The 70,896-nt window shown below is 32.1% G+C and overlaps 8 protein-coding genes, 3 non-coding genes and 2 pseudogenes across 11 annotated transcripts; 9 read left to right on the top strand and 4 right to left on the bottom strand.

Moving 5' to 3' along the window:
• Nucleotides 1-14,396: 14,396 nt before the first annotated feature.
• LOC105127045 (ethylene-responsive transcription factor SHINE 2-like) lies at nucleotides 14,397-15,640 on the top strand. Its single transcript, XM_011028147.1, has 2 exons — nucleotides 14,397-14,592; nucleotides 14,791-15,640. The coding sequence occupies exons 1-2, from the start codon at nucleotides 14,513-14,515 to the stop codon at nucleotides 15,248-15,250; spliced, it is 540 nt and encodes a 179-aa protein (XP_011026449.1). The 5' UTR covers nucleotides 14,397-14,512; the 3' UTR covers nucleotides 15,251-15,640.
• Nucleotides 15,641-18,457: 2,817 nt separating this feature from the next.
• Nucleotides 18,458-24,609, bottom strand: LOC105127046 (RNA-dependent RNA polymerase 6-like). Its single transcript, XM_011028148.1, has 3 exons — nucleotides 24,379-24,609; nucleotides 20,315-23,099; nucleotides 18,458-19,544 (listed from the first exon to the last, which is right to left on the bottom strand). The coding sequence occupies exons 2-3, from the start codon at nucleotides 23,039-23,041 to the stop codon at nucleotides 18,669-18,671; spliced, it is 3,603 nt and encodes a 1,200-aa protein (XP_011026450.1). The 5' UTR covers nucleotides 23,042-23,099; nucleotides 24,379-24,609; the 3' UTR covers nucleotides 18,458-18,668.
• Nucleotides 24,610-26,180: 1,571 nt separating this feature from the next.
• Nucleotides 26,181-28,527, top strand: LOC105127047 (SPX domain-containing protein 1-like). Its single transcript, XM_011028149.1, has 3 exons — nucleotides 26,181-26,657; nucleotides 27,319-27,445; nucleotides 27,873-28,527. Exons 1-3 carry the CDS (start codon nucleotides 26,376-26,378, stop codon nucleotides 28,313-28,315), a joined length of 852 nt encoding a protein of 283 aa, XP_011026451.1. The 5' UTR covers nucleotides 26,181-26,375; the 3' UTR covers nucleotides 28,316-28,527.
• A 590-nt stretch (nucleotides 28,528-29,117) lies between these two features.
• TRNAR-CCU (transfer RNA arginine (anticodon CCU)) lies at nucleotides 29,118-29,190 on the top strand. Its single transcript has one exon. It is a non-coding gene; the product is annotated as a tRNA-Arg (tRNA).
• Nucleotides 29,191-29,249: 59 nt separating this feature from the next.
• On the top strand, nucleotides 29,250-30,615 carry LOC105127049 (probable carboxylesterase 6). The gene has a single exon (XM_011028150.1). It carries the CDS (start codon nucleotides 29,547-29,549, stop codon nucleotides 30,477-30,479), a length of 933 nt encoding a protein of 310 aa, XP_011026452.1. The 5' UTR covers nucleotides 29,250-29,546; the 3' UTR covers nucleotides 30,480-30,615.
• Nucleotides 30,616-30,924: 309 nt separating this feature from the next.
• On the top strand, nucleotides 30,925-32,300 carry LOC105127048 (probable carboxylesterase 17; annotated as a pseudogene).
• A 121-nt stretch (nucleotides 32,301-32,421) lies between these two features.
• Nucleotides 32,422-33,511, bottom strand: LOC105127051 (uncharacterized). The gene is made up of 5 exons (XM_011028151.1): nucleotides 33,406-33,511; nucleotides 33,224-33,327; nucleotides 32,983-33,046; nucleotides 32,786-32,882; nucleotides 32,422-32,696 (listed from the first exon to the last, which is right to left on the bottom strand). The coding sequence occupies exons 1-5, from the start codon at nucleotides 33,458-33,460 to the stop codon at nucleotides 32,618-32,620; spliced, it is 399 nt and encodes a 132-aa protein (XP_011026453.1). The 5' UTR covers nucleotides 33,461-33,511; the 3' UTR covers nucleotides 32,422-32,617.
• A 1,049-nt stretch (nucleotides 33,512-34,560) lies between these two features.
• On the top strand, nucleotides 34,561-39,696 carry LOC105127052 (DEAD-box ATP-dependent RNA helicase 56-like; annotated as a pseudogene).
• A 4,929-nt stretch (nucleotides 39,697-44,625) lies between these two features.
• Nucleotides 44,626-47,882, top strand: LOC105127175 (probable polygalacturonase At3g15720). Its single transcript, XM_011028341.1, has 9 exons — nucleotides 44,626-44,709; nucleotides 45,338-45,463; nucleotides 45,659-45,859; nucleotides 45,960-46,130; nucleotides 46,431-46,638; nucleotides 46,731-46,812; nucleotides 46,967-47,075; nucleotides 47,158-47,274; nucleotides 47,375-47,882. The coding sequence occupies exons 1-9, from the start codon at nucleotides 44,626-44,628 to the stop codon at nucleotides 47,609-47,611; spliced, it is 1,335 nt and encodes a 444-aa protein (XP_011026643.1). The 3' UTR covers nucleotides 47,612-47,882.
• Nucleotides 47,883-49,974: 2,092 nt separating this feature from the next.
• Nucleotides 49,975-52,356, top strand: LOC105127176 (probable L-type lectin-domain containing receptor kinase S.5). Its single transcript, XM_011028342.1, has 3 exons — nucleotides 49,975-50,410; nucleotides 50,598-51,320; nucleotides 51,480-52,356. The coding sequence occupies exons 1-3, from the start codon at nucleotides 49,975-49,977 to the stop codon at nucleotides 52,280-52,282; spliced, it is 1,962 nt and encodes a 653-aa protein (XP_011026644.1). The 3' UTR covers nucleotides 52,283-52,356.
• Nucleotides 52,357-55,189: 2,833 nt separating this feature from the next.
• Nucleotides 55,190-55,261, bottom strand: TRNAG-UCC (transfer RNA glycine (anticodon UCC)). Its single transcript has one exon. It is a non-coding gene; the product is annotated as a tRNA-Gly (tRNA).
• Nucleotides 55,262-58,824: 3,563 nt separating this feature from the next.
• TRNAG-UCC (transfer RNA glycine (anticodon UCC)) lies at nucleotides 58,825-58,896 on the bottom strand. Its single transcript has one exon. It is a non-coding gene; the product is annotated as a tRNA-Gly (tRNA).
• A 6,537-nt stretch (nucleotides 58,897-65,433) lies between these two features.
• Nucleotides 65,434-67,024, top strand: LOC105127053 (probable sugar phosphate/phosphate translocator At4g32390). The gene has a single exon (XM_011028152.1). It carries the CDS (start codon nucleotides 65,591-65,593, stop codon nucleotides 66,638-66,640), a length of 1,050 nt encoding a protein of 349 aa, XP_011026454.1. The 5' UTR covers nucleotides 65,434-65,590; the 3' UTR covers nucleotides 66,641-67,024.
• The last annotated feature ends 3,872 nt before the right edge of the window (nucleotides 67,025-70,896 follow it).

Genomic DNA, 70,896 nt, shown 5'->3' on the forward strand with positions numbered 1-70,896 from the left:
TTTATTTTTATTTTGTAATTAATTTCTGAAATTTGATTTTTTTTCAATTTTATCCTCCTTTAATTTTTTTAGTTGGTCATATTTAATTCTCATTATTTTAATTTTAATTTTTCTTTTATTTAATATAGTTTTTGAATTTGTTTTCCTTTAAAATTTCTCCCCCATTATTTTTTTCTTCTTCTTTCATATTAGATGCTTATTTTTTTATTGTTTTTTTTCTTTGGTGATTTTTTTAATTTGGGAATCTTCTTTCTTAATTTTATCTTCAGCATTAAATTGATTAAGAATTAAATTTTTTAATTGAACCTGCATATGTAATTTTTCAGGTTGTAAATTTAAAAAATTAACCTAGATTTAGAATATTTGCACATGTCAATTATTGTGGATTGAAATAGTAAATTTACTGGTTTTTTTCTTATAATACATATTACTACTATCTTTTTACTTATTTTTCACAAAGTTAAATTATTAGAATACCAAAGTAGAACAACACTTAACTTGTATCTAACTTTTTTCCTTTTCCATTCTTAAAGCTTGACTTCAATGATTTAATCATGATCTCAAGGACAATTTGATCTTTTAAGAAATATTGATAATAATTAAAAAAATATTTTTTTTTCAATTTATCATTTGATATTGGATTGGTTAGGAAATAGACTTTATAAGTGGTTTTTGTTTTTTCTACTTTGTTTAGAGTTATTACAGTTTCAAACAAACATCTATTTTAGGATTGATATTTAAAATTATAGGCTTCTATTTTCTATCATACAATTATATAAAAAATATTTAAGAATATTTTTATTAAACACAATTAAGCTCATGAATCGAGTCGCGAAATGACCGGGGTCATCTAATAAGCCATCATCTTAATATTTAAAAAATTAGTTTTAACTTAATTTTTTTTATAAGTTAAGTTATATTTTTACAAGTCATTTGAATTGCCTTTTAACTTAAAAAATTTCTAAGAAATATTTTATAGGAAACAAATAACTCTTAATTGTCGTTCATAATGGAATAAGCTACTAGAAAGAGTTTATTGATGGTGGAAAAATCATCACCGTATTAAATCACCATTGTCACCTCCCTTTTGGAAATAACAAGCTTCCTTATTCTCTTCCAAATCATTAAAATAGATAAGACAATCATGTTTAAATCAAGAAGAAATTATCGTTTGATTTTTCTTATTTTTTTTATTTTTAATTACCATATATGGGCCATCAATACTTTTCAATGTGGTTATCATCTTCTTCATCAACATTCTCTAGTCCATTAGAGCTCAAACAACATCCAAATCCTTTGTGTCAACATCAACAAAATTATCGTTGAAAACACGAAATTCAAATTTTCTTCTAAATCAATCGAAGGAGCAACTTGGTATGGTTCAACCAACTCACTAGTTTAAAAGACGTCATTTATCACACTTGTGTATTTGTTCTCATCTTGAACAACCTCAGCACGACCCTAAGGTTTGGTTTTCAAAATAGATAACCAATCAACTCTTGATTGGTCATTTCTAAAAGAAGGGGTGTTTGTGTAGTAAACTTGTTGGCATTGCTTTGCGAAAACAAAGACATAGTTTATGGTGCGGTGTCTAGCTTTTGAGTTGATTTCAACGAGACCATAGTGAGGATTTACTCTGATTCCTCTGTCAGTTGTGTCATACCAATAGTATTTGAATAAAAACACTCTATTATGCTTGCTATGATATTGTAGTTCGATGATCTCTTGCAATCTACCGTAGTAGTCAACTTCAAACTCACTAGAAGTTAGTTCCTTAATACAAATATCGTTGTTGTATGTCTTTATTCCATGCTTGTATTCTTTAGTATAAAAAACATATCCATTAATAAAATACCCATTATAGTACTTGACTTTTTTTTTTCAGGGCCCATTCTTAGTAAAGATAGTGAAATAGCAATATTACCTCCCATTTGATAAACTTTGTATATCAAATACAACAATAATCAATAAATAAATATTATGTATTATTAACATATAGTTAATTGCATTGCATGAGATAATAAGTTCGTGATAGGACTTACATGTGTTCTAAACCATGTGATAAATTGCTCATCTCGTAATTGAAAGATCTGGGATTCGGTCAACTGTGAGTTATTGGATAGTAAGTATCATCGATATTGCATGCAAGGTTGTTTCAAATTATATGAGTTTATAGCATCACAATATATAAATAATATACTCTTGAAAAAGTTTAAGTCGAACATCTACTTATTTAATAAAATATCTCATATCATCACAGTTAAATAGGACATAATTGTATGTTTGTTTGAACTCTATTTCAGACAAATATCTTCCCTTTACAGCATTTCTAGGTGTGGGTCGTCCAAGATTGAAGAATATTGACAAGTTCCTACTTGACAACACTTCACCACTATCATCATGTCGTAGAACATGATTGGTCCTCTTTCTCAAATGAGGTTCAATATAATATGAGATAAATGTTGAGATCTCCTCAACAATATAGGCCTCACATATTAACACCTCAACATGCACCTTGTTCTTAACCTTTTTATATATATATATATATAAATTAAACAAGTACCTGCACATATAGAATTAATATAAAATTATCAATTAAAAAAATAAAAAAATATTTAATTATAAATTACATAGCAACTGTAATATCTAACCTCTCAAATTGATACATATATCTGTACTGGACCGGATCTCCAACTTTTACCTTAAATGATAAATGTATAAGTAGATGCTCTATTGAGTTAAAAAAATAATGGAGGGAATATTATCTTAAGTTTGCATGTTGTCTCGACAATATTCCATTCAAGCATTTTTAATGTGATTAACATTCAAATTTCTAGAGCATATATCTTTAAAGAAATGATTGATCTCCGTGAGTGCATCCCATATCCCTTTTGGTAACAAATCATGAAAAGCTAATGAGATGAGTATTTACATAAACACATGGCAGTCATGACTTTTCATTTCATATAATCTACATTCCTCTGTATTAATAAGCCTTGATATGTTCGAGGCATGTCTATCGGGGAAACACGGACTCTAAAGCCATTTGTAGACTAGTAGTTGTGCATTTTTCTCTAATATGAAGTTTGCTCTTGGTTTTGCGACCCATTACCTATCACAAACCAATTCCATATTTTTATGGTTATAGAAAAACATTATATACAATCTAGCCTTGATGTTGTCCTTTGTCTTTCCCTTTACATCCATGATGTTGTTAAAAATGTTCTCAAACATGTTCTTTTCAATGTGCATATAGTCAAGGTTATGGCGGAGAAGATTGGTCTTCCAATAAGAAAGCTTTTAAAAGATACTTCGCTTCATCTAATTATAGATCAAACCAAAACCATGAAACTTCTGCTTACCTGATTGGATACCAAACACATTGTCATTGTATTCTGACACAACATCATGCAATTCTTCACCATAAAGACACAGGGGTGTAATATCCTTTTTAACTTTGCCAACAAAAAAATCCTTGCTGTTCTTTTTGTACATGTGATTTGGTGGTAAAAAAATGATGGTGACATTAAAAAAAGAAGAAGCTTTACCCCTGTTTGTTAGCGTGAATGCCTTGTTGTTCTCTATATAGTATGAATATGCTAATTTTCCATGCGTGCTCTAACCAGAAACCATTCCATAAACTGGAAAATCATTGACAGTCCACATCAAAGTCGCTCTTATAACAAATTTTTGTTTTCTCGAGATATCATAAGTCAAAGCTCTAGAGGGCCACAACTGCGTCAACTCATCAATCAATGATCAAAGACAAACATCTATATTCTGTCCCTGATTGCTCGGATTTGGTATGACCATAGATAAAAATATGAACTCCAACCTCACACACATCCTTGATGGCAAGTTTTAAACCTTCAATATGACCAGCTAACAAAAATAAGAAGCAATAAATGACTTAAATAGGTTGAATCTGTATGTACACAACCCAAGACGCACGTTTCTTGATTCAGTTTAAAAGTGAGGATGCACACTGTTAAAGTGTTTTCATGTTTCATCGCTAGAAAGATGCACCATCACTCCATTAATCACATGATATGATTGGTGCCATGTCATGTGCTCAGTAGTCCTTAGTGACATGAATAACCTTTACAGTCTAGGTGTAATTGGGAAGTATCTAAGTTTTTTATATGCCACGAGAGTCTTTCCTTTGCCGGTTCTAGGTTTGTAACGGGAATGCCTACATGTCATACACTCGATCAGTTTAGCATTTTCAAAGTAGTATAACATGCAAAAATTAGGGCACATGTTAATTTTCTAGTATCCTAAATTGATGAGTTTAATTATGGAATTGGTAGCATAGAAGCTATTTTTTAGCCTCTTCCCTTCAGGTAAAATGCTTCTTGCCCATTTGATAATCTTGTCATAACCAGCCCCACTCAATCTATGATCTGACTTGATGGTGAACACCTATGCTATGGCTGCTAATTTATCATTGTTCGTGTAGCCATCCCATAATGGTTCATCAGAATCTTTCAACAGATCAAAAAACCTTGTTGCATTTGCATTAGGTTCTTCTTTTACGATTGAACATTCACTGACATTACCTTCACTCATTCCCATTGCATCCCTAATCATATTCCTGTAAGGATTACTATTGTCATTTCCAACTTTATGCATGTTGCTAGCACTAGAAGTTGATCCAACCATTTTTTCTACTATGCTCTCATTAGGAACAAATAGTTCTACATGTGTATACCAATACAATTAATCCTTCATGAACTTTTTGGTTAGAAGATGCATTGTTATAACATCTTGATGCAGAAACTTTTTATTTTTACTTTTCCTACATGGACACCTAATACTGCTAGTAGGAAAATTTCTTGAAATAGATGTTGCGAACATAATAAAACCTTGAACTCCATTATAATAATCCATCCTCCGCAATCCTTAGGGTGAGTCTCGATACATCCATGAACGATCATCTATGACTTCTATCGAACCTCCATAAAATTATGATGACAACATATATTAATTAACTATGTTACGTAAATAAAATAACAAAAATATTGGTTTGCCCTGACATTATCCAACAAATTAAAAAAACACTTATGTTAAATATTTATTATCAATTATCAATTATCAACTATCAACATCTATATAAATTTATACATATATAAATTTACGGAAGTCACAACTTCGCAATAGAATTAATAAAAATTAAAATGGACCCATTAAACAAGCTATTATTTATTTCATTATAACACATCTAGTTCAGTGTAATTGAAACAAAGTTTTAACAATTTACAAACAAATATAATTTGACAAAATCTAAAACAAACTATAACAACTATAAAATTATACATTCATACTACAAGTTTCTTTGACAAATAACAATCAAATAAGTACATATATTAGCAACATACATATACTTAAAAAAAAAATCACATTTAAATGTTAAAACTAAAAAGGATAGATTTACTTACAAAAAATAATAAAATCCACAAGAACAGATGTTGTGACCACGCATAAAAATATATGAGTACTTGTGTTGAGAAGAGGTGGAGAGTTGGTATGGGTGGTTGGCTGCAATTTGAGAGGGGAGAGGTGAGATGGGAAAGAAGAAGGGGAAGAAGAAGGAGAAATAGAGGAAGGGAGTATCGGTAGAGGGGGTATATTTTAGCTTTTATTGATGGAATCACCGATAGATATGTTTTGTCGATGTACCTATCGGTGATTCCGTTGGCGATTGCATCACTGTATGGAAATCCTGGTTTGAATCCCTCGTCGTTCCATCGATAAACTTGTTTGAAAAAAATTCACATCATCACACCTTTGCAACTTGTCAAAAAAACTATATAATCTATTGGTGATACGGTTGGTATATACCTATGGAATGTATCTGTCGGTATATACAGACCATATCGCCAACGAGTATTGTTTGTTGGTATATACCGTCAGAATTAGAGACAGAATTATGTTCGTCGATAATTTTTACAGATGAAAACATTATATCGGTAATTTTGTTGATTTTCGCTGATTTTCTGGTAATGAGATCAACTGTCGCATGGAGTTTTGAACCAACAATAATCTCTTCCTAATTTTACAACAGCAATACATAAACAAGAATCACACACAACGAAGTCATTTAAAAATTCTCAGAAAAAAAGAGAGAGGTGGTTTTACCACGAAAGAGAGAAGGAATACCTCTGATGACAGGCAAGATACTGATCTTTTGACTGTTTGCTAGACATCGTTTGATGCCAAACTTCCAAAACCCTTTAGTCTCCAAATTGTTAGGAAACAAAGCATAATGATAGGGGGGGTTAGTGCAAAAAGATTTTAGGCATAATAGATCAGCAAGTTCATGTTACAAATCTAAAATCCTGTGAGAATCGAGTTCATCAACAATCCTTTACGAATTGGCTATGCAGGAAAAAGTCTAAGCAAACATCCTGAGAGGATAACACTTGCAGATGATATAAAGGTTTTACATTTAGGAAACCTGAAATGAAACCTGAAGCCTGACTCTAGATGTCCTTCAGCACTCTTTTCCAGAACTAAAATTACAGAACTGAAAACTGATCTAGATTTTCGAAAAGCTACCGGTCGCCCTTTGACGTTTTGATTCAGATAATTAAAATGTTGCAAGTAGAGCGGCCTAGGTGATTGAACGAACTCAGAGACAGGCTCCAAAGTAGTGAAAAGTAGCATAGCAAGGACGGTCAAGTTCTTCAGGAGAATGTTTCCAGTGCATCATGAATCAGTCTCAAACATACCATAAAAAAATATGAGTTTTTAATAACTCAAAGAGAGATTCAATATCACCTGTTTCTTACACCATTAGAAATCATCAGACCCATGTTCTTATCGGCAATCATCTACTCAAACTAGAAGTGAACTCAAGACACTCTATCTGTTGGCATGCACAAAGTCCAATTCAACCCCATTTAAAGCACTTAAAATCTAAAATCATCATACCCATGTTCTTGATAGTGTTAATAATGATTATAGTTATAGTTTTTAAAATTTTAATAATATTGTTGATGATAATGATAGGCATAAGATGATTATTGTGATAGTAACAATATAAATAAAATGATAGTTAAGTGATAACAATGATGAAAACAATATTGTTAAATATAAAACAATAGTAGTTATAATGATAGTGATAAAATGATAATTATATTAATAATAAAATAGTGGTTGATGTTGGTTTGACGGTGGTGATTATGATAATTATAATAATGATATATTATGATAAAATAATTATAAAATATTAATTATATTAATAATAAAAAAGCTATTATAGTGGTGGTGGATGAAAGGTGTTGGCAAATATTATAAGTTAATAATGTCAAAGATAATAATTTTTTATAAGATTAAAATATTTTTCTTCAAATTTACACCATTCAGGAATTAAATGAAAAATATTTTTTATTAACTTATTTTTTAATATTTGTTTTGCATTAACAAAAAAAAAATCTCAGAAATATTTTATATGAAACAAAAAACTCTTAATTGTTTTTTATAATGGAATAAACTACTAGAAAGAGTTTATTAATAGTGAAAAAATCATCACCATATTAAATTACTATTGTTACCTTCCTTTTGGAAATAACAAGCTTTTTATTCTCTTCCAAATCATTAAAATAGATAAGATAGTCATGTTTAAATCAAGAAGAAATTACCGTTTGATTTTTCTTTTTTTGTTTTTTTTACTTTGCAATTGATTTTTCAAAATTTATTCTAGGTTAAAGTAAATTTTAAAAATTAACAAAATAATCATAATGTTTTCATATATATTAAAACATTAAGATTAACTTTTATCACATTACTCATTCTCTTTTTTCCACCCCCACCTTCTCTCCGCTTTACAAAAAATGTGTAAACTATTTTAAAAGTAAATTAAACTATTTTGATTAATTTACAAAAAATAAATATAAAATAATCTAAAAAATCATTTTTCACCAAACAAACAAGCCGTAACAACCATTTTCTTTCACTTCTGCTCCACTTTTCTCCAATTAAATCACTATTTCTCCTAGAAAGAGCTTCAAATCTTGAATGTCATATCATAAAAGATATCAAATAGCAAATAACTCATGTTTAAACTCGAAAATTTTGGTAAACTTGTCAATATTTACTAAAATTACTTTTATGAAGAAAAAAAATCACTAATCTATCTAGCAGACTACAATTTATTTATTTTTTGAAAATCTAGAAATCATGCTGTTTGTCTGAGTAGAAGCTGATATTGCAAGGAGTCTGTAGCCGGAAGAATGTGCTTGTTGGTTATGTATAACGATTATAGTGCATTTGAAAACGTGTTTAAAATTATATTTTTTAAAATTTTAATTGTTTTATTAGTTTTCTAAAATTTATCTTAAAGATAATTTTTTTAAAATAAATAATATTTTTTTAATATATTTTTAAATAAATAATATTTTAATCCGTAACCATTAGTATAATTCTGAAGAGACAGAATTCAATTGGCTAAGTTTTCTCCACGTTTGAAGCCGTCGCTGGCACATTTTGGAAATTTCAAACTTCAGCTGTAGACTTTGAGCAAAATATTGAGGTCAAGCTTGTTTTGTGCAAGCTGTTGTGAGCTCCTGGACCCTCCATCGCTCAAAGGATTCTACGGTAACTATTTTTTTCCGGTGACCATCATGACTTGAAGCGAGTCGCTAGCACAAGCATCAAAAGTTGAGTTGATAAAACTTGTACAAGAAGCGAAGGGTAATCTGCCAATAAAGTGATCAAATCTTTCTATTAGCTTGAAGAGTTGTTGTAGTGCTCTATAATAATGAAAATTTATTTACTAAAAGCTTTAAAAAGTGATGAGATCTGTATACAAAGATATGTTTTCCCTGTCATGGAGGAGGAGGATGGAGGAACATGAGATGACGGCGGCGCCGGCTAATGTTTAACTTATTATTCAGGGGAAAGAAATTTAGTGATATTTTTTAGTTATATTTAGGCTTCACCAGCTCTTTAGTTATTATTTAAAATATAATAAGAGTCTTATAAATAAATAGATATTTTTTTATTAATATATATATAGTTTTTTAAACCAAATACATTTATGTCCGTTTTATATCTATTTTTTCTGTTCTTGGATGCTAACGAACGTAATTTTAATGGGTTTTTTTTTAAATAATATTTGGAAAAAAAATAATATTCAATTGGTCACCAGAATCAGTAATGAAATTCAGAAGAGATGAGAGATCATTAATGGTTACAGCATTTGCCAAAAAGAAGCAAAGAACAATCACCATAGTCGACATTAGTTTCTCTATGAAAATGCTTAACCATAATGTTGACAGCATCCGCACCAACCAAAAAGTTTCAACCACTTCAGGTGTTCCTATTATGCATAAAGACACCCTGCTCAGTACAGGGCCAAGAGTAGGGCTTGGTCCTCTTCCACGAATTAATTCATATACCTATTTTTGTTTGTTATTGTGCTCTAAAAATATTTTAAAAAAAGGTTTGGAATTTTTTATTTTTTCTTTGTTTTAAATTAATATTTCTTTAATATTTTTAATTTTTTTAAAATATCAAAAATATTATTTTAATATATTTTAAAATAAAAAATATTTTAAAAAATAATATTAACTGATTGTTTAAAATCAATTACCTATCTATCAACTTCCAACTGAAATAATTAAACAAGCTGCTGCTTCATCAATTCATTCCTTGCCGTGGCTGTATGAAGTACTATTGGATTTTGATTTGTTTCAACTCTCATGAGCCAAAGTCATGCCGCACTATTCATGTCCTTGTCGATCAATAAGTGCATGTTTGTTTTTACGGCAGAAATGAGGTTTTCAAGTATTTTGATTTTTTCTTCTTGAAATTATTTTTCTTTTTTTAAAAAAATTGTTTTGATGTAATGTTATCAAGAATTAATTTTAAATTTTTTTAAAATATATTATTTTAAAATATTAAAATTTTTTTGATGTAATGTTATCAAGAATTAATTTAAAAAAATTGTTTTGATGTAATGTTATCAAGAATTAATTTTAAATTTTTTTAAAATATATTATTTTAAAATATTTTAAAATAAAAACTACTTTAAAAAATAATATTTACTATAACATCAAACATGCACTAAAACAAAGTAAGATTACATAAGAGATTTGTTTTGAGATTATTTCCATGATCTATTAATTTTTAATTTAAATTTTGAAATTATAATTAAAAAAATTATTTTTTAAATACATTTTTAAAAGAACTTAATCTCGAACAAATGTATTAATAACTAGTCTTGCTTTATAAAAAAATTGAAGTTATAAAACTGAATTCTTAACCATTTTAATATTAAAAAAATTAAAAAAAAAATATCGTGTTCAAGCTAAAATTTTAAAACTCAGCTTGGCCTGACAAGTCAACCTTAGACTCAGCCGATCTAAGACCAGAACTTGTTGAAACACATGTCAAGTAACACAAAACTACTAAAAAAGAAAAAAAAACTAATGTATTCTAGCTATTTATCAATGTTAATTGTCAAAATTAAATATTAAAAAATATTATAGCAATCTACAATATTTTATAAAACAAGCTACAAAAATTTTCCATATGCTTTAGTTTTTTTTTTTTAATATCCAATTTTTTTTGAAACAAAGTAAAAACAACTAGATACAAATATGGATTATTTTAGAAGTTATGTTGACTTTTACACACACACACTAGATATATGACTCGCATGCCACCACAGATCATAAATTTTTCTTTTAAAAAATACCTTGAGTATGCATGCTATTTTCTAAAAAAAAATAAATCATAAATCAAAATGCTCATGCAAGTATCTAATCAAATGAATTGATAATAATTTATGTAAATAAAAAAAAGTTGTTAATAATAACAAAAAAAAAAACTTAAAAAAATTAAGTGACGGATGTAAGATAAAATATTTAATATCACAATATGAGTCATAATGTAAGACAAAATATTTAATATCACAATATGAGTTATTTACCTTGTTGTTTTTAATAAGTTTATTGGATTATATAAAAAAACAACGTATTGTCTATTAATTCTAAAATTCTTTTCAGCAAAAAATAATAATTAAAAACCTGATTATAATATGTTGACTATTCATTTTGATTAAAAACAAGACTTTTTTTAACTCAGAAACCTTTTTTTACCCAAACACACAAAAAAAAAACCCTAGAAACATTGTTAAATCAATTCATGGCCTCCAAAAACAAAACAAAAAAACCACCCCGAAACCCGAAACTACCCTAGAACTTGTAAAATCTTTGGGCGAAAAATCATAAATTAATAACTTGGTAACATAAAAAAAACAAAGGATACTCTACTGAATTTTTTTAAAAAGAAATCCCACAATCTTAAACATACTATTCAATACTTAAAATTAGTAAAGAAATGTTTAAGATTTCACAACATTATAATTTGAGATTGTTACAAAACTAAAAAGCTTTCTAAGTTCATATATGTCTTTTAGGTATTTTCAAAGTAAAAAACCATACTTAATCTTAACTCCATCATCATATGGAATATTTTGACATAATATTAGACTATTTTGAAAACCTAAATCTTTTTCAACAATAATTTTCTTTCTTTAAGTTGAATTTCAACGATCTCTTCTCTCTCTTCCACCTAAAAAAACTAAAAAAAAAGTTTAATATCAAAATATATATTTTTAAAATTATAAGGGCTGATCACCGAATATCTAAAAAAGATGGGGGGTGAAAATAAAACTTGAAAATAAATTTCAAATCCTATATTATCCATATTTTTCACTTTAGTCTCCTATATTTTAATTCAACCCTCGCCCCCTGAAAAATATGTAATTGGGCTTCAATTTGGGCTTAAAAGAGCTCGATTGTATGAATAAAAAGTTTGAGGATCAAATGAAAATTTTACAATCCATAATAAAATGTAAAAAAAAATAAAAGTAAATGGGTCTATAGTAAAAGTTTCTATAAACATATATGCCATGAAGGTTCGACACCATGACCAACTTTTTTATTGAAATGCTGCCAGTTTTGGTTGAAAGAATGTATAAGCATTTAATGGTATCTAAAATTAAGTTTCAGGTATTATTAATTTAAATAAAAAATATATAAATTTATCTTATTAGTTTGGATTAAAATTATACGAAGATATATTTTTTTGTTAAAACCTCAAATGGTTTAAAAAAATATATTTCAAGATCAATAATTTTTTTTTTATTGCTCATTGCACGAAACTATGCTATTTTATCCAAAAAGCTTTGTTTCATTTAATCTTTTTTTCTTTTCAATGTTCATTTTGCTCCTTGTACTTCTAATTGTTCCAATTCACTTAATCATAATTTTTTTTTTCAATTCGACCTCATATTTTTTTTTTCAATTCAACCTTGATTGAACTTAAATCAGTCATTATATATTACACCTAGGTATTGGTTTTCAATTTATTTAATTTTGTTCAAATTGACCTTAAAAATCAATTTATCTTTCAATCTCACCCCTAACTAAACTCAAATGAGTTCCTCAATATTGACGTTTTTATATTTTTGATCTTAACTCTTCAATTTATACAATCTTAGTTAAAATGACCTTAAAAATCAATTTTCTTTTCAATTAAGTCCTTGATTGAATTAACTAGTGCCCAAAATTTTCCATCTCTTTTATTTTGGTTGTTGTCTTGCAAAATTAGTCAATTTTACCCCAATCCTATTTTTTCTTCTCAATTGAGCCCTTAATTGGTTTAATTGGATATTTAATTTGTGCAATTTTGACTGATTTCAACTATTTCTTCCAATTTTCTTCAACAAGACCTTAAATTGCTTGTTTACAAACTAAAAACAAATTTTTTTGACTAAAATTTTTTTGAAAATTAAAAAAATTTTTAGGGATTCAAAATAGGTTATGACAAGTATCAGCCTTACCATCAATGATATTTATTTTTTCTCCATTCGCCACGAGGTCACTCTATATCATATTGCTTCACTCACTGCGAGGCACTCACAATTCTATGCACCGTGAGGTGTAGGTAACACCACTCTTCATGTTTTACGAGATAAGCTGAAGTGATTAAGATTTATAAATACTTGTTATTGCTAAATAAAACATGGCTAGACACCAACTCATCAAACAACATATACTCCTTATGTTTCTCTACATATTATTTCCTTATGTTTCTTTGCATATTATTTCTTCTCTTATATTTATTAACTTAAGTATACAAGAATCTTATGTTTTGAAAAAAGAAATTGATTTTATAACAACAACCAAGCTCATAATCAAAGCCTATATTAAAGCATGCATATTTGAAAATTGTAGTGTTGAATTTTTTTTTTGTTTCAAAAGCTCTTTTGAAAAAATTTGAATTTTTTTTATTTTTTTCTTTACTTCAAATTAATATTTTTTTTGATATTTTTAGATCATTTTGAGGTGCTAATATAAAAAATAATCTTTAAAAAATAAAAAAAATATTATTTTAATACATTTCTAAATGAAAAATAATTTAAAAAGTAACTGCAACCACACTCTCAAATAAAAATATACAGCCAACCATCTAGGTAGTGGTCAAGTGGTAAAGACTTGGGACTAAGGGGTTTGCTCCCTCTGTGGTCTCAGGTTCGAGTCCTTGATTACTCATATGATGGCCACTGGAGGCTTACATATTAATATAGATGTTCAGGCTAGCTTGTATGTATCTCAACTAATTCTACAAATTATAAAATTAACAATCATGTAAGTTTTCAGTGCAGCCATGAAAAACTCAACCCTTGAAATTATTTTCTCCAGCAGCACGTAGCATGCGCAATGTTTGCACGCATGTGTACTTTGGTGTTGACATTTATGTAAGCTTCTTGGTTACTTTTTTTTTTTTTTATTAATATAGATGTTCAGGCTAGCTTGTATGTATCTCAACTAATTCTACAAATTATAAAATTAACAATCATGTAAGTTTTCAGTGATCTTGAAATTTATGAAACTCGAACTAATATATCTAAAGATCAAACTTAAAACCTAATCAGCTAAGCCATACTTATCGGGATTCTTCTCAAACTCCTCTTGATTTCATTGGCAGATCATGTTAGATGTTGCTCAGCCTAGCTTGTGTGTATCTCAACTAATTTTACAAATTATAAAATTAACAATCATATAAGTTTTCAGTGACCTTGAGATTTATGAAACTCGAACTAATATCTCTAAAGATCAAACTTAAAACCTAATCAGCTAAGCCATACTTATCGGGATTCTTCTCAAACTCCTCTTGATTTCATTGGCAGATCATGTTAGATGTTGCTCAGCTGGGCAAATCAATGAGTATATGATATCATTTATTCCAGTTGGTATGAAAGTAGCCAAAGCTTTTCCATAACACCAATTCATGTGTAGGTGAAATCTTTATTGCGGCTTTAGACTTTTCCCATCCAATTCACCGACAATTCACATAAATTTGTCTACATATTAAGTGCAAGGTCCACTTTTCATATTTACCCTTCACCACAACACATTCGCTTCTCTCCGATCACTCTCGTACTTACCATTATCATTATGATCTCTGCAATATTTTTCTAGATTGCCTCTCCCTAAACATGGTACAATCAAAGAAATTCAGAGGCGTCAGGCAACGCCAGTGGGGCTCTTGGGTGTCTGAAATTCGCCACCCATTACTGTAAGTCTCCCCCCCTCACCCACTCACTTCATTAATAAGATCATCTACCTCCTTGGGAAGTATAAAGACCTCTAACCTAGCTAGCTAGCAAGCTAGCCACATTATGATATGGGCATTTCTCTTTAATGTAGAGAGAAGGGTGTGATATGGGCTAGCTTGGGGTATTAATTCAATGTTTCTTGTTTATTTTGTGTACAGGAAGAGGAGGGTGTGGCTGGGGACATTTGAGACAGCTGAGGCAGCAGCAAGAGCGTATGATCAAGCAGCTATATTGATGAATGGACAGAGTGCCAAGACCAATTTCCCGACAAGTACTCACCTTGATCAAGACACAAATCTTGGCAAAGATGACAACTCCCCCTTGCCTGCCAAGGCACTGGCTGAGCTTCTCAACTCAAAGCTAAGAAAGTGTTGCGGCAAAGACCCTTCTCCTTCACTCACTTGCCTGAGGCTTGATAATGATAACTCTCATATTGGTGTGTGGCAGAAGAAAGCTGGTTCTCGTTCAAGTTCAAATTGGGTCATGAAGGTGGAGCTTGGAAATTACAACAAGAAGACAGAGTCATCGTCGACGGTTGAGATTGAGCCGGAAAATGGTACGGAGGAAGAGGATAGAATTGCTATGCAAATGATAGAAGAACTGCTTAATCGGAATTGACATTAATTTACCTCTATTTCTTGTGGGGTTTAGACATTAAACCTTCTTGAACCTTGTCCATGCATACATGTCCTCCATGGTAGCTAGCTAGTATAAGAATCCCTTCTCCAATCCCTTGTCCAATTCCTCCATGTATAGTTGCCAATCACAGAATCCCACCTCATAATCTCCATGGTTTAAGGAACTTATTTGTTCTTGTGATTGGTGACTGGAAATATTGTACAAACCAATAATCACTTGCTTTGAACCCTTACACAATTTCTCAATGCAAGTTGTGTTGATTAGGTGCCACAAGCCTAGATATAACTTGTGGAGTGTTTATAAAACCAGTTTGCCTGATTTGCAAGGAGAATGATCAGCCAATAACATGGTGAATTCACATGGTGTTCATCGTGATTTTGTGCATTTGCAGCAGCAGTCGTGGAAAAGGTACATATATTATATACTTTTTCTGAAGAGTGGCTCGAGTATTCATTAGATGAGCGTGACATGGGGCATGCATACCTACCTGCCTGTTTATAGGTGTGCGAATTTAATCATAAAAATACAAGTACTTGAATACATGTGAGAATGAAGTTGTAGAAGAATACGTTGCTGTATTTTCATTTGTATTGATTGTTAGAAAAGACTCAAGAATTAACCCCCTATGGTTAGTACAAAAGATAAGAGTACTTGGCTTATGATAAGCCAGGTAAGATTGGCACGCATTTTTTTCATTAAAAAAAAAAAAAACAGGTTTGTGAAACAAGTACAAAGAGATTACATTAAATTAATATTCTTTTAGTCATTTCCATTAAACATAAAATTTGTGTTTTTTAGTTATTTTTTATAGTTTTAATGCGATGGAATTAAAAATAATAAAAAAATTACATATACAAGCTCGTTTTGAAACAAAACATTAATTAATTTGGTGTCTGGCACAGAAAGCCTGATGCCACTTTACATCATTAAAGCATTTTTCATACAATTAATTAATGAAAGTGCACCATCGCCATTGTGATAATAATGTATCATATATGTGTGTTTTTCTACAAAATATTAATTTATATTACTTTTCCAAGAATAAAGATGAAGCTTGAAATTTCCTAGGATCGATGTAGACATCTACCGGAAGAGATGCCTGTCGGCAAAATAAGTTTTGGAAAATTAATTCTGCCTCGTAAAAATTAGCATGTTTGGGATAGAAAACTTCCCCTAAAAAATAAAAATAAAAATAAAATTGTAACATGAAAAATAAAAATTAGCATGTTTGGGATAAAAAGCTTCCCCTAAAAAATAAAAATAAAATTGTAACATGAAAAATATTTACCTCAAAAAATAATTTAATAAAAATACTTATAAAAATCTATTGAACCATGTAACCATCTAGATGATAGTCAAATGATAAAAACTTGAAATTTAGAAGTTTGTTTTTTTTGTGTCTCAGATTTGAGTTCTTAGTTGCTTATATGATTAGTCTCAAATTTGAGTTCTTGGTTGCTTATATGATGACTACTGGAGACTTATATGATCGTTAATTTTAGGGTCTGTAAGATTAGTCGTGGTGTGCGCAAACTAACTTGGACACCCACGTTAATCTAAAAAAAAAAATATGTCAGTGATAAATACTTTATACTTCATTTAACATTTGCTTTTGTAGTCTATAATAATAATTTGATATTCTAAATGAATATTTGGTCTATAATAATTTGATATTCTAAATGAATATTTAGTTTTATAGTGATTAGAAAAATAAATTTTACAAAAATTCTTTTAAATGTGACTTGTTAGATTAAAATATATGTATGGTTGAATTTATAATTAAAATTGTTGTTGAGTAAAAAATAGTATATTTGATTAAAATATTTTTAAAATAATTGTTTATAATAAAATGAATAAAAATAATATGCAGTAATTTTATAGTTGTGAATTATATTATTGAGTATTGAATTTTTAACATATCATAAAAAATATAACATTAATATCCTATTTTTATTACTCCATTAAATTACTTTTAATCTTAGTTAGCATGTATGAATATAGAAAATTATTAAGAATAAAATTGAAATTATAATTATAATTATATTTTATAAATACTATACTTTTTATGATTTTTTTTTAATATAGTTATGTAATGTTATTGATGTCATTATAATCTACATCAAAAATCTTAAAAATAATATTTCTTGCTTTTATATAAATCTAGATATTCATGCTAATTTGGATATCCAACAACGGGATAATATTTCACCGTGACAAGAAAAAATTTGCAAGCAATTCGGCATCAAGTGCACACTCTCTCATTCCTGATTCGGGACTGAACAGAACTGAGAAAAGCTTCACTACACGTTGACAATTTGACCAATCCTCTCTTCTTGCTCTGTATATCAGGATAGAGTAGAGCAGCCAACTACCATACAGAGCCAACCATCTCTAAAAAAGAACTGATAGATCCTAATTTAATTTCGTGCAAGTATGATAGAACTGTTTCTGGGTTCCTGCAGCAGAATAAAAGAACTAACTGGAAAACTTAACCAGGCTACTAAAAAATTATAAATCCTGAACAATAGCAATCCACATCATATGCTATATGAACTTGTGAAAAACCAAGTTTCAATAATAATAATAATAATAATAATAAAAGTTCCATTGAAACCAGAAACATGAAAGTGTGTGGTTGCAGTTCAGTCCTGCAGCTCCAGGCTGTGCACCGAATCAACATCATAAGTAGGCCCATTGAGACTCAGGCAACACTATAGAGGATGGATCCCCCCCCCATTACATGATAATAACAAAAGAAATTGAAATCATTATAACTCAAACCTGCTTCACAAAAAGTAAACAGATATACAACCGCTAGGGTAAGGGGGTTACGCAAGGGGGGTGGGTACTAAGATCTTGAAAGCCTCAATAAATAAAAGCGTGTATTTCCAGTTTAGGAAGAGAGAAAGTCCTCTCAGCTGGGCGAAGGAAGAATTTGATGTGGAAGGTAGAATTGAGCCAATGTGTGGAACAGCATTCCCAGTATGACTTGCCTAGCTAGTGCTTCCTAGCTGACTGTACTAAATGATGTTGTCCAAGCAGCACTGCATTCAATCTTGCATAGGTAGGGTTTCCTTATTTACGTTATTCCGAACCTCAACTGCTAGGATATATCTACTTGTGTCTGGTGCAAATATTCATGTCTAGAACAAGAAAAAATGACTTCCAAGCTTTCTGACCTGATCGTAGGAAATAAAACCACTAGATCATTCCAAAGGACTGTCATTGCAACATGAGAACACTATTAGCAACAGTGATGATACCAGTTCAAAATCCAGCATCTTATATAATAAAAACACGACAGTTACTAGTATTTACAATATTATAGCAGAGTGGCATTGCAGCCAAAAAGTATCACGGCCACAATACATAACTAGGTAACACTTTCAGATGCTGGTCAAATTCTGTCAGCAAGATACTTGGCCAGTGAGTTGACAGGCTTAGCAGAGTCAACATTTCCCGTTTCCCTATGCCGAATCTTGATCCGAGCAAGGTAATCAGCTGCAATCCAACCAAAGCTCAGCATCACTGAAGTACCAGCACCATCTGGATCTTGTAACTCCAGAGACTTCTTCACCCAATGAGGATGGTAGGCAACCTGGTACCAAGCTGACGCCTTCTGCTCATAAAGCTTGTTCTTTTCACCATCCTCAAGTTGCTCAAACTCTAAATCCATTTTCTCAAAGATTTGCCTGAATTCTTTCTTTAAAGAATTGTAAGAATGTTTAAGCCTATCTTTCAGCTCTCCTTGCTTCCGGCTGCTGTACTTTGGCATAGACCATATGTGCCCTGTTACAAGCTCTTCTTCCCTCTTCACTTTATACTGAGAAAGAAGGCCATTCAACTGCCCATCATATGAGCACTTCTGATCCCAGGCATCATTGATATAATCACTAGCTCCCACCACTTCAAGATCAGAATCATAAGGGATATCACCAGGCACGGGATTAAGCTCAGAAGATGCAGCTACATCTTCATCATAAGCATCTTTTATCTGGCGATATAGCCTTCCCAAAATTTTCTCTGATTTGTAGGACTGGTATTCCTCTTTCCCCATAAAATCTGGGTACACCTTCGGTTTCAAATACGAAGGCATCGTAACAACTTTCCCAGTCTTGGGAAAATCGACAGCTGTAGCGGCTAACTCTGCCAGCGTTAGGCACTTCTCATCCATAGCACCATGCTCACTCAAATCAGCATGAACCACGTGTGCATTGCATATTGCCCCTAAATTCTCGTTCACCATGTTTTTTGCAAAGAATTCTATAATATCCTGTATGACAAAAATACAAAACATTAGTAATTTACTCAGTGGCATGCATGGCATTCTACACGGTTTATCCCCCAACCACAAAATAATTAAATGACCCCCAATCCGAATCCTCAGCGGTATTCAGAAATGTATACATGATACAAAATATCAGTTTCTGCCAAGCATGATTTTCCCTCATATCTGTTCTTCCAGTTCAGCAACATAGTACAATTAGAATGATGCAGCAAAGTTTTTCTTGTTTTTATAAGAAAAAGGCTAATACCCGGTTATAACCTTCCTTCAGGTGGAACCCAGGGAAAAGGAGTTTGGAAACTGGCATCCTTCAGCATTTTTACACAGAAAGGTTTCTATTAAAATCAGAACCTGCACTCCTATAATGCTCAAACTCCTAACATTGCATGAACTAGTTGCCCCTGATGTCTGATGCATGCAAATGGTTTAGAGAAGGTGCAGATACAAGACTTGCAGCTCAGAAAGTTCGATGATACTGAACTTGAGAACTGCTATCATATATCCTGGATTAAAAGAGACAAAAATACAAAAAATCCTCCCAGTATGTTTATGAAAGTTAAAACTGGCATGAAGGTTCTTCACATGGGTATTATGCTTAAGATTAGGGACATGTATGAGCTACCCAATTTACAGCGTAAAGGAGATGAAGAAACTCTCTCAAGGTAACAGGAGTGAAAAATATATTTGCAGATAACATTACAAGCACTACAATATTCCACAAACTTCAGAGGTAATATTTGAATAAAGCACATAGATACCTGATGATTGACAGGACGAGCAAGAAGTTTAGCTTCTGCAGCGTCATACTGCATGGGTATCCAGCTCCTCTTACTGGGAGGAATTAGGTTTTCATCCCAAGTGACAAAGTAGAGATCCCCATCAAGATCACTTCCAGAAGCTTCATTTGTGTGGGGCCTCTCACCTTTCTGTGGGAAGACAAGGCAATCATACAAGTGGTGAAGTCCTGGGACATCAACCGCTTCCAAAACCCTTACATCTCCAGGATGAAGACAGGGATTCTTAGCTATTACCACAGTCCCTTTGACAACTTGAAGATTTTTCTTGGCCTCACTAAACTTTGCGCCATGCTTGATAAAACATTTTTCCAGAGATGAATTTGACACTTGAATAAAGCACTGGCCTTGTTCAAGCATCCCTAGCTCGTCCAAGCAGCCCATCAACCATCTTCCTGAGGGAACAAAAATTCGAGCCTTTTCTCTAAGGCCCCAAAGCTGTGCTGCCCTTACACAAGTTAGCATTCCTCGTAAATGAGGTTCCTTCTGAGGCTTGAAACCTGCACTCAACATTATAGCAGCAACATTCCCTTGGTCAGCACATGATGCAGTGAGGACATCAAATGCAACATCCGAGTTAACAAACATTTGGTTTAGTTTGGAGACCATGGTTTCCTGCATCTTCCAGAATACTGCATCAGGAACATTGAGAGTTGAGAGCAGTGTAATTATCTGCCTGTTTAGGAAACCAGGTTGAAACCTAGTCCAAGAACAGATTTCCAAAGTCGTATGGTTTGATTGGAACTTGTTCATGCTCGGCCTCAAAGACAAGTGGACACCGTCACCTTTCCCCGGCCAACAAGCCACCACTCCTTTGCAACCAGCATATCTGATTTGGTAAGCGCAGGGGGGATCAATATCTAACTTGAGTTTCTCTGCAACTTCCCTGGCAAGATCTGGAGTGATAATGCCAATGCCATCAGAGAAAACATAGCCATTCCTTTCAATATCAGGAAGATCAAAATTAACCTCCTCTGGTGGAACTTCTATAGTCGCATAAGTGGAGGAGAAACACTGACCCATTCTTGCCGCACACTTTGCAATGTTCCTATTGGTGAACTTCCCCATCCAGCTTTTAATATCCAGCACACTTACATTTCTTTCTTCAGCAAAAAACCAAGCAGATTGGTCCCTCAGTTGATTGGCTGAGAAGGCCAAAAAGGAGTATCTCCGACCACATAAATAAAACCCTTCAGTCAGAATGCTCCTCACTCGTTTGAAGATTCTTGTTTTCTGATGGAAGGAGTTAGATGTGATGTCTCTGACAATAGGAGCAACATAATAGTTTAGAACATTTGAATTCATTCTCTGCAAGCCCTCATCCATGAAGGTAACTCTGAGAAATCGATCAGCAACATCCTTGTATTTCCTCAAAACCCTATTGGAGAGTTCGACTTCAGGTGGAAGGCAGTAGGCTTTAGTTGGAGTGATGACCAGCCTTCTAATCTCTACAATGTCGCCCAACTGTTTTGGATTTTTAAAAAGGTTTGGGTTCTTCAGCAACCATTCTTGGACAGCTTTAAGCCTCTTATAAGCGTTGAACACAGGGCGTCTGTAAGTACAGATGTGTTTCAGTGCAGACACATTGACTTCAGTATGTTGATTTCTCAACAAGTCAAAGAAGTCATTTGATAATTGATGCTGATTGAATATGCCTTTATGCATGACAGCATTCACTAAAAACAATACATCAAAAGCTATTCCCTCCTTGTGATGAATACAAAAGAATGGATCTGACATGGGCATTCCAAAGTCCGGTTCGTCCAAAATCCTGATCCGTCGTCTGTGGTTTTCCTCTTGAAGGACCTCAACCCTCCGTTCCTTGAGATATTTCACAGCCTTTCTCAACTTTGAACCATGACGAGGAGGGATTGACACTCTATAAGAATGGCACCGACCAATAGCCCCACTCCCTGTAAAATCTGTGGTCCGGATCCAAGGATCATCATCATCCAACAAATCAAAAGGAACCCATGCTTCAATATCATCATCAGCAGTTCTATACCAGACCCAAGGTGCAGAAGCCAGCTGCAACAAAAGAACTAGACATGATGTTTCAGTGTACTGTATGATCTCATTAATGTCTCTCACTAGGAACTCCACTTTAAAAGCACATTTTATAACAGCATGTTCAGATGTACTTTTGAGGGAGAAAGCAGTATTTCTAGAGAAACAAAACCTGCATGTTCCATCAAAAGGATCTACTAGAAAATCAACACCAGAGGGAGGTCCTCTCCAACCAACAAAGAACTCGTCATGACTAACCAAGCTCCCTATCTCAAAGCCCACATCAGATAGCTTAAAGGGAGTTGTTGTCCTCCTCTGCTGATTCAAGGTGAAAGGATTTTTAGGCCCCAAGCTAACCTTCAATGCTTTGTCATTCAAGAAGAGCTCGCAGCGCTCTGAAGCATTCATAGCCCAAGTCGCTGATTGAGGTAAGGCAAAATGCACAAATGCATGGGGCACCACTCTCCTATAATCTTCTGTCCTTTCGATCTTTGTGATGTCAGTGATCTCGAAGTTGGGATAGGACTCAGGAGGAGTCCACGAAGTCTTCAATCTACACCGCCAAACAAGTCCAATAGCTCTGTCCAAGTATTCCGAAAGATCTTTTGCAGTGACATGAATGCCAAACCCACCAACACTAACTTGGGTTACCACTGTTTCCTTCGCACTTCCTTCTGCCTCCATTCTATTGTTAAAGATTCACCTGCTGCTAAAGATTATAGCAAAATCTTCCACCTAGAACCTGTTAAAGAAAACATGACAAACAGAAAAGAGATATTAAAGCTTATACTTTCTTGCAACACATTGAACATCAACCCGACGCATTCTCTCAAATAAACGAATGAAATAACAAATTCACAACAAGTGCCAACAACAAACGAAATATAAAGCTCAAGACTGGAATTTTTTTCTAGAAAGAATCTTAAATATGTATTTACCAACAAAGGCATATGGCATGCCACTAATCATTTACAACACAGACTATCAAAATCTCATTCTTTGACTGCATATTTCAAATGTAACAGAATTTTGATTTAACCCCATTAACACAAAACCAAAGTATTCAACTTCCCACATAGACATGGTCTCAAATACTTGTGAAAATCACCAAAAAGACACAACTCATTTGAAAACATGGGGCTTTAATCTAAAACCGTGCCTGTTTCAATTTTCCTTCCACTTTCTCAGTAACAAACAGAATTTCAAATGAGCCATGGTAATGTGCTCCACAAGAAGCCCCATTGGTCCACAGCAAAACCCAGGACACACTAGTTAACACATAATCAAAATAAATCAAACGTGTCAAATATCGTATACATCAAAATAACAAAGCAAAAGCTCTTTCCCGCTAAGCAAAATACTTTTAACAAGTTTACAAATAGAAACAACTCAATTGAGAAGTTTGGGGCCTTGACTTATATTTTTTATAAAAAAAACCCAAATTCCAATTCTCTTAACACTTATTAGTTCCCGAACAGAATTTCAACAAACCCCATCAACCCATTTCATATAAGAACAACATTTTTCCAATGCAACACCCGGGACAAACTAATTATCATATAAACAATCTAAACCAGTGAAAAACATGATCATATATTATTAAACTGAAAAAAAGGGCACTTTCCCATGCTTGTAACAAGTTTACCAAATAGAAACAATCCATTTGCGAAAGTTTGCAGCTTTAATAAAATAAAATAAAAACACCTTAGTTCCGTTCTCTTTACACCTTCTCAGCAACCAGACAGGATTTCAACAAACCCCATCAACCCATTCATTAAAAAGAACCCATCTTTCCATAGCGAAACCCAGGACACACTTGCTAACACGTGAACAATCTAAACCAATGCATCATATACTATTAAGATGACGAAAAAAAACCATTTTATCAAACCCCATCACCCCTTTTCATGAAACAGAACCCGTTCCCCCATTGCAAAACCCAGGACACGTTATTATACACATGCACAATCTAAATCAAAATGAATCACACAATAATGTATCATCAAAATAAAAGTACTAACCTTTCTGTTTATCTCTTTTAAAGTTACGATCCTGATCAAGCTAGAATTGAGACAATCTTCATGTGTTTTCAGTGAGTTTGCTAAACAAGGAGAACAAAGGTGATATATATATAGCATGTGTCTTGGTTAATAGCTTGTACGGGAAGCTGTCTTGGTCATCAGCTTGCTTGTGAAGCTGTCTTGGTCATCAGCCTGCATGTGAAGTAACTTTGGACTTGTGCTTACCTCCTTGAAAAAGTTGTTCCGAGAAAAAGAGACCATTTTTCTTTAGCTGAGGTCACTTTCTCTTTTCCCCGCCTGGGGTTGCTATTTTTGCTTATTAACATGTTTTTTTTAAAAAAAAAATATTAGTAAAGTAATACAGTTTAAATAAATTACTGAAAAAGCATTAATTAAAAAATGTATTCTACATTTAAGTTCTTATTTATTTTTACATTTTAAAAAAATTTAATTTATTTTTTATTTTTTATTTTAAATTAATATATTTTTAGTATTTTTAAATAATTTTAATACATTGAATTCAAAAATAAAATTTTAAAAATATAAAAAAATATTATTTTAATATATTTTTAAATAAAAAATACTTTAAAAAATAATTATAACTATTAGAATAATGTCATTCAAAAAGAGTTAATAGGATGTATGTGAGGAAAAAAAAAGAAAAATAAATAAATATAAAAATTTTATAGGTATATTAAAGCTTGAATTATAATATTATTGGTATCATTAAATTTTTTTTAATAACATAAATAATTAATAATACAAAATATTATCAACCAATAACTTGAGACTTGAGTGTGCTATAACTATTATTTAAATTATAGTTTATTTTGTATATTATTATAATTTCATTGATATTTTTTATTTTATTATGTTAAGATGTTTTTTATATAACTGTCATATTCGCATAAAAAAGTTTTGGCTGGGCATGCAGTTACAAACAAAGGCACGTGGCATGCCACTAATTATTTACAATATATATTATCAAAATTTAATAATTGTTTTTTAAATGTTTTTTTATTTAAAAATATATTAAAATAATATTTTTTATTTTTTAAAAATTATTTTTAATATTACAAAATATAACACTAAAAAAATATTAATTTAAAATAAAATAGTAAAAATTTTTAATTTTTTTTCAAAAATACTTTTAAAATATAAGTATTAATCCCATTGACACAAAACCAAACTATTCAACTTCCAAAATGTACTTGTGAAAATCACCAAATAAAACAACACATTATTATACACGTGCACAATCTAAATAAAAAATTATAGCAAACATATAATTTAATTTGAAATTTGATGTTTACCCTGTTAATTATTTAGTATTTCAAGAATTATTTTCCTTTTTCTCACACAAAGTTGGGATTCATAAATAGTTTTTGTTATAAATTTTATATTTATGTGAGAAGAAAAAAAATAATTTGATATTATATACTATTTTTTTGAATAAAAAAAGAAAAAACTTATCAAATCATATCAAATAAAATAATTTATTTAAATTTGATAAAACCAACTTATCCGAAAAATGAGAAAGATCATTGTATGCATATAATTTAATTTAATTTGTTTTTGCTTCCTGCTATACAAATAAATTCTGTTAATTTTTCTGATAAGGACAGCACTGATTAAAACCTACTAATTCAAGACTAAAATCGGTTAATATTGAAACTTTGATGGCATTATGAAAATATAATTTATAGTTTAGGGATCAATTTGTAGTCATCAGAAAAGATTATGTCCTCTCACTCTCTGAGGAGACGAGCACAAAGAGGATATTCGAGTTCCTACGAATATTCTATTCTGCTTTACGCCCCGCATTCTCTCTCTCTAACTGACAAACAGCCAGCCGCCTCTCTTTTCTCGTTCCTCTTCGCTCTCTCTCTCTCAAAATTATCTCTTATAATCAGAAAAGTTAAATAAATAGTTGCCATCACCATTCATTTAACGATTGTCTTCTCCAGTGGCAGTGATCTGGTGCGGTGAGGAAAACAATGAAGTTCTGGAAGAGTTTAAGTAATTTAATGGAGGAAACGTTGCCAGATTGGAGAGATAAGTTCTTATCTTATAAAGATCTGAAGAAACAATTGAAGTTAATTTATCCCAAGGAGGGTGATAAGCCACTGAATAAACGGCCTAGATTGGATGATGATCAAATGGAAAGTGGTGAGGTGGAGAAGGAGGTAATTGATTTTGTTAGGGTTTTGGAAGATGAGATGGAGAAGTTCAATTCTTTTATTGTCGAGAAAGAAGAGGATTATGTTATCAAATGGAAGGTATATTTTTTTGCTTATTTGAATTTTAATTTCGATTTAGATTTTATTTTTGTAGTTCATGTTTGTTTGTTTGGTCTTGACCTTTTTTTAATTGATATTACATGTTAATTTTTTTTTTTCAATATTAATATGTCTTCAGTGATTGGGTTTTGGGTAGAAAACATATTTTATTTTTTATTTATTTTTTTCAATATTAATATGTCTTCAGTGATTGGGTTTTGGGTAGAAAACATATTTTTTCTTACGGTTTTTATGAAATTGCTAGTGATTATATGGAAAAAAAAGAAGAAGAAGAAGAAGAAGAGAAGAAAAGAAAGAAAGCAGGTTATCTCATGGATCATGCTCCCTCCTTTTCAAGTGGGTCCCACATGAATGCGAGAGGGGGGTAATCTGGATTCAGGGCTCATTTGCATGCGAGTGATATCGAGTGTATTGAATAAACTTTTTGGGTTTGAATTGCATTTTTAGAAGATAGGAATTAGTGTGTTTAATTGTTGATGTAGAATTCAAGTGATTGGTCGACATGAACATGAAAAAAAGAGTGAAATTTATAGACTTGAAGTGCATTTCTTTTTATAAAGTGATGGGATTTGGGAGAATGTGGTTGAGTTGACATGTATTTTAATTGAAATGTGATTTTTGGGCTGTGGTTGCAATGCAGGAGCTACAAGATAGAGCAGAAAAGGTGAAGGATTCAAATGAAGAGCTGATGAAAGTAGGGAGGGAGATAGTGGATTTTCATGGAGAGATGGTGTTGTTGGAGAATTACAGTGCCCTTAACTATACAGGTATTTGTCTCCCTTTTCTGTGGTTGGTGAAGTCCTGTGATCTTTGTGGATTAAGCGTGATGGACAGTTCATTGAATATGATTTATATCCTTGTGAGCAACTAGCCTTTAGGTGACATTGTCAATGTTATGGTGAATGGCATACAAATCGAGAGACTATGGCAAATAGGAATGCATATTAAGTTGACATGAGCTCAGTCGTGCCACTTGATGGGAATTGATTAGACTTGTATAGAGATAAGTCTCTGGTATTGCGTGCATGAGGGTCACCTGTTTAGTGGGAGGAAAAAAAGGGCAACAAAGAAACCTGCCACTGAGGCAGCTACTTATCCTAAACCAGGCCTAAGTCGAAGAAGTGCTTGGAATGGAGGTTTTTCTCATTCAACAACTTGAAATTATTCTTCTGAATCTTTGCGTTCTGTTTGCAGGACTAGTGAAGATACTGAAGAAATATGATAAGAGAACTGGAGCTCTGGTCCGCATGCCCTTCATCCAAAGGATTATGCAACAGCCATTCTACACAACTCATGTACTTAACAAGCTTATTAAGGCGTGTGAGACGATGCTGGATCATATTTTCTCTAGAAAAGAACCATCAGTCTCTCCTCAAATAACTGATGAGACAAGCGGCCTTGATACCGAAACTTCAACTGAGAGTTCAGAGAGGTCGCTCAGAGTTCCCAGCGAACTCCCAGAGATAGAGTATATGGAAAGCATGTACGTGAAGCTAACACTGTCAGCACTTCGCGTCTTGAAGGATATTCGGAGTGGAAGCTCAACTGTAAGCGTGTATTCATTGCCCCCTTTGCAAGTTAATACACAGGAGGGGGATTGGAAGAAAGTTAATGTCTTGGAACAAGCAGCCAAATAGACTTCTTCATACTGTTTTTCGAGAAAATCAGAAAAGCTAACTTGTTAATTTCTCATCGTCTTATATTATACACATGGATTCTGATACCGTGACATTGGTGTGCTTAAATCATAGCTTAGTGACTCTTCATTTTATTCCTGTAAATTCTTAAATATTAGAAGGATGCCCTGCTATTTGTTTTTTTGTGGAATAAAAATTTGGTTGTGACTTTATCTCGCTGCTAACCAATTAATTTCACATCATTTTTATCAACTTATGTACCTCAAAATGTGTCTATCCTGTACTAATACTTGGGCTACACTCAATTTTTATTTTATATTTCTGGGAAGATGGTTTTTGCTTTTATTAATAAATGAATATTCATGGCTCTGTTTCAATTATATTTATATATTCAGATAGCTTGATATTTATTCAATTATTTATTAACTTAATATTATTTATTATACGGTATAAAATAAAAGAGTAGTATGCATGCATGTATGCATATATTAAATAATAAAATAATAAATATTATATATACCAATGCTGTGCAACACATACACCTGTATATATTTGTGTTGAATTTTAAGTTCTGTTTAAAAATATCCATATTGCCATCACGGGGTATTTGGTAATGTGATTTAACTTATTTTTTTGTAAAGTGCCAAAAAAAACATGGAATTAGTATTATTTTTAAGTGTTTTTTAATAGTTTTGGGCGGGTAATATTAAAAATAAGATTATATTATTTTAATATTTTTGAAAAGCGGTATGAGTTGACAAACGTACAAAATATATTTACTGCATAGCGATGGCACCAACAAGCGCCTGTAGCTCAGTGGATAGAGCGTCTGTTTCCTAAGCAGAAGGTCATAGGTTCGACCCCTATCTGGCGCGATGAAATCTATAGTTTTTGTTATTTTTAATGAATTTGGTTATTGCTGCACCTGAGAAGGCTAGGTTGACTAATTAATTGCACATTTTTATGTGATCAACCTAACAGAGACTCCATCTTCTTCTTTATTTCTTGAATGAAATTTCCATGCTAATTCCGCTTATATAATAATAATATTGATTCCCTAATGCCCTCTAAATGACCATCCTGTTCCTCTTCTGACTCTGAACCTGCCCATCACCTTTACTTATATCTCAGCAGAACCGTATGATCCCTTATATCCCTGCACTCAGTCTCCATTGCTTTCTGTGAAACTTCAAGGCCTTGATCTCCTTGAATACATCCATCTTTAACAAAAATGTCCATTGTTGCAGAAGCACCTGGATACCTCCAAGTCTTTTCTGATGGCTCTGTAAAACGGTTTGCCTCAGAAACAGTCCCTGACTCAGCGGAATCATATTCCGATGGATTCAAGTTCAAGGATGTGGTGATTGACTCATCGAAGCCAATAACCGCGAGGTTGTTTGTTCCTGATACTCAAGGGTCTGTCAGTCAGCTTCCAGTTGTGGTTTATTTTCATGGTGGTGGCTTTTGTATTTGCTCAACCACCTGGCTTGGATTCCATCACTTCCTTGGAGACTTCTCCGTCGCATCCCAGTCCGTTGTCCTTTCCGTTGACTATCGTTTGGCACCGGAGAATCGCCTTCCGATTGCTTACGATGATTGTTTCCGCTCACTTGAATGGCTAAGTAACAACGTGAGTTCTGAACCTTGGCTTAAGCAGGCTGATCTGTCTCGAGTGTTTCTATCTGGAGACAGTGCTGGAGGGAACATTACACACCAGGTTGCTATCAGGGCAGTAAGGAGTAAAACCTATCAGGTTGAAATCAAAGGATTGATGTTGATTCATCCTTATTTTGGAAGTGAGAAAAGGACTAAGAAAGAGATGTCTGAAGGGGCACCAGGGGACGCGGCGATGAATGACATGTTCTGGGGTCTAAGTATACCAGAAGGGTCTAACCGAGATTACTTTGGATGTAACTTCGAGATGCAAGATGTATCTGCAGCTGAATGGAGTGCTTTTCCAGCAGTGGCGGTTTATGTGGCTGGCTTGGATTTCTTGAATGAAAGGGGAGTGATGTATGCACAGTTTCTGGCAAAGAAAGGGGTGAAAGAAGTGACACTGGTAGAAGCTGAGGGGCAAAATCATGTCTTTCATGTGTTTTATCCCCAATCTGAGGCAACTCTCATTCTTCAACAACAGATGAGTGAGTTTATGAAGATCCATTAGCATCTCAGGAGTCTTTCATATAGATCACAGGTGCCTGCTTCCAGTTTGCTAAATCATAGAAATTGATAAAATGTTAGTAGGAATGATCTCTAGCTCTGATATTATAATAAATAAAGATTGAAATAAATATTCTCAATGAAGTGCATATCCACAAATGGTTTATCAGAGTTTCTTCCAAAGGGCTGATGGTGATAGGTGTCACAACACAGAACATCTTGAACCTTTTATTGCCATAGCCCATACCTCCATTTCCTGCCTCAACTAACTGATCTTTCTGACTTTGTATTACTGGCTTTTATTCAGAGAAAATATTAAAATAAAACAGACTGATCAAGTGCATAAGCAATTTTGAAGAAACACCAGAACATTAAGTTGGCCAATTGCCCTTTATTTTTTCTGAACATTTTATTAGAACACAGAATCAAGTGCATCAACAGTTTCTTAACCTCAAAGAAAAGAAACATGACCATGATTCATGAATTTTGGCTCTTGTAAATCCAGAGATGGCTGGTTCCTTTAGATGACCAACCTAACATTTTTTGGTGTTAGTAATCATGGCATCTTCCAGTCAGCTTTGCCCATCATGTTATCACGTTATTTAACATCGTTTTCCTGTTAATCAATGCATTGCAACCTCAAATGATCATCCTATTCCTCTTGACTCTGACCTTGCACATTGCCATTTACTCATCAGCATAGCCATATGATCCTTTATATCCTTACATTATATTCTCAATTGCTTTGTGTGAGATATCAGGGCCTTAATCACCTTCATTTTGTTAACCAAAATGTCTATAGTTGCAGAGATACCTGGCTTCCTGCAAGTCTTTTTTGATGGGTTGGTGAAACGGTTTGCCCCACCACATCCAAATCATATTCCAATGGATTCAAGTTCAAAGATGTGACCATTGACTCATCTAAGAAAATAACTGCAAGATTGTCCCTTCCTGATGCTCCAGATTCCATGATTCAGCTTCCGGTTGTGGTTTTTTTTTTTTCACGGAGGTTGCTTTCGCTTTTGCTCAACCACATGGCTTGGGTTCCATCACTTCCCTGGAGATTTATCTGTGGCGTCTCAGTCCATTGTCCTTTCTGTTGACTATCGTTTGGCACCGGAGAATCGCCTTCCGATTGGTTACGATGATTGTTTCAGCTCACTTGAATGACTCTGTAACAATGCAAGCTCTGACCCTTGGCTTATTAAGCAGGCTGATTTTTCTCCGATTGTTTCTTTCTGGAGATAGTGCTGGATGAAACATAACACGCCAGGTTGCAATCAGAACAATGAGGAGAGGAGATTGTCTTATTAAAACCAAAGGGTTGGTGCTGATTCATCCTTGTTTCGGGAGTGAGAAAAGGACTAAGAAAGAGAAGACGCGTTGATGAGTGATATGTTTTGGGGTCTAAAGCATACGAGAATGATCAAACCGTAACTACTTTGGCTGTAATTTTGAGATTCTTCAAGATGTATCAGCAGGTGAATGGAGTGAGTTTCCAGCGGTTGTAGTTTCTGTGATTGGCTTGGATTTCTTGAACGAAAGGGGAGTGATGCATGCACAGTTTTTGGCAAGAAAAGGGGTGAAAGAAGTGGAATTGGTTGAAGCTGAATGGCAATGAATTTTCATGTGCTCTGTCCTGAATCTGAGGCAACTCCTTCGCCCCGACAACTGATGAGCGCGTTCATGAGGAGACATTAGCATCTCAGATGGTGTCACAGATCATATGTGCATGCTGCCACCAGCTAGTATGCAAAAATTCTAGTCTTGTTCGGATTTGGTAGCCATGTGATGAAGGATTCGCTAGTACTGCTATCGCAATAAATATTCAGAGATATTGTGAAGTTCCACCTGCTACAGTGACAGGTAGAAACCTCAACTCCTTCCATTACCGACTGATCTGTCTGGTTTTGTACATCAGCAGTTTCAAGAAATATCAAGGTATCTTATGCAAATTAATAACCACTGACATCAATACAGAATAACATGATATCTACATATATCATTGTATACTGTTGAACCTGTACAGAAACAGTCAGGGAGCCCATATTGGATCTTGTTTTTATCTATTTGAACAGATTACACACATGACTGGCTGCATTTACATGAATATCTCCATCCAATTGTATCATACAGATGCTTCTACTCATCAAAAGTGCTCATGAAACCACCGATGAATCCAGCTCCATTGCAATTCCCACACAGCATTTCCTTTCTGCCACTGCAAGATAACTCAATAAATAAGAAGTGATTCATGTGTGCCACAGTCCACAAGATCAGGTAACAATTAAAGCCTGTATGAGTACTTACCCACAAAGCCAGCATGAATCACCAGCTTTAAATCGGCCATTGAAAAGATCAGCAGAGTTCACTCCACTGCCTTCGCACTGAGAGCACAGAACAGCACCTGGTAGTTGGACAACGAAACAAAACTCTAAATCAGTAGCCGCATGCATGCATTTTCTATCACAATTCTAAGATGGGCTACTTAACTTTAGTTTGCTTACCATTTCCATCACAGTCAGCACAAATCATACTATTCGGCTTCGTTTTTCGATTACCTGGAGCAGCCTATCATCACACCAACAATCAGATTAGCCTATGTGGTGTGCCGTCAAGAAAATTAATGCAACAAATGAACATTTATAAGCTCTTGCAAGTCTGAATACCTCCACCATTGGAGTTCAGAGAATCATAATATAAGCAAGACTTATGATTTTAAACAGGAAGAGTGATATGAACTCTGACCTTAACTCTAACACAGCAACGTCTAGCAGTTGAAGAGTTGTGAAAAAAATCATGGACCCCAAGAATCTTAATTTCTTGCTTACCAGAATTGGTTCCATGTATTCCTGTGAAACAAGATTCAGAGTGGATATCTAACGTTATACTTGAAGAACAAGTCGTATGTGGATGTTTGAGACAGTTACCTGAATCTTGTTGCTTGGCTCTAAGTGGAAGAACAAATGGTGAGCATGAAGCCATGACCAATGAAGACAGCTTTGGCAGTGGTTGGCAATCATGAGGATTAGATCGTGAATAAATGGGCTTCTTGTATTCTTGGACCCTTGGTGGGTTGGGCTATTTTGAATTCAAAATTAGCTTCCATGTGAATTTTTTTTAAGAAAAAAGATAATATTTTTAAAGGATGAAGATAATCTATAACTCGGTTTATTAATTTAAAAGAGTTTAATAATATTAATTAATTTAATTTTATAATTTTAAATAATAATAATAATAATAAATACAAAAATATAATAATGACTATAATAAAATAAAAAATATTTGTTAATATTATGACCACTCAAAAAAAAAAAGGCCTTTTGAATTTTAAAAGAATATTCTCAAGGCCACTCTTACACTCTTATCACATAGGCATTTAAATGATCTTTCAATATAATATAGCTACCTTTATAATTAAGAGGATGCTGAAAGGGAAAAATTTTACCTATAAAGAAAAATAATTGGAATATCCATTGATTAAAAAACAATATAAAATAACATATGTTAAAGTCCACTTCTTATGGTGCATTTAATAAACGAATAGCATTTAAATAATAATAATTTATTCTTGAAATAATGTTACAATATATATATATATATATATATATATATTATTTTAAAAAATAAAATATTATTTTAAAATCAAACCATAATTGATGAAATAATTTATATTTTATATAAATTTAGTATTATGATGTAGAAAATATATAAATAATTTTTAATATTTTTTTTGATGTCATTGTATCAAAATTACTGAAAAATATTAATTAAATATTTTAAAATACAAGTATAAATGCAAACATAGACTTTGCCAAATAAATTGCATTAAAATCCAATCCTGGCTAAAGAAAAGAAAAAGAAAAAGAAAAAGAAAAGGCAAGTGTAAAAGATAAATTGGAAAAACAAAAAGCTCAATCGAAATTAACAACGAACCATAGGGCCATTAAGGTCAATTCAAACAAAATATCTCCCAACTTCTCTCCCTCTATCACACCTTTTTTACTATAAAAATCATTTACCATTGAAGCCTTATACTATTTTGTTAAGCTCTACGCTTCGAGCCTTTACTCTCTCTCTTTCTATGTCTCTTAAAAAAGTATTTTCTTTAAATTTCTTGCTAATTGTTTTACTTTGCAGCAAACCCTAACCCTAAGCTCTTAAACCCCGTCTTCATTTTACTTTCACAAGTATTCCCCCTTTCTCTCTCCAATTCACAACTCAATTTCACTGCAAAACCCTAATTTATTAGATCTATATTCGTTTTCGTTAAAAAGCTCTAATATCATTGACACTAATTTCAAGATATGTGTTTGTTTGTTGTAGAAATCATGGGTGAAACAAGAGACAACGATGCTTATGAGGAAGAGCTTCTCGACTACGAAGAAGAAGATGACAAAGCATCTGACTTCGTTAGAGCTAAAGTTAACGACGAAGCCGTTAAGAAGTGAGTTTTGTTTTGTGTTGAAAGGCCGGCTTTTTATAAATTTTGATGGAGATTGATAAATCAGTTATCCAAGCTTGTGTCTTGTAGTTTTATTTGTGTTTTTATTTACATTGGTGTTTTATTTTTTGGTGTACAGGGGATATGTTGGAATTCACAATTCGAGATTCAAAGACTTTCTTTTGAAGCCTAAGCTTCTTCAGTCCATTATTGACTCGAGTTTCGAGCGTCCTTCCGAAGGTAATCTATTGCTATGCTCTTCTGATTTTCTCAATTTTTACTCAGTATTGTCTTTAATGTACAAATTTTACTTCTTCTAAGGGATTTGTGTTGAAATTATGTTTTTTAGTCGTGCTAATAAACTTTGACTATCTGCCTAAAAAAGTATACAATTTCCAATGACATCATGCATATTAATATATAAATTTGAGTGGAATGCATAGCTTTATTTTTTTGATTTTTATGCTTTTATGTGAATGTGCTAACACTTTAATTAACTGAATTTGTAGCTTTCCCATGTTCGTTGATGTCTTTTTTGCATCCTTAATCATTGTGGTGTTTATCTTTTCAAGTAATATACAATTATCACAATCTTGATTTTGGAGTTGTATTCTTTTATGGTAAACCTTTTCAATTAAAAGATCAGAGAGGTTATGTTTTACTTACCAAGGGTTCCTTCCGTATAATTTTCTTTAGTAATTCAGCAGTGCAACATAAGTGTATTCCCCAAGCCATCTTGGGAATGAATGTCATCTGCCAAGCTAAATATGGAATGGGAAAGACTGATGTTTTTATTCTGTCTACTCTTCAGCAAATTGAGCCTACCTCTGGATAAGTTATTACCCTTGTTCTATGTCACACTAGAGAGTTGGCTTACCAGGTAATTTTAAAGTAACAAACTAGATTTCCCATTTACTTATGTTACATTTGCTTCGTGTTGCATTTCATTTTTCCTCATTTTTTTACTATTTTTTACTTAATAGATCTGTCACGAGTTTGAGAGGTTCGGTACTTACTTGCCCAATACAAAGGTTGTTATTTTCTATGGTGGTGTCAATGTCAAAACTCATAAAGATTTATTGAAAAATGAATGCCCACATATTGTTGTTGGAACTCTTGAAAGAATCTTGGCACTGGCTAGAGATAAAGACCTTTCTTTGAAGAATGTCAGGCATTTTATCCTTGATGAATGTGACAAAATGCTGGAATCACTCTGTATGTTTTTATCGTAAAATCTTAGCCCTGAGGTCCTCCTATGTTTTTATCCTAAAATCTTAGCCCTGAGGTCCTCCATTCTCCATTTTAATTTGATATTAATGTTGTAATCATGCATATCCCTTATTTCTTTGTATAATTGATGTTTTTTGCAGACATAAGGAGAGATATTCAAGAGATCTTCAAGATGACTCCTCATGATAAGCAAGTTATGATGTTTTTTGCAACACTCAGCAAAGAAATCCGCCCAGTTTGCAAAAAATTCATGCAAGATATAATGTCCTATAACTAGTTCTACTTGAATTTAGAAGTCTTTTCTTTTTAATATTGCCAGATGTCCTTGCGAGTCTTCTATAGATATTTAGGATTCAGTTCTCCATCAGGAATAATGATAAGTGGTCATTGTGGGGAAATTATATTTTGTTGGGTTGGAATCACAAGCCTCAAGTTTGTGACAGGTGCCGAAGTGGGGTGTGGTTGTGTCTTTCTTTTTTTTGTTTATTTTTTTATTTTTTTACATGTGCTAGGTTATGCCCTTCTTACTTCTTCTTCTTCTTCTTTTGGGGGGGTGTGGTTTGGGGAGTGGGAATTTGTTGGATGGGGTGGGGGTTTCTCCTTTATATGTGGCGCTTTCAGTTGTAAAATAGAGTTATGTTGAGCTATAGTGGCCTTGCTTAATATGACTATAAAAAAATATCTGTAAAGAGATGATTCGTATGGACCGAAATCTTGATTGAAGGGATGTAAATCCATCTATCATTTTCTTCTGGATAGCATTAGCTTCACGAAGGCTTCTAATATGATTTATTGTGACATTTGTTCCTTTCAGCCAATGAAAATTTACGTTGATAATGAAGCCAAGTTGACCCTTAATGGTCTTGTACAGGCATGCATTCAGATTTGTGTTGTTGTTTTATAGTGGTTTTAAAAGGAGCTAGACAATTTCAGATTAAAATGCTATAGAGCTGGGGTTTGAGTGAGAAGATAATGAGGAGAGGAAAAAATTGGGTTAAGAAATAAAAGGGTAGAAAGGAGAAAGAGAGGTGGGATAAAGCAGATGTTACAGAGAGATGTAGAATGAGTGAAGATAGAAAGTGGAGATATGGTCCTACCATATGGAGAGAGGATATAGATTAATGAGAGAAAATAAGGTCTCAAGTATGAAATAAAGAAATTGTATTGAGGCTAGCTTTTCACTAAGGACAAGTCTAGCTTTTGTAAGAGATGTGTTCATCTTTGAACCTTTAAAACAATGCTCCACGTTGAGGAATCCAATTGGATGGCAGATGGTGATGCCATGCCAATGTTATAATTCTTCTCCTCTTGACAAGACAGTATTATACCAGTTTTTGAACTTCCATCTGACTATCAAAACTGAAATGGCAGCACTACATCAAACTAATTGAGTTGGAGAAAAATCAAAAGTTGAACAATCTTCTTGATGCATTGGACTTTAATCAACTTGTTATCCTTGTTAAAAGTATGAACATAGTAGCTGAGCTGAACATGTTACTTGTGGAGTGTAATTTTCCCTCTATTTGCATCCATTCTAGCATGTCACAGGAAGAAAGGTTTATAGATTTTACATATTATATTATTATAAACACCCTGTTGCAGTCATTCATGGTCTTTTTTCCCCACATGCTGTAATCTACTTTGTTTTGCCTTTGGTTAACTTGGTCTGCTGGTGCATTTATTTTGGACAAAATTTATTGCTTTAATTGGTGTCAATGGTATTTCTGTTAATGCCAGTCTAACGTCATTTAAGAATTGGGTCGGGTTTGGTGTATAAATCGTGTTTTTGGTGTTTGATTATGTTTTATTACCATGGTTTTGGATGTTTCAGAACAACGAAACAATGTTGGTTTGTTTTTGCAAACCCATGTTTTGAAAAAATCAAAATTAAGTGTTTCATATATTCCTTTACTTTGGATGAAGTCTTGGAAACCTCATTTGAAAAGCTAGAATATGCATAGTAAACTTGTATTTTATATTGTATTGGTTTGTTTCTTTGGTATGGATTTGATTATGTATGGAATGTGTGTTGTTAACATGGAATTGAAATTTACTTGGCTTCTTTCTAGGCTATTACACCTTACTTTTCACTATACATCTGATGTTGTATTTTGTTATGGGGTTATGTTGATTTTTATGACCTCATTGAAAATGATTTTTGTGGTTTTTATCTTAGAAGTGACTGTCATTTTAAGTGTATTTTAATTTCAATAATATAATGCACTTCTGTTCTGGCTCTTGGTTGACATGCGTACTGTAGTTGTAATATAGTTTTAGTAGTGATATGTTCTATGCTGAATGTATCCCATTTGTAGGTTGATGCGCTACAAGGGTTTCAAAGAGGGTCATAAAAGGATTCTTGTTGTCACTGATTTGGTTGGCAGGGACATTGATATTGAACGTGTAAACATTGTTATTAACTATGACATGCGAGACTCTACTAACAATTACTTACATAGGGTAAATTCAACTGAACTTGTTCAACATATCTATTTGCTGGCTTTCCTTTCTAGTGCATCATATTTGTTGAAATGTCTTACAGTTATGTTTTTTTTTTTAAAAAAAAAAAATCTATGACAGGTTGGTAGAGCTAGTAGGTTTGGCACAAAGAGCCTTGTCATTACCTTTGTATCATTAGCTTCTGACTTTGATGTTCTCAACCAGGTCCTGCAATTAATTTTGTTTCATCAAATTTGTATTGTTTTCTTAAATTTCTTGCTTGTTCTAGAACTTATTAGTTTGATTGCAGGTTCAAGAGAGGTTTGAGGTGGATATAAAGGAGCTACCAGACCAGATTGATACATCTACTTATAATCAGTTTCAAAATGCATATTTTTTTCAAAAAAAATAGTTGTAAGAATTTGTTCTCTTTATTATTTTGTTTTGCTTTTTCTATGTTTATCCAAAAAGCAAATAAGAACATACCATGCTTTCCATTCTCTTGTCCTTGTTGGCATCATCTTCTCCTTTCTAAACTCATGGGATAATAACAGTAACCAGCAATACTATATTGGTGCTCGCTGTTTAAATGGGGATTATGAGAGCAACCGTGCAACCTTAATAGACTTTACCTTCTTTTTTTTTCCTGTAATTTTGTTTCTTAACTCTTTATATTTATGGCATTGTTGGAAGAATATGGCACTATATACTCCTTATTATTTGCAAACATTTTCATTTGCAGTGCCATCTTAAAGGAGATTCAATCAGCATATAGTGGTAGTCCCTTTCTATCTTATTTGTTCTGCATATTGCCTAATAATTTATATTGGTGAAACTACTCGATGGTGTATGTTACTTTTGAACTACCTATAGCCTTTGGGAACTCTTGGGCCGTGCTTTTTTGGACATGGAGCTTGTTAGACTTGCTCATGAATTATTGGTACAACAGTAACTATTCATAGTATAACTAGTTTAGATTTGCAGGAGAGCGTCATATTATCATATGCATTAATGTTTTAGATAAGCTAAAACTAAAATATTTTTAGTGTGTTTTTGCTTTTTTAATGTTAGCTTAGCCTTGGTAGCCTTTAATTGGCAAGGTTTTTATGAAGTTATTTCTATATAAGGGATTTGCTAGTGCTAACATGAGCACGAGTGTGCTTTGGTTTTATTCGAGTGGTATTAGTAATGGATTGAGCAACGCGTGTAATTAATGTATAGATAGAGGTGAGATGGGCCAAGCATGAAGAGATTCAGTATGAGAGATAAAGATATAGATTAAATGAATACAAGGTGTTAAAAAAATCATTGTGTTCAAGCATGTCCAATCGGGTCATGGGGTCATTACATCATCTCAGAATTAACTCTTGCGCTTCCTTTACTCATCTGATTTATAGTAGTAGTTGCTTTACATTAGGTTTTGTTGAATCCCTGATCAAATACGGGTCATGATTCTGTTTAATAGTAGAAATTCATGTCTGCATAATGATATGTTGTTTTTACCCTTGATATCAAGGTGAAATGAATAACGTGTTTTGGCTTTCAAATTCCTCAGATCTTCCCCTGTATTTTCATCCTATCGCGAATCCTAAACTAGAGGATTTATCATCATTACTAATATGAAGCTTGGTTATCGAACCTTTGTTTTTAATGAGTTGATCTAGAAAACTTGTTATTGAACTCTTTTTTGATGGGTTGAGTCGAGAAAATTGTGTGTTAGAGTCGGGCTAATGATTGTTTTGATTAAAATCATTAATTTGGACTGAAATTATTTTCTAGCATTCAAATTATTTGAATGGCTATGTTTTGATTAAAATGATTATTTGCTAGAAGATCAGGTTCACATCTAATGACTTGGACGCCTTCTATTAAACTAAGATTTAGTTTTGAAGTCTCTAACCAAGTGTTTAGTAGTATGCTTAACAATGACAAACTAGATAAGATTTTTGGTATGTGTAGATAATGTCAAGGTTTTTCTAGTGGATAAATTTCTCCTATTAAAGGGATATAACCCTTGAAAAAGATAAGACAAAATTAATTCTTTACTATTTATGTTTTTTATATAATATCTTTTGAAAACTTAGACTTATAATTAGTCTATTAATTTGATTTTGATTGAGTAGTGGTGACCTGGCTTAGTAATTGACTAGGATTATTAAGGCTGGATTTGGTAGTAGACTAGGGATAATGATAATGGGGTTTAAGTTGGCCGTGGTGATGGAATTGTTTATTGATATAAAAATAAAAATAATTATTATTTCGTGGTGATGGAATTGTTTATCGATATAAAAATAAAAATAACTATTATTTTAAGTTATTATAAAGATAAAAATAATAATTATTATTATAATTTTAACTTTATTTAAAAGTTAATTTGATCAGTTTATGATCAATTTAGAATAAGAATCGAGTCACATAATATGTAAGATAAAAATAATAATTATTATTGTTTTATAATATGTAAGATAAAAATAATTATTATTATAGTTTTAAATAACAATTTGAGGGTTGATAGGTAAGGCACGAGGTATGAATCAATATGGTAAACTCGTGTTAATTTAGTCAATATAATAATAAAAATAATTTTTTTTATATAGTTTTGAAATTCAACAAGGGACATGAAAAAAAACTTGGGTCATGAGCTGGATGTCAACTTGATCAAGATAAGGATATAAATGATTATTATTATAGTTTTAAGATCCAACTTAGGTGTTGATCAAGGGTAAGGTTTAGGTCATTTGATTTGACCTAATTTTTCTTTTCTAATTTTTTTTTAAATGTTAAGTTTTTGACTCAGTTTGATCAAGTTACAGGCAAACTTGAGTTTTTTATTGGTTAGGTTTGATAAAAAAATAATTTTATATAACTTGAATTGATCTAATTTTTGAATTTGTTAAGTCTTAGATTAAATTGTAAGGTGTATCCCGATATTAATTTTAGCATTCAATAAATTAAAATAAAAAATAATATATATCAACACTCAAGTATTAGTGTTATTATAATATGTTATTTTGTCTTACTCAATGTTTATCAAACACAAATTAAGATAATTTATCATATATACTAAACAAAATACAATATAAGACAAGATAAAATAATTATTTAACCAATTTATTCATATATAATCTAATTAATAAGCATTACCTCATAGTTTCAACTTTATCTAGAAAAAACTTTCAAACTAACTAACTTGTATTAAAGAAAGCTAAAACTAATAGGAAAACTAATAGAGAAATTACTATAGTTGTACAGGGAAATTATATAGTTGTAGACTTATTAGCAATGTTTGTTGGAGCAATATAATGATGTCTTTATTCCTCCTATAATAACTAATTAAAAATATTAATATCTTTTTATGAGGTGTATTAGTAATTTTTCAAATTAATCTTGGCATAAAAACCCTTTAAAGCAAAACTTTTAATATTGACATCAGGGTCAATGTACTTTCAAAATGATTTTTTAATCATTATCATATAAAATGAGGTGAAATTTTGTATTTGGATAAAAATAAAAAATAAAATAAAAATTAAAAAATACTATGAAATAACTAAAATATTCTTAAAAATTAAAAAATAAATTTGATCTCATGAGGCTTTTTTAATATTAAAAGCATTGAATACTTTTACTATTATAAAAATCTTTGAATAAATATGTTATACCTTTTAAATATCACCAATGGCAAAATATGATGAATAAGGTGTTTGGTGCCTTGCTATGAAATGATACATGGATTTGCATACCATTGAAACTTAACATTAATATTATAGGTAACAAATGTGTATCAAGATTAAAAAGAAATGCAAATAGTGAAATTGCACGTTACAAAAAAGACTGATGGTTAAAGGATATCATTAGCAACAAAGTGTGGATTTCAATGAGATGTTAAGCCTTGTAATCAAACTAACAACAACTTGTATTGTTCTTTAACTTGTTATAACTTACAACTAGTATATACAAATGCATTTCTTTATAGAACCTTATAAAAAAAAAATCTATGATTCAACCTGCCGAGTTTTCATATCCTCAATATCTAAATCATCTGTCTTTTTAAGGAGTCTTTCTATGGATTATGATAAACACCTCATGCTTGGGTGATAGATCTTTTTATATTTATCACACATTTCCTGTCATTCTGTAAATTCTCATATATGTTAATGACATAATCATTACAAGACCAAGTTTAGTTGTTAGTGATGAATTAATACATAAGATAAATTTATATTTTCCATCGAAACATCTCATGCCTATAGGATTTTTTTGGGTGTTGAAGTTGTGCTTATATAGGTGCTTTATTGTTGACATAAATATGTTATATTGTTGATATTCTTAAACAAAGGTATATGGATAAAGCCAAGCATTGCGCATTGCTCAACTCCAATGGTTACCATAACCTCTCTCGTAATAGATGTAATTTTTTTTTTAAGACCCTTTATTATATTGATATGTTGTTAAAAGGCTACAATATCTTTTCTTCATTAGACATGATCTCACATTTGCCATACTCAAGGTGAAAAAATTTATGCATAAGCCACATGTTCCCATTGATTGTTATTAAATAAATTTTAAGTTATCTTAAATGTTTTATTTCAGGTGGATTATATATTAGCAAAAGTCTAGAGTTTTCACTTCATAGTTTTTCGGATGCTGATTGAAAGAGAGATTGTGAAGACATAAGATTTGTAAGCTCATATTGTGTAAGACTTAATGATTGAAAAAATTACTGACTAAATTACACATTGCTACATCTTTCACACCAATTTTATAGTATGACAACAAAGGTGCAACTTATTTGTGTTCTAATATGATGTGTCATGCATGCATAAAACATATAGAAATTGATTTTCATTTTGTATGAAACTAGGTGATGAACAACTGTCTTCAAGTTAAACTTGTTTCAAATAAAAATTAATTTGTAGATTTATTTACCAAATTGGTGGGTACTACAAGGTTTTATCTCTTGAAGACCAACCTTAAGGTACACCACCCTCCCTTATGAATATAGGGTGTGTTGAAAATCAAGATCAAGAAACAATTGTTAGAGACCAAGTAAATAAGAATACAATGGAAAAGGATCATATTTGATCTTAGAGAGTTATTGTAGTTGTAGTATATCTAAATGTAATCTTAAATTTGAATTTTTGTTACACTCATACTGTATATGTCTTGTAATACTAATGTAAAATACTATAAAAATAAAAAAAGATTTTTTTTACGACTAGAATTCTGAAACCTTATAGTTAAGAAATGGAATTAGATAAGAATATCTAATTGATTTATTTATTAATGTATATAATTTTTATATTAAAATTTGATTAGAAATATAAAGAATATAGAATTAAATTGCTTTTAATTTCAGTTATCGTGTGACAATGATGTTTAACATGACCAATTATTTAATACTCAATAATTCTTAAAAAATATTATGAATATTAAACTGTTTCTTTAATTAATCATAGGTCATATTGAAATATTAGTTAATTCATATAAAAATTGATGATAATTTATGTTGGAAAGTAATTTTAATTGTATAGAAACCATGTGATATGAAAATCAATGAAATTTTGAGTTAGAGGCTTGTAGCATTAAAACTTGTGATTGTTTTTCTAAGTTCTGAGTTAATGACTGATATGTAAAATAAATTTTTTATTAGGATAAAAGATTCTTGATTGCTTAAATTAACAAATTTAAAAGAAATACTCGTGAAAAAAGAAATATATGAGAAGATAATGTTTGTGTGGAACATAGAAAGTAATATATAGTGTCAAGCATGCTTGAATGAATCTATCTTTTTTTTACTTAGTAACATATAATATTTATAAATATTAAAAATTACATAAACTTATCTAGTAAAGAGAAAAAATAAAAAAAATATATCTTATTTTTTAGAAAGTTGAGTCATTGATTAATATGTCAGCTTGTCATTAATTAATATATTAATGTTTAAAAATAATTTATTGGTGAAAAAGATGGTTATGTTAGGAAAGTTGGTGCACAGTGCAGCTTAAAAGCAACATGTGGATAGTTAGAAAAAGAAAAGATGAAAGAGAAAACTAAGAGAAGAGAGAGGCCAAGAGGGGAAAGCAGGGATAAAGGGAAGACCGAGCTTGGCATGTGGTTATGTGTATGCGGACCTGAAGCCAGGCAGGAGGCCTAATCCTTTGATTTTTAGAATCTCAATTGATTTTTTGGGCCGAATTTTCTTAATATTGCAATTGTGTTGGAGCCCCTTTTTTTTTTAATATTTGGAACAAAAGAAAGTCATAATTTGCATCTGTTAATTATTTCTCTGTAAAAAAATTGTTAGTTATTTCTTTTTAGAAAAGATATATTTTTTCCTAATCCTAATAGGAAATATTATACTTTTCATAAATAGAAGATTTTTGGCTTCCGATTTCCTAGTCTGCAACAGCAACCAATTAAAGAATATGAAATACATGCATATATAGGAAAGAAATGTTAATTAATTCTTTGAGTATGACATTTAATTAGCATAATTAAAAATGCATTAATTTTATACATAGTTTGTCTACTGCTTGCAAAAGATACATAAATACTGGAATAAAGAAGATGCTATCTATCACGTTAATGCTTTATGCTATACTACTCGAGTCCCTTTATTAGAAAGATAGTTGATGGTAAGAACTGCTTAATTCATGCTGATCTCCCTTCCATGTTCTTGCAACGCCGCCGCCGCAGAAGCTACTGTTATTTTTGTCATTAGTGTTCACAATTGTAGTTTTTGAATGCAGGATGCTTATTTCAGCTTTTTGATCCTTTGCATTGCTGCGTCTAGTTTTGGCATTGGACATGGCCAAAAGGTTTTTAATGTGGTTGATTTTGGTGCCATAGGAGATGGCCAGATTGATGATACCAATGTATATACTTTAGCTCTTCTTGCATGCATACTTGCTCAATAATCCGTTGCCAATTGTTTTTTAAGTAATGTTTGGTTATTGTTTTTGGACAGAAGAGATGGAGATTTCATTCGAAACTGTTCTAGAGATATTTATTTTATGTCTCTATGTCCTTCTCTATCTCTTCTTTCTGCCTTGGAAGACGGATTAATCAAGGGGATTTCTCAAGTATCTCATTATTGTCACTTAACTATCGATTATGTGCATGCTCAGGCGTTTCTATCTGCATGGCAAGCTTTGTGTGGAGATGATGCAGCTCAGGGTACACCTTTCCTTCAGATTCCTGAAGGGAAAACATTTTTACTGCAGCCTGTGAAATTCCAGGGTCCTTGCAAGGCTGTCTTTGTTCATGTCCAGGTAAAAACTTTCAGGTCACACACTGCCTGTGAAATTGACCTTGCCCATTAACCTGCAATCTGGATTTATGTTTTTGTGTTGTCATCTCTTAAGAGTACAGGTTCAAGGGAAAATCATCGCTCCCAACACCATTGAGGAATGGAATAACTGTCAAGCAGATTACTGGATAGGCTTTGTAGGCGTAGCCAATCTCAATATGTATGGATCAGGACTCATTGATGGCCAGGGTTCGGTTTGGTGGATGTGTGCTATGCAAGCCAACAGCTTAAATGTCATAATCTAAACTTACTGCTAATTAAATGCACTCACTTTCCTGAATTCTTTCTCAGTTTATTGAAATTTTCATCAGATTGAAATTTATATCAACTCATTGTTCTGTTAATCTTCAGGCCCGTAAGATAGCCTGCAACCCTCCCCGTATAGTAAGTATACCTCTTCCTATTGAAGTTTTCTTTTCTGGGAATCAACTCTTCAATATTTGGAAAGCTGAACATATTTGTTCTCGGATTTTTTACACCGCCGAGGTTCATTTTCTATCAAATTACTGAAAAAGCAATCGAGAACGTTGCAGGCTCTGAACTTCGAGAAATGTGATGATCTTCAGCTTAGTGGTCTAACTCATGTTGACAGCCCAAAAGGCCATATAGGAATCACTGATTGCAATGGTGTCCTTATCTCTAATCTTAATATCGCTGCACCTGAAAACAGCCCCAACACGGATGGAATCGACATGGCTAGATCGACCAATGTTCATATTCAAGATTCTATGATAGCAACTGGTGATTTTGAATTGGAGAAACTTATGCCTCTTCATTGCCTCCTCATTTCTGATGCATTTGGCTGATAGCTATTTATGCATTTGCATATGTAGGTGATGACTGTGTTGCTATCAATGGTGGCTGCTCTTATATCAACATCACCAACATTGCCTGTGGACCAGGCCATGGCATTAGGTTTGTGGAAAACCTTCCTTTTGATTTGCACTTGCCATCCTAGTTAAAACCTCTCTTTCCTCCACAGCACTTTACAGAATAAAAATCTGGCTACCACAAGCACGACTGTTCAAAAGTGAAAATTGTGCATGACTGATGATTTGCTATTTGACAGCGTTGGAAGTTTAGGAAAGGATGGACAGTATGATACAGTGGAAGAGGTGCATGTTCGGAACTGTAGCTTCACCGGGACTCAAAACGCGGCAAGAATCAAGACATGGCAGGTAGAAAACATGTTACAAAGTGATACTGGACACATTAACGAATGAGATATGAAAGTTATCTGATTACTTTTCTTTTGTTCAGGGAGGATCCGGGTATGCAAGGAAGATTTCCTATGAGCAAATCACGCTTGTAGCATCTAAAAATCCTATCGTAATTGATCAGTATTACTGTGATGGTGTAAATAATTGCAGAAACTCGGTAAAGCCAAACACTATATGGCCATTACTTCTAATCATCTCATAATCTTGAATGAAAATATAACAGATGGTTGATTTCTGATTTCTGATTTCTGATGCAGTCGACAGCACTGCAAGTGAGCGACGTGAAGTACAGTGGCTTCCAAGGAACATCTGTAGATGAAGAAGCAATCAGATTGGACTGCAGTGACAGAGGTTGTATCAACATTGTAATGAACAATATCAACATAACCTCATTGGATCCAGGAAAAACTACTTATGCCTATTGCGAACACACTAGTGGAACATCTTGGTTTACTACACCGAATGTGCCCTGCCTATCAGCATCAGGATACTGACTGGAGAGAGCTTAACTGTTTTTCTTTAGGGATTTTTACTGAACATACCACAGACCATTACAGTCATGGTGATCCAACCAGACATCTTGTGCCAAGCTATTTCTTGTAGGTGCCTGATGGCTGCGTATGTTGACCTTTTCTGACACATTCTCCTCTTGGCATTGTTAGCCCTTCTTCCTTTTTACCTTCATCCCCTTCTGTTGTCTGATATCTCAGGTTTTGGTCACCTCAAGGTTTTTCTACAAGGAATTTGGAAGGTTTTTTTTTTTTTTGGTCGTGCTTCTAATGAATTAATCAGTAATTTGCTAAGAATGTAATCTTGGACTTGATTTTTGCAATTTCAACAACTTATAGGATGCCTCTTTTATTAATTTATTAATTGTTATGGTATGTGCTTTGGATGAAATTAGCGTTGTTTTCTTCAATTTATATAAATAAAGTAGTAGTTTAAAAGACTATTTAATAATATTTTTCAAGTTTTGATGAATAATATAATTTGTTCTAATTGATTTTTAAAGCAATGGTCAATAAAGCATTTGTGTGATAATTCCACCAAATAAAGATTTTTATATTATTTAGGTAGTGTTTTGTTACCATTTCATAATAAGACGGATGGGAAGAATGAAAACAAAAATGTTATTGGTTAAAGATAAAAATAAATATATAAAAATAGATCTATTTCTGTTTTTTCCAAAATAAAACATGTGCTACACAGGGGATATATCTTTAAAAACAATAATTTTTTTATTCTTAAAATATTTTTTGTAAAAACCTCTCAATTTCTAAATTGTTTAATTAAGACAAATATATCTTTAAAAACAATAACTTTTTATTCTTGAAATATTTTTGTAAAAACCTCTTAATTTCTAAATTGTCTAATTAAGAAAAATAAATATAAAAATAATAATTATTATAGTTTTAAATTTCAATTTGAGGGTTGATCCGAAGTAAGGCTCATATCATAGATCGAGTTGACTTAAATTAGTGTAAAAAGAAAATTGTTACTGTTATAGTTTTAAAATCTAACTTTCTAGGCCGATCTCGGTCATAGGTCGGGTTAAGTATTGACCCAGGTCAATATAAAAATAAAAATAATTATTAATATAGTTATAAAACCTGATTTAATAGTTGACCGAGGGCAAGACTCGAGTCATAGATCAGGATGGTCAATCTAGTTGATCCAAGTTAACATAAGAATAAAAATAATAATCATAATTTTAAAACTTGATTCGGGATTTGATTTAAGAAATATAAGGTTCTCAAGTAAGGAGAATTAACCCGAATCAATGTAAAGATAAAAATAGTTATTATTATAGTTTTAAAATCTAATTTAAAAGTCAATTAAGGTAAATGTTGGGTTACAGTCAACTTGAGTTGACTTGAATTGATGTATAAATAAAAATTATTATTTTTATAGTTTTAAAACTTAAACTAGACTAATATGAATCAAGATTTAGATCATTGGTTATTGGGTAAGAGGATGAAGTTGTCATAATACTTTGAGGATATAAAAAGGGATACGGATTGGTGGATTGAATATAATTGGAATTTGTTTTAAAACTTCAAAGAAGGATTGAAGAGGTATATTGCTTGATTTCAGCCAGCTACAAATACTCTAAGGTGTAAAGATCCATTTGTACGTATTGAAAATCTTTAGAAGAATCAGATGAGATGAATGCTGGTGAGGTGGAACTACTGGTAGCATCAGAGATTAAAAAATAAATAAATGAAAACAACAACGGAAATGCTGACAAAGTAGAAAACTCTGACGAGCAAGTTTTTGACGACAATATTACATTATCCATTTTGTTGGTATTGAAAAATGCCGATAAAATCTTTCCTATATATTTCATCGGTATTTTATATTTGGTAAATGACACCATGTTCTTATAGAACATAAAATTTGATTCATTGTGCATTCTAGAAAATGGACCAAATCGACGAGTATCTCTGCATTCTTGGAGAAAAAATTCTGTGGGAGTTCTTAATAGTTCTTCATTCTAAACTGATAAGATCCAAGTAAAATAAATGATAAATTTGTTCTACTTGTTGAATGAGCTTTTGTCTACATCTATTGTCAATTTTCCAAAACAATTAAAGGGAGAAGATTAGGAGTAATTGCATTTCTTGGGTCTCCAGTTTCAGAATAGTGCCGGCCACTCACAGCTTTCCAAATGCATACAAAAAGAGGAATTTATATTGTCCAATAATCCGAATCTCTCCTCAAACATCACTGTTTAATTTAAACTAGGAAACAACACTACATTACAACAGACACTTCAATTGCCTGTAGAATCGAGTCAGGACTTATATATGTGTGAGAAAAATAACGAAGTCTTGGGCTCTATTCTGTAGCCACAGCAATGGGTATTCTTCTCTTCCTAATCTGCATCTTTCTCAGTGAATTAGCTCTAAATCAAGCTTCTTTAGATCCCAGTGTGAAGGAGACATCCTTCTCGTACCCATCGTTCGATGCTGATAGTTGCAATGCTACCCTGATATGTATGGGCTCAGTAAGCGTTGGCGACAGGCGCTTGAAACTTACACCAGAACCACTGCCAGTCGATTCGAACTCGACACAACCTGTGCTGAAGGACCAGATAGGCAGGGTTCTATTTCATCAGCCTGTGATTGCATGGCCCGCGTATATCAATACAACGTTCACAGTCAGGATTTTTACCTTTCCGAATACGACCACCAATGGAGATGGGATGACGTTTATAATGGCTCAGAATAACAGTCCTTCTCCACCTGAAAGCAAGGGCTCATATCTTGGAGTCCTGGATAAGTCAACAGAAGGTGAATCTCCACTATAAACTGCATGCATATATAAGTTTTTTAATCATGTGTTGATGTTGAGCATCTGCATAGTTTAGTCCATCACAAATCTAAATGCATCAGGAGGCAAATTAATGTAGCTCAATAATTGATTGATCCTAATCAGGAGCTTAATTCGTAAGAATATTTTCTCTGTGAAATGAGACAGGTGGTGTTACTCGACAGATAGCTGTGGAGCTTGACACTTACCCGAATGAGTTCGATCCAGATGGAAACCATATGGGCATTGATACAACAAGCATAACAAATCCAGTGGTAGCTAAGAGTCTGAACAGAACAGGCATTTACCTTACAAGTGGAAGAGATATCACGGTTCAAATTGTTTACGATAGCTCGACGGAGGAGCTCCAAATATTTGTTGCATATGCAGAGAACCCACTAGTGAGTTTCCTGAATCAGTCTATTGACATGTCAAAATGGGTTCCGAATTCTGTTTATGTAGGCTTCACAGCCGCTACAGGGCCTTTCTCAGAGGCTCATGAGGTTCTGAATTGGACTTTCCAGTCAACATCCTTGCCAGACTTGAAGAAAGCTTCTGAGAAAGAAAATAGAAAAAGGTTCCTCTTGACTGTTGCAATTGTCTTGGCAGGATTGGGGGTGCTGATACTATTCACTTTACCGATTGCTTTAAGGGATTTAAGGAAGAGAAAAGAGAGGAGTAAAAGGAGAGCTGAAATTGAAAGCCGATCAATGAGAGCAGCAAATGCACCCAAAATGTTTACATATAGACAACTCTCAAAGGCTACTCTTAAATTCAGCAAGGAAAACCTGTTAGGAACTGGTGGTTTTGGAAGTGTTTACAAAGGTGTCATTTCCTCGGATCCTCCCATGATCTTAGCAGTAAAAAAGATCTCAGCGACTTCAAGACAAGGTAAGCTTTCCTCGTTTATTACTTCGAATTTTCCAAACGATTCTGTAATCAGAAACATCAGTAAATTCCCAGTGCATTATTGAGCAGGTGAAAAGGAGTTTTTGGCAGAAATATGCACCATAGGGCGAATGCGGCACAAGAACATAGTGCAACTCCAAGGCTGGTGCCACGAGCGCGAGCAACTTCTTTTGGTTTACGAATACATGCCCAACGGCAGCCTTGATTGCTACATCGGCAGGCGCTTTCTTGACTGGAACACTAGGTACAAAATATTAACAGGCCTGGCATCAGCATTACATTACCTCCATGAGCAATGTGGCCATCCTATTGTTCACCGAGATGTTAAGCCGAATAATGTAATGTTGGACTCCGATTTCAATGCTCATTTAGGCGATTTCGGCCTTGCAAGATTGCTCAGAAGCGATTCTGCAGTTACAACAATGCTTGCTGGCACTCCAGGATACTTGGCTCCTGAAGTAGCTTACACAGGAAAGGCTGCTCCAGAATCTGATGTCTATAGCTTTGGCATGGTTGTAATAGAAGTCGTGACAGGACAACGGTCAAGGGGTATTTTCGAAGAAAATAGTTTACTAGATTATGTATGGAGTTTACATGGAAGAAAAACATTGCTCGAAGGTGTTGACCGAAAGCTAGAAGGCAAGTATGATGAACAACAAGTGAAGAGGACATTACTTGTTGGACTTGCTTGCTTGCATCCTGACACTAAGAGTCGTCCAACTATTAGAAAAGTAGAGCAGATTTTCTTGAACCCCGATGAGCCTCTGATGGAGGTGCCAGAATCGAGGCCAAATGCAATTTTTGTGCCACTTTCTTCCTCTGCTTCAACCACAAGGTCTGCAACTGATTTTGGGTCTAAAAGTGACGATATCTTGTTGCGGTCAACCCCTGAAGAGATGGTCCTTGATGAGATTATTGTCCACCATGAAGATTCTGACATATAAAATTTGTCTCTTGTGGGTGTTGAAGATAGAATTTTACTTCCATTTCCTTATTTCCATCTGCATTTTGTGTATGTTGTTCAGCTGTTAATTTTATCATACATCTTTCTTTGTACATTCATGTATAGGTGTGAAAAAAAAAGGGCAGGAGAGGACAGGATGCTAAATAAGTTAATGTTTGTTTGGAGTTAAAGACACTGACTCTTTCCCATGTAGCAAAGAAAGATAGAAACAGAATTATAAGCACAAGTGCTCTTTCGCATGTAGCAAAGAAAGATAGAAAGAGCAAGTGAGGTTCTGGCCTAGCGGTGGGAGGGACTTGTCCTCTTCCTCCGCACCTGGGTTCGAACCTCATCATGCACACCTGTCACTCCCGCGGTGCCTTACCTGCTCACTGGGCTTGCAGGATGTTCAGTGGGCCGTGGGGATTAGTCGTGGTGCGCGTAAGCTGGCCCGGACACCCCACGTAAATAAAAAAAAAAAAAAAAGATAGAAACAGAATTATAAGCACAAGTAGAACCCTAAGAGTTGGTTTCACTGTTCAAATGAATAATGAAAAGATTGATATATTTTTCTAATTGTTTAGTGACAAAGTTTCGTATTATAACTCATACAAGAAAAGGGATAAATATTACATGACATTCACTGTTAAATTGAAGAAATTAGTTGCAGCAACATGTGAGAATATAGCTAAACTGCTTAGGCTATAAATTTATTTTTAAAAAATTATAAGTTCAGGTTATAAAAATTTTAAAGTCATTAAAAATTTATAAAATCATTAATTTTAGAATATGTAGAATTAATTAAAATATATACAAGCTAATCTAAATATCTATATTAATAATAAAAAAAAATTAAAATTAGTTCCAGGACTGACCTCCTTATCTTTATCTGAAAGAGTAGGAAGTTCAATACGAATTTGGGAGGCATGCAAAGTGAATAAAGATCCAGCCAAAGTTGCTGAGTTCTTTATAATACAGACCACATCAGTGCCCTTCACCTACTAAATTCAATTCCAGGAAAATATTTATTAGTCATGTATGTTAAAGAATATCTTAATTTAAAATTTTTGAAGTTTTAGTTAAAATTTTAAGAGATAATTTATATTATTTAGTTGCAGGACTGACCTCCTTATCTTTATCTGAAAGAGAAGGAAGTTCAATACGAATTTGGGAGGCATGCAAAGTGAATAAAGATCCAGCCAAAGTTGCTGAGTTCTTTATAATACAGACCACATCATTGCCCTTCACCTACTAAATTCAATTCCAGGAAAATATTTATTAGTCATGTATGTTAAAGAATATCTTAATTTAAAATTTTTGAAGTTTTAGTTAAAATTTTAAGAGATAATTTATATTATTAGTTAATATACCCTCTTAAATAAAAATTATTTGAACTATAAATTTATACATGTTCATGTTATTTTGTGCTTAATTTTTATCTAATAAATAAAAATAAAAAAATTTAAAATTATGATTACTCGGTTGTCAAAATTTTGATATTATATTAAATAACAATTTCATCATAAAAACTTAATCTTTTAAATAAAATATCAAAATATAATTTATATTATTATATAAAAACATACTACATCGTTTTGTAACCAGACATGCTTATGTGTGAGAAGGCATGTTCGTCATGAAATCACCCGAACAAGCTAAGACCATTGTGAAATAGTTAATAAATAAGCAAGCAAGAATCCCGCTTCCCTTCAGAGAATGGATTAAATAAGATTTACACTAGGAAAGAACTAGACAGAAGACTATAATCAAAGACTAGCAACGGATGTAATTCTCTTATCTCCAGGCTCCAGCCATACAGAAGTAGTTTCACTTCCAGTGAAGAGGTAGTGACCAACATAAATGGTGTCTCCTTGCTTCACTGCCTGCAAGACCAATTTGATAGGAACAAAAATTGGATGAAAAAAATAAATATATTACATAAACACACGTACACTTCCTTTGATCTAAAAATGAACATCCAACACACTTAATTTTAAGATTTGTGGATAGATCAGTTTATTAAGAAATAATTATATGCATAAAATACTTTCATTTTACACTTCGTAGATTTTGAAATGTTCCACTTTGGTCCCTATAGATTGAAATCTTGCAATATTAACTCTTAAGTTTCTTGCAAGTTCCAATTCTGTCTTTTGTTGTTAAAGTTTGGTTTGATGATGTTGTTGGCTTTTGCAATTGTTGTAGCTCTAATGACATTGTTTGACGATGATAATAAATTATGATATGTTTTTCCCACAAATATCTTAGACAAAAAAAAAAATTTTGTTCCTTCACAAATGTATCAGAAAAGAAGTTAGAGACAACTTACCGAAATGCTATTTTTTTATAACATTTTTTTCCTGCTATCTTTTTTCTATCTAACCCCATTACATGTCGATGGTACTTCTCATGAGGTTTGGAATTTTTGAAAGTGAAAAAATATAAAACAAATAACAAAATTTAAAAAGATTATCTTGTCTTAATTGACATTTATAATTGTTTGTTTATTTTTATATTTTAAAAGATTTTTTAAAATAGTTTGATTTTTTTTTTATTAATTTTAAATTAATATGTTTTTAGTATTTTTAAATTATTTTGATATGCTGATATCAAAAATAATTTTTTAAAAATAAAAAAATTATTAGCATATATGTTAATATAAAAATTATTTGAAAAGTAACCGTAACTATACAACTAACGTGCTTTTTCTTGAAATGTTTTGGAAACACATATATTAATAAAATTATTTAAAAAATAACCATAACCATACATACAACTAAACGTGCTTTTTCTTGAAATGTTTTGGAAAATCTGGATTGAAAGTAAGAGTTTTAACACTACAAGGGCCAAAATGAAATCTTAAAGGAAGAATTTAGGGAGATCAAATAAGAGAAAAGAAATGCAAAAGTGCGTCTGCCGGGAGTCGAACCCGGGTCTATTGCTTGGAAGGCAATTATCCTACCCGTTGGACTACAAACGCCTGCTGCTGTACCGTTACTTAATATATAGGTAATATAAAACAATATGGTACATATGAGCTATCGTAAAGAAACGGACTTACCGTTACTTAATATATAATAATATAGTACATATGAGCTATCGTAAAGAAACGGACAGACAAGGAAGCAAAGGCCGGCTGTGGTGCTAGGATGTTGAAAACATTGGTACAAAATAAAAATAAAATAAATGACGTCAAGGTACAATTCAAGAATCCAAGTCAAATTCTTGGCTATAGACTACCTTTCATGTCTCTTTCTTCCGTTTCAACGTCATTTATCCAACCACCCACCAGGTAAGACCTCATCTCGCTCGCTTACACTTGAGACCCTTTCACTTGTGTCTATCTCCATTGATCATTTTGATGGAAAGAAGATGTCTTTTGCTATTTCTTTACGAGAAAGAACACGAACTTTCTCCTGTACTTTTTATTGTAACTAGTTGGTATTTAATGTTTGCTTGAGGTAGTGATCAATAAAAGGGAGAGGAGCAAGTTTGATTACTAACTGGGAAAATGCGTTTCCCATGTTCTGTAAGTAAGGACACTTTTGTTAGTTTTGTAATTTTGACCTCTCTGTTTAGCTTTTGCCACGGCTTTCATGTCTCTCCAGGGCAATGTAACGCATGTCTTTAAGTGCATGGTGCATCATGCCCTGCTTCATTGTACCATGTTTCGAATACGATGAGGAGTCTCGATGAAACAGCTTCATTATTCAATGAAGATGATGATATAGCGAAGAGAACTAGTGATGGTTTTCTGGTTATGATAAACTGCAGCTGTCTGGCTGAGCACAAATTCTTCACCTGGCACTTCGACTACGAGGTCTAAACGGGGGATACTTGGGAGACCATTTCGTTGAGATTTGGTTCATCTGTTGGTTGTAATGCCAGAAAAGGTGTTGATTCCATCGCTAGTAGTGACTCTTGATCTTTTATGTGGCTGTTCTAACAATGCAGACATGGTAATCGACAAGCTGGTTCAACATGGAGATACACTTCTTGCAACATGTTCTCGGTTTAAAGCTAACACAGCTAGGACTGCGATATTGAATAGGCTAGACAATCCAGGGAGGAGATATTTTGTTTATCCCAAAACCAGGCCAGTAAGAGAAATGATTTTTGCTTTTGGGATTGATTATTAGTGTAATCTAAGACTAATTTTTGTTTGTTCAGTGAATATCTGATGTTCTGATACTTTTTTGTCTGTTGTCAAACATACTGTTAAGGCTTAAACTAGGGTTGAAGAATGACTTGCTAGGTTTGCAGCCCATATTTTAATTTCTAAATTGTCTAATTAAGACAAATATATCTTTAAAAACAATTATTTTTTATTCTTAAAATATTTTTGTAAAAACCTCTTAATTTCTAAATTATCTAATTAAGACAAGTAAGTATAAAAATAATTATTATTATAGTTTTAAAATCCAATTCGAGAGTTGATACAATGTAAGGCACATATCATGGATCGGGTTGACTCAAATTAGTGTAAAAAAAAATTATCACTATTATAGTTTTAAAATCTAACCCTTTAGGCCGACCTCGGTCATGAGTCAGGTTAAGTATTGATCCAGGTTAATATAAAAATAAAAATAATTATTGATATAGTTATAAAATTCAATTTAAGGATCGACCTAGGACAAGACCCGAGTCACAGATCAGGAGGGTCAATCTAATTGATCCAAGTTAACATAAAAATAAAAATAATAATCATAGTTTTAAAACTTGATTTGAGCTTTGACTTGGAAAATATAAGGTTTTCAAGCTAGGAGAATCAACCCGAATTAATGTAAGGATAAAATAGTTATTATTATAATTTTAAAATTCAATTTAGAAGTTAATTGGGGTAAGGGTCACGTCATAATTAATCCAAATTGATTCAAATTAATGTACAAATAAAATTTATTATTTTTATAATTTTAAAATTTTATCTGTATTAACTTGAAATAAGATTTGTGTCATGGGTTAAAAAAGGATGAAGTTGTCGTAATACTTTGAGGATATAAAAAGGGATACGGATTGGTGGATCGAATATAATTGGAATTTGTTTTAAAACTTCAAAGAAGGATTTGAAGAGGTATATTGCTTGATCACTCTCTTGAATAAAAATTATTTGGACTAGAAATTTTTACATATTCATGTTACCTTATCCTTGACTTTTATCCAATAAATAAAAATAATAAAATTTAAAATCATGATTACTTGGTTATTAAAGTTTTGATATTATATTAAATAACAATTTTATCATAAAAACTTAATCTTTTAAATAAAATATCAAAATATAATTTATATTATTATGTAAAAATATACTACATGGTTTTGTAACCAGACATGCTTACGTGTGAGAAGGCATGTTCTTCATGAAATCACCCGAACAAGCTAAGACCATTGTGAAATAGTTAATAAATAAGCAAGCAAGAATCCCGCTTCCCTTCAGAGAATGGATTAAATAAGATTTACACTAGGAAAGAACTAGACAGAAGACTATAATCAAAGACTAGCAACGGATGTAATTCTCTTATCTCCAGGCTCCAGCCATACAGAAGTAGTTTCACTTCCAGTGAAGAGGTAGACCAACATAAATGGTGTCTCCTTGCTTCACTGCCTGCAAGACCAATTTGATAGGAACAAAAATTGGATGAAAAAAATAAATATATTACATAAACACACGTACACTTCCTTTGATCTAAAAAGGAACACCCAACTCACTTAATTTTAAGATTTGTGGAAAGATCAGTTTATTAAGAAATAATTATATATATAAAATACTTTCATTTTACACTTTATAGATTTTGCAATGTTCCACTTTGGTCCCTATAGATTGAAATCTTGCAATATTAACTCTTAAGTTTCTTGCAAGTTCCAATTCTGTCTTTTGTTGTTAAAGTTTGGTTTGATGATGTTGTTGGCTTTTGCAATTGTTGTAGCTCTAATGACATTGTTTGACGATGATAATAAATTATGATATGTTTTTCCCACAAATATCTTAGACAAAAAAAAAAAATTTGTTCCTTCACAAATGTATCAGAAAAGAAGTTAGAGACAACTTACCGAAATGCTATTTTTTTATAACATTTTTTTCCTGCTATCTTTTTTCTATCTAACCCCATTACATGTCGATGGTACTTCTCATGAGGTTTGGAATTTTTAAAAGTCAAAAAATATAAAACAAATAACAAAATTTAAAAAGATTATCTTGTCTTAATTGACATTTATAATTGTTTGTTTATTTTTATATTTTAAAAGATTTTTTAAAATAGTTTGATTTTTTTTTTATTAATTTTAAATTAATATGTTTTTAGTATTTTTAAATTATTTTGATGTGTTGATATCAAAAATATTTTTTTTAAAATAAAAAAATTATTAACACATATATTAATAAAATTATTTAAAAAATAACCATAACCATACATACAACTAAACGTGCTTTTTCTTGAAATGTTTTGGAAAATCTGGATTGAAAGTAAGAGTTTTAACACTACAAGGGCCAAAATGAAATCTTAAAGGAAGAATTTAGGGAGATCAAATAAGAGAAAAGAAATGCAAAAGTGCGTCTGCCGGGAGTCGAACCCGGGTCTATTGCTTGGAAGGCAATTATCCTAACCGTTGGACTACAAACGCCTGCTGCTTTACCGTTACTTAATATATAATAATATAGTACATATGAGCTATCGTAAAGAAACGGACAGACAAGGAAGCAAAGGCCGGCTGTGGTGCTAGGATGTTGAAAACATTGGTACAAAATAAAAATAAAATAAATGACGTCAAGGTACAATTCAAGAATCCAAGTCAAATTCTTGGCTATAGACTACCTTTCATGTCTCTTTCTTCCGTTTCAACGTCATTTATCCAACCACCCACCAGGTAAGACCTCATCTCGCTCGCTTACACTTGAGACCCTTTCACTTGTGTCTATCTCCATTGATCATTTTGATGGAAAGAAGATGTCTTTTGCTATTTCTTTAAGAGAAAGAACACAAACTTTCTCCTGTACTTTTTAGTGTAACTAGTTGGTATTTAATGTTTGCTTGAGGTAGTGATCAATAAAAGGGAGAGGAGCAAGTTTGATTACTAACTGGGAAAATGCGTTTCCCATGTTCGGTAAGTAAGGACACTTTTGTTAGTTTTGTAATTTTGACCTCTCTGTTTAGCTTTTGCCACGGCTTTCATGTCTCTCCAGGGCAATGTAACGCATGTCTTTAAGTGCATGGTGCATCATGCCCTGCTTCATTGTACCATGTTTCGAATACGATGAGGAGTCTCGATGAAACAGCTTCATTATTCAATGAAGATGATGATATAGCGAAGAGAACTAGTGATGGTTTTCTGGTTATGATAAACTGCAGCTGCCTGGCTGAGCACAAATTCTTCACCTGGCACTTCGACTACGAGGTCTAAACGGGGGATACTTGGGAGACCATTTCGTTGAGATTTGGTTCATCTGTTGGTTGTAATGCCAGAAAAGGTGTTGATTCCATCGCTAGTAGTGACTCTTGATCTTTTATGTGGCTGTTCTAACAATGCAGACATGGTAATCGACAAGCTGGTTCAACATGGAGATACACTTCTTGCAACATGTTCTCGGTTTAAAGCTAACACAGCTAGGACTGCGATATTGAATAGGCTAGACAATCCAGGGAGGAGATATTTTGTTTATCCCAAAACCAGGCCAGTAAGAGAAATGATTTTTGCTTTTGGGATTGATTATTAGTGTAATCTAAGACTAATTTTTGTTTGTTCAGTGAATATCTGATGTTCTGATACTTTTTTGTCTGTTGTCAAACATACTGTTAAGGCTTAAACTAGGGTTGAAGAATGACTTGCTAGGTTTGCAGCCCATGTGAGACATGGAGTAAAACACATATTAAGATGGTGAGGGAGTCGATTGTTTTCATATGATAAAAATGTCAGTGTCTTTGATTGGTTACTTGAACATGAACAAGAGCTACCGTCTGAATTAGATGTTGTTTGAATTGCTCTTTGGTCATTATCAAACAGTAAAGAGTTAGAATTTCAGAGGATACGAGGTAAAACAGTAGTTCTGGGCTTTTTCTAAGTCTTTATTTTTTATTTTTTTTATTGTTTTTTTTTTTAATTTTATTTTTTAATTTTAAGCTTATTGACAAATAATCAGTATTTATAATAATCTCATGACTCAATATATATATATTATTGTCTCAATATTTATATATAAAAAAAATTCATCTAAAATATTTATTTTAAATTAAATTATATTTTTATTAGTTATTCAAGTTTTTTTTAAACTTATCAATTTAATTGGATTATATCAAATTATTTTTCATATAATTTAATTTTTTTATTAAAAAAAATATTAACAATATTTAAATTTTTTTTACCTGACTCATAGCATAATACAAACCAGTTACCTAATTAATTTTATAAACCTATCTCATATATATATATATATATATATATATATATATATATATTGTAAAAAAATAGCATAGCAGGGGGAATACCCAAAAATAGCTTATACCCAATTTGACAAATTGCACAATTTACAAGCCTTAAATATCACTGCAGTCAAAGCCAAAAGAGACTCTTATAAATAAAATTTATTGCAGTGTGCTTGACACAGCATGATTTATTCGAATCAATAGGTTCCCTGTGATCCATTTGTGGTCGAAATGTTGACGACGGCCATGGCTAAGTGGTTTTAGCCATGGTCCCTTGACTAGCAATACGTGTAAACTGGTTTTGGTCTTGGTCTCTATCAACTTCGTCCAAGTTCCAACCGTTGAAGAAATGGCCAGTGGCCTAAAACGGGTCCAATCCAATTTTTGCTATGATCCAAAAAAAAGGGTCAGGAAAGTGTCTGTCTCTTTCCTAACCAATAGAGCATAGACTAATTCAAAGCCTGAGAGGTGGAGACCACACGCATGAAAAAGTCTAAATTCTTAACTTTGTTAGGTATTTTTGGTGGAATATTTTACCAAGCCCTTTTGTTTTTAATTAATTCAGAATCAGCCCTGCGGGCAATATTCAACTTGATAACAGTCGATGTGCTCTAACAAATATTTACAAGTAGTTTTTATTTTTATTTTTATTTTTATTTTTTAATTAATAGCTTTGCATTAATGATTTCATGTCGGAATTTGCTAAGTGGGCATATACAGATTTTCTTTTTTCACAAGTCTTAAAAGAATTCCTAAACAATCCATTCATTAAGCAGTGTATTCCATTTAAAAGAAAAGGAAGCACACCAATCATGCCTTTAAGTGTTTCCACGTTCCGCACATTGGATTACCAAGTCTTGACTGTAAATTAACATGTATCACTCATGAAATGTTCACGTACTCAATATTTTTTATGATTTTTATTTTATTTTTTAAATTAAAATTTAATTTTCTTTTCAATCACGTCATTAGATTTACTGAATATTGAATTTTATAATTTATTTTTTATAAAATTATTTCAATCTTATAATTCAGGTTGAGTTTTACGAATTAACTGTGTTAACTCGGGTTATTTTTTTTTTTAATTAATTTCTTTCTCAACTTTATTCTTTAATATTAAGTTAATTGTGAATTAACCTTTATAATTATTTTTATATTTTCTTTTTATGAAGTCATCGTGATCCTACATTAAGTTAATTATGAATTAACCTTTATAATTGTTTTTGTATTTTTTTTATATGGGGTTATCATGATCCTTTAATTTAAATAGCGAGTTTTGCCGATTGGTTAAGTTGACTTTGACTTAAGTTTTTTTATTTTTTTTAATTTTTTTTAATTTTATTCTTTAATATTAAATTGATTAAAAATTGAACTTTATTATTTTTCTATACTTGCTTTCTATGGAGTTATTATTGTCTACTGACTTGAGTTCGCCAAAGTAATCCAAATTAATTCGAGTCAATTTTTTTCTATCTTTTTTATTTTTTAATTTAATCCTTCAATGTTGGGTTGATTGAAAATTATATTTTATATTTTTTTATTTAATTTCTATAGGGTTATTACAGTCTTATAACCCAGGTTGAGAGTTGAATTAGTTGACTCAGGTTTTTTATCATTTTTTTTAATTTTTTTTAAATTTTATCCTTTAATATTGAGTTGATTGAGAATTAAGCTTCATAATTTTTTTTGTTTGCATTCTATGAGGTTGTTAATTTCATGTCCCGGGTCATATGTTTGGTTAGTTGATTCGGGTTTTTTTATCTTTTTTTTTATTAATTTATTAATTTTATCATTTAAATTTAAGTTGATTGAGAATTAAATTTTATAATTTATTTTAATTTATTTTTTGTGGGGTTATCTCAATCTCATAATCCAAGTTTAGGAGCTTAACTCATGTTAACTTTGTTTATTTTTTAGTTAAATTTTGTTTTTAATTTTATTCTTTAATATTGGTTAGTTGATTGAAAATTGAGTTTAATATTTTTTTAATTTATTTTCTATAAGTTATCAAGGTCTCGTGACTTAAGCAGCAACTTTAGCAGGTTAGCTCAAGTTGGTTTTAGTCAATTCAATATATTATTATTTTAAAATTTAAATAAAGATTTCTTCTTAATTTTTGTTTTAATCAACTATATTTTTATCTATCATTTAAGTTGTTTTTTAATTTATCAAAGTGATAAGTTCATGTCAAATCAATGATCATATAATTTTATTTTTTTTATTAAAAATACATTAATAATACTTAGATTTTTCTTTTACATCCAAATTCTTTTTATCCGACCATCAACATAAAACATAGGAAATGATCTTGCTCTATTCTAAAAGGAAAAGTTATGGTGTGATTACGCATACATGGACCCGCTTACAGCTTCCCTCCCTCTCGTACAAAATGGTCCCGCCATTCCCGCCCCGAAACAAAGCTTTTCTAATGTTTCCATGACCTTTCGACTTTAATGAGTTTGGCAGCATGAAAGTTTCATCAACCTAGTGGCAGGATAACAAAAAAGTCATGACAGAAAGCTTCAGATCCCAAATAAAAGTGCCCGTCGAAGGTTTAATATGGCAAGTAGTTTTTATTTTTGTCATACTAGATCTCGTGGTTTTATCACCTAGGACAACTTCGAAATTAAAATTTAAAATTCTTGAAATTTATAGTATTTTAGAAAAGATTACTTGTGGACCCGTCGGTTCATTTTTTTCATGGAAAATAATGTTCATATACTTGTAAACATGTTTATAAAAAATAAAAAAAAATATATAACTCAAATTATAGATTCAACTAAATCAAATAAATTTATTTTAATTTAATTAAATAATAAAAAAATAACTAATGAAAATCAATTCCTAGTATTTTAAAAAGAAATTATTTTTTATATTAGTACTTAAAAAAATCTAAAAACACAAAAAAATATTAATATTAAATAAAAAAATTATTTTTTTCAAAAATATTTTTAAAATTCAAAAATAAACATGCTTTTAATACACTATTATCTATTGTCAATAAGTATAATTCTCTAAACAAGATTATTTGCTAACTTTTGCTGCAAAAACATTGCGTGCGAGAATCCGAGAAGTTCGAATGAAGGCATGGTTTCCTTCTGAAATCAACCATTCGAAGTCCCACCTCCCTTCATTTGGTTTCGTGATAAGGAAACTATGCCGGGTTTCAAGCAAAAGTTTGCTAAGTCCTCCCACAATTAAGCTCGAAACTATACAATTAAGCCATTGATAGAATAGTTTTGAAATCTGATTTTTATGGAGGGTTAATTTATGACTCGACTGATCTAGTATGGAATGAGTTCGGGTTAAAAAAAACAAAATAAAAATTAGTGGGATCTTATTAATCTAATAAAATAATTTGGTAATTTGATTTATTAATTTTTATTTTTAAACTAAAATAATATTATTTTAATTTAAAAAAATTAATTTGATGATATGTTAATCTATTCAAACCTTAAAATCCTGATTTTAGATCAAATTAGATTTGAAAACAATGATCAATAAGTCACACACTTGCATTAGTAAATGGCATTTATTTATATACAAGCTCGCTTTACCTTGACTCAAAGCACGAGTTATAATGATTTCTGTCCGAATAAAAACTTCTAAAAAAAATCTAAAACTCACAATTTAGCATCCATCCATTAAACCCGTCTCGACACCAAACCCAGATCATAAGTTGAAGAATTAATTCAAATAAATAAAAAAAATATTATTTTTTTTATAAAAAAAATCTTAAAAAATCAAGTTTTGATGTTATCAACACTGTTTAATCAAGTTGATATTTTAAAATATTTTTACATTGTTGAATTTCAATTAGGCAGAAAAAATTTAATAACTTTACCCACAATATATTTTGATAAATTAGGTATTTAACAATATTCTCTCTCTCTCTATACCCACACAATCTTAAAAAACTTTTAATGTCTTTTTCTTTCTATTTTTGGAAAAACAACATGTGTTGTTAGATGCTAAAACATAACTTTTTATTTCCAATTTTAGAAGATAAAGATCTGTTTAATCCGTTTAAACTTCCAATCAATAAATAAATCTTTTTTTTCAAAACAAAAAATGTAGAATTGTAATCAAAGGGAAAGCTGAGGGTTTATTAGGAAAGAAAATAGGATTTTCGTGTTTTTAAAATGAAGGGTCGGTCACTTTTGACTTAACACGCGTACGTCTCACTAGCTTTGCAAGGATAGTCAGCACCGCACACGATTCTGCTTCACGTGATGAGTAAAATATAATTTTTTTGGAACCGTTATTTCCCCCAAAACAAGTGTTTTTCCTATTTTAATTCCAAATCTAAGGACTTGATTGAAACTTCCAATTTTATTTTCACTCTCCTCATCCCCTTATCCAAACAAAATTTGCCCTAGACAATGGGCCTTTTTGCATTAAATTTAATTTAATTGGATCATGATAAAAATATTTATGTGTTCAATTGAATTAGTTTCTTTTTTTTTTTTTGCCTAAGAATGTTAAGAAAATAACTTTTTAGATAAAAAAATAATTATATTTGATTGATGTAAGTGTCGATCGGCTTGAAAATATTTAATGCTCACAGATGTAGCATTTATTTTATTTTATTTTTTTATATGATCAACCCTACGACTAGTGATTAATCCTATTATTAAATACTATAAAGTAAAAACAATACAAAAATATTAGAAAAAATAAAAAATACTACAGAAATGTAGTCAAAAGAAAGCCCAAGCCCACAATCCATACATCAGGTAGAAGCGCACACTCGAAGATTGCCACCTCTCTCTTCTCTACATCAACAACCCCAAACCCTCTCCTTCTCCATCTCCACACCACCATTCTCTCCCCGCCCACACCTTTCCTCCCAAATCTCTACACCGCCGTCCCACGGCAGCTTCACTAAATCCGCCAAAATGGGCAAGGGTGGATCCCTGAGTGACAGTGTTCTGAAAAAGATCTTGCTTTCCTACACCTATGTAGCCATCTGGATCTTCCTCTCCTTCACTGTTATTGTTTACAACAAATACATCCTTGACAAAAAGATGTATAATTGGCCATTCCCAATTTCTCTAACCATGATCCACATGTCTTTCTGTGCCACTCTTGCTATCCTTCTCATTAAAGTTTTCAAATTTGTTGAACCTGTCTCTATGTCAAGAGATGTTTATCTCAAATCTGTTGTCCCCATTGGTGCTTTATATTCTCTGAGTCTTTGGCTTTCTAACTCTGCTTATATTTACTTGTCTGTTTCTTTCATTCAGATGTTAAAAGCCCTGATGCCTGTTGCTGTTTATTCTATTGGGGTTTTGCTCAAAAAAGAGAACTTTAAGAGTAATACTATGGCTAATATGTTGTCAATCTCTTTTGGGGTTGGGATTGCTGCTTATGGCGAGGCTAGATTTGATACTTGGGGGGTTATACTTCAACTTGGTGCTGTAGCTTTTGAGGCTACAAGATTGGTAATGATTCAAATCTTGCTTACATCTAAAGGAATCACATTGAATCCAATTACTTCTCTTTACTATGTGGCGCCTTGTTGTTTGGTTTTCTTGTTTATCCCATGGATTTTTGTGGAATATCCTGTTTTGAAGGAGACTTCAAGTTTTCATTTTGATTTTGTCATCTTTGGGACCAATTCTTTGTGTGCTTTTGCCTTGAATCTCGCCGTGTTCTTGCTTGTGGGAAAGACTTCGGCTTTGACCATGAATGTGGCTGGTGTGGTTAAGGATTGGTTGTTGATCGCCTTCTCTTGGTCCGTTATTAAGGATACCGTGACCCCCATCAATTTGTTTGGCTACGGGCTTGCATTCTTGGGTGTCGCATACTACAATCACGCTAAGTTGCAGGCTATGAAAGCAAAAGATGCACAGAAGAAGGCTCAGGAGGCTGATGAGGAGGCTGGAAGGTTGTTGGAGGAGAGGGAAGTTGAGGGAAATGTGAAGAGAATTGAATCGGAAAACTAACCTTTCATTATAAAGAGTTTATTTAGTTATAAGGATTGGATGAAGTGAGTATGAAAATAAGAGCAGAAGGGAGATATGGACTACAAAGGATTGGTGTTGAAACGAAGGGAGTTTTGTGCTTCTGTTTGCCTTTGGTCATTCGGTATGCTGGTTTTAGGTTTATGTTTGTCATATGCTAGTTATGAGTCTTAGTCAGTTAAATGTTAGGGATTTGAGATCTGCATTTGCTGGCTTTGCCGAATTACATCTCTCAACAGAGGATGAATCTCAAATGCCTGTATTTTACTTTTTGTTTATTTTACCTCTTGATCATTTATATTACTGGTGTTGATGTAGGAACCATCTTTTATTGATGAAGTTTTTTTTATTTCTTGTTTATTCTTAGTACTTTCTTCTCATGGATTTTTTTTTCCTTTCTCAACACAATGCTATTGTGGAGATGCTGTGTTTATATAACAGGTGGATCCTATGTGGTTTGAATCACATTTTGCTTTCTTTTAGATGCGTTGTGCATTGATCTGTGCAATTTTGCCAGTTGAAGTTGTGCATCTTCGGGGATGCGAAAATGCAATCTTTGTGAACTGTGGAGTTATTTAGTAATCAATGTAGACAAATCACTGTTTTTGCTAGGAAACCATTAATTTATCTAAAGTCAATTGCATGTGGATCAACGTAGTTTGCTGCCAACAATGGGAAAATGCCTTTGGTCTGCAATTAGATGTGTTGGAGGCTGGCCACCTTGACTCTTGCAGCCAGCTGTTCTTGCACACAGGTTAGATTGGCCCAACTTGGGCATCTATGGCACTAGGTTACCACGAGCCAAGTTGAGCCAATGCTGATATTGGCAACACGGGCACACCTGTCTTGCCATGTCATGTTGAAATCATCGATTCAGAATGGAAGCTCTAACCATAGTAAATGGCATTGTTGTTCGGTATGAACGAAGAATTTATCTATGATGAAAGTCAAGTCTTTCTAGGAAAACGACAGTGAAAGAATTCACCCAGAACGAGGAACATGGAAATCAGACATGGTTTGCCAAATGCAATTTTCTTGCATCTGGAGATGGGGGCTCTGGGGAGGACTGTGCTTTGGCAATTGTCATGTCTATAGATGAGTGTTCCCATCTCCTGGAACTTGGTAGCCCTGGTAAAACCCCAGCTCATTGCTGGATCAGATCTGCATCTTTACTCTGTCTTAAGTTGCTTCGATTATGGAATTTGAAAGCATTTTTATATCTTCGATGAACCATCTGCTACGCGTAATAAGGGAATGGATTTGGCAAAGTGAAATGTACACATTCCAATCCATAAGCCTGAACCTTCCAGCTCACGGGGCCTCTACTTGAGTCCTTAACCGCTAGACTAATGCCCCTGTAGATTGTTTAGTGCAAGGGAATAGTCAAGGTCATCGATGTTCTAGGGCAATGCATGAATCATGAAGCCAATGACATAGGAGTTCGTCAATGAGGCAAGAACTCCCCAGCAATGTAAATTTTCCAAGCAATTTCTGTACCCTTTTCCAGAAAGAGCCTGTATGTCATGATGCTTTGGTCAATTGACTCATGGAAAAGCGTAGGTTTGTTCATTCACTTTTCTCTGCCTTTTAGAAAAAAGCATGTACAAAAACAACTACTCATGTCTTTTGATTTTGTCCTTGGAAGAACTTGGGGGAGAATTACTGTAACAAAAGGCAGAAAAACTGAGAAGGTGAAAACGCAGGTGAAAAAACAACTTCACTTGTCCACGGCAATGAGACATGTCCTTCCTTTCTTTTGCTTGACTTTGCTCGCCGACAAGGCTTGTGTGTTTACTGGTTCTATTTATTGATATTTTCCTTGATTATTAACGAGTGCAAAGATCACTTCCTTGTGGGATTTGAAGATGAAGAGTCTTCCTTCAAGTTTTGACTACATCATACCCACTGCTTTGCCACCAGATTTGGGAATTTGAGAATTAACGTTTCTGAATCCCGATTGGGAAGTACAAGTTTTGTACCTGCCTTCCGCGTTGGGGCGGTTTTATTTTTAAATAAAAAATAATTATGCAAGTTTTTTTTATGTAACAAATTTCTTGATCCTAGTCAAAATTAAAATGTTTATATATTTATCTACTTAACTAATTAAATTAATATTTGATTAAAAAATAATTAAAATATTTAATTTTGTAATACAAAATTTAATTATGTTTAACAACTATATTTTTAAAAATATTATTTGGTGAAATATATTTTTTATAATAATTATTTTGTATGAAACATAGTTTTTTTAAAGTACAAAAAAAAATGTGATAGACGCATGAGGTCGAGAGAATAAAGGTAGTCAATGATATCAAAGAGTGAATTGTATTAGTTTAGATTTGAGTTAAATAAAAAAATAATAAATAGTGAAATTATATTTTTTTTGTTAAATTAAGAAAAAAAAAATAATTCAAATATTATGGATTGACTTGTTAAATCTGCAACATGATAAATTAACTCAATTAAATTCAATAATTTATTTTGTCAAACTTTTAAACTAAATATAAAATAGCTAAAAAAAATCCAGGCATGTGAGCCTCAGCATTAAAAACTAGCCTCAACATTAAAAACTAGCGTAACCCACATTTTTGGGTTATCTTTTTTTTTTTAATTTTTTAAAGGGGTGCCCGGTCACCGGAAAATCAAGGTTTGAGAATTAATATTTCTATATCCCAATTAGGAAGTGCAAGTTTTGTACATGTCTTTATATGTAGTGGGGTGGTTTTATTTTTAAATATATATATATATATATATATTATTTTTTAATATAATAAATTTCTTGATAGCAAATCAAATTTAAAATATTTATATATGTATCTAATTAATTAAATTGATATTTGATTAATAGACAATTAAAATTAAGATATTTAGTCTTGTAACATGAGATTTAATTGTGTTTAGCAACTATGTTGCTTAAAATATTATTTTTATTTAGTGAAATATATTTTTCATAATTATTTTTTTGCATGAAACATTTGTTTTAAGTAAAAAAATTTGTAATAGATGCATGAGGTAAAGAGAGTAAAGGTGTCCATTGATAACAAAGGGTGACATTACATTCTTTTAGATTTGAGTTAAATAAAAAAATAAATTATCAATAATAAATGATGAAATTATATTTTTTTTTGTTAAATTAAGAGACAAAAAAACATTGGATAAAAAAAAATAGTAACTTGGATGTTGTGGATTAACTTGTTAAACCTGCAACCTAATAAAAAGATTCAATTGAGTTCAATGATTTGTTTTGTCAATTTTTTTAACCAAATATAAAATAGCAAAAAAATAATAATTCCAATAATGTGGGCCTCAACATTAAAAAAAGAAGAGCACAACCCACATATATAGGTCTGTTTTTTTTTTTTTTAAGGGCACCCCATTACTGAAAAATCAAGGGTTTGGTTTTTTATATATAAAATACTTGTTTCTTAATCTATTTTTGATCAAAAACACATATAAAATACCCTAAAAACCTTGATAAAGTTATTCATGACCTCTAAAAATCAAAAAATAACTTAAAATAACCCGAAACCAATCCAAATCTAAAATTCTTCTCGTAATCAAATCTACCTCATCAAGCAAGTTAAAGAAAAAAAACACCATGATGAAACTCTTCTCATCAAATAAATCTTATTAACACTAATATTAATCATTTTTATAGTCAGAATAGTTGAGAACAACTATTTTCTCTCTTTACACTAGAATACAGTAAGCTTTTTTCTTCTCTCAACGAAAAAAGAACTGAAAAATAATAAAAAAAAATATTTGATACTACAATTGAATTTGGAACAACTAAAGGGATTGACCATCCAATAACTAAAAAAAATAAAGAACTAAAATGAATTTTTTAAATAAAATTCAAAGTCACCATCTATTTTACCTGTTATTTTCACTTTGATACACTTTTTTTCATTCCAACCCTTCCTTAAAAATAATGTAATTGAATGCTAATATGGACTCAAAAGAGCTCAATTCACAAAAGTAAATTTTAGCATCAAATTAAAAATCAAAAATAAAAAACATCACTTTGTAATTTATGAGAAATGAACAGTAAAAAATGCTTAGGTTGTTTAAATCACTGTATTAATCCATAATAATTTCTGAAAAAGTCAACAATAAAGAATGTTATGGTGGTATTTCAACACACTTGGCTTCTTTTAATATATATATACTCCAAGTTGCAGAGTCCACTTAAAACATACATGTGTTCACCACTTAGAGAGATTTCTATATTTTCTAAA

This window comes from Populus euphratica, unplaced genomic scaffold (genome assembly GCF_000495115.2).
Source record: "Populus euphratica unplaced genomic scaffold, PopEup_1.0 scaffold50.1, whole genome shotgun sequence".
NCBI lineage: Eukaryota > Viridiplantae > Streptophyta > Magnoliopsida > Malpighiales > Salicaceae > Populus > Populus euphratica.

Bases quoted from the DNA above. Each gene is read 5' to 3' on its own strand.
- LOC105127047 (XM_011028149.1), top strand. From the start codon at position 26,376: ATGAAGTTCTGGAAGAGTTTAAGTAATTTAATGGAGGAAACGTTGCCA. The intron at 26,658-27,318 runs GTATATTTTTTT...GTTGCAATGCAG, and splicing joins ATTATGTTATCAAATGGAAG to GAGCTACAAGATAGAGCAGA. The intron at 27,446-27,872 runs GTATTTGTCTCC...TTCTGTTTGCAG, and splicing joins CAGTGCCCTTAACTATACAG to GACTAGTGAAGATACTGAAG.
- LOC105127175 (XM_011028341.1), top strand. From the start codon at position 44,626: ATGAAAGAGAAAACTAAGAGAAGAGAGAGGCCAAGAGGGGAAAGCAGG. The intron at 44,710-45,337 runs GTATGCGGACCT...TTTTGAATGCAG, and splicing joins AGCTTGGCATGTGGTTATGT to GATGCTTATTTCAGCTTTTT. The intron at 46,639-46,730 runs GTGATTTTGAAT...TTGCATATGTAG, and splicing joins AGATTCTATGATAGCAACTG to GTGATGACTGTGTTGCTATC.
- LOC105127176 (XM_011028342.1), top strand. From the start codon at position 49,975: ATGGGTATTCTTCTCTTCCTAATCTGCATCTTTCTCAGTGAATTAGCT. The intron at 50,411-50,597 runs GTGAATCTCCAC...GAAATGAGACAG, and splicing joins CCTGGATAAGTCAACAGAAG to GTGGTGTTACTCGACAGATA. The intron at 51,321-51,479 runs GTAAGCTTTCCT...TGCAACTCCAAG, and splicing joins CTCAGCGACTTCAAGACAAG to GCTGGTGCCACGAGCGCGAG.
- LOC105127053 (XM_011028152.1), top strand. From the start codon at position 65,591: ATGGGCAAGGGTGGATCCCTGAGTGACAGTGTTCTGAAAAAGATCTTG.
- LOC105127045 (XM_011028147.1), top strand. From the start codon at position 14,513: ATGGTACAATCAAAGAAATTCAGAGGCGTCAGGCAACGCCAGTGGGGC. The intron at 14,593-14,790 runs GTAAGTCTCCCC...TTTTGTGTACAG, and splicing joins GAAATTCGCCACCCATTACT to GAAGAGGAGGGTGTGGCTGG.
- LOC105127046 (XM_011028148.1), bottom strand. From the start codon at position 23,041: ATGGAGGCAGAAGGAAGTGCGAAGGAAACAGTGGTAACCCAAGTTAGT. The intron at 19,545-20,314 runs GTATCTATGTGC...TTTGTCATACAG, and splicing joins CTCGTCCTGTCAATCATCAG to GATATTATAGAATTCTTTGC.
- LOC105127049 (XM_011028150.1), top strand. From the start codon at position 29,547: ATGTCCATTGTTGCAGAAGCACCTGGATACCTCCAAGTCTTTTCTGAT.
- LOC105127051 (XM_011028151.1), bottom strand. From the start codon at position 33,460: ATGGCTTCATGCTCACCATTTGTTCTTCCACTTAGAGCCAAGCAACAA. The intron at 33,328-33,405 runs GTAACTGTCTCA...CTTGTTTCACAG, and splicing joins AGCCAAGCAACAAGATTCAG to GAATACATGGAACCAATTCT. The intron at 33,047-33,223 runs GTCAGAGTTCAT...GTGTGATGATAG, and splicing joins GTTGCTGTGTTAGAGTTAAG to GCTGCTCCAGGTAATCGAAA.